This window comes from Pseudochaenichthys georgianus, unplaced genomic scaffold (assembly GCF_902827115.2).
Source record: "Pseudochaenichthys georgianus unplaced genomic scaffold, fPseGeo1.2 scaffold_518_arrow_ctg1, whole genome shotgun sequence".
NCBI classification, from domain to species: Eukaryota; Metazoa; Chordata; class Actinopteri; order Perciformes; family Channichthyidae; genus Pseudochaenichthys; species Pseudochaenichthys georgianus.
The window spans coordinates 81,871-153,959 of NW_027263079.1; the positions used below are offsets into that span (position 1 = coordinate 81,871).

General features: G+C 41.0%; 1 protein-coding gene across 1 annotated transcript; it reads right to left on the minus strand.

The window, feature by feature from the left end:
• Positions 1 to 17,827: 17,827 nt before the first annotated feature.
• Positions 17,828 to 43,020, minus strand: hs3st2 (heparan sulfate (glucosamine) 3-O-sulfotransferase 2). Its single transcript, XM_034078943.2, has 2 exons — positions 42,462 to 43,020; positions 17,828 to 18,940 (listed from the first exon to the last, which is right to left on the minus strand). The coding sequence occupies exons 1-2, from the start codon at positions 42,965 to 42,967 to the stop codon at positions 18,322 to 18,324; spliced, it is 1,125 nt and encodes a 374-aa protein (XP_033934834.1). The 5' UTR covers positions 42,968 to 43,020; the 3' UTR covers positions 17,828 to 18,321.
• Positions 43,021 to 72,089: the final 29,069 nt, after the last annotated feature.

The window sequence follows — 72,089 nt, forward strand, 5'->3', positions numbered from 1 at the left end:
CGGCTCGCCTCAAAAGTAGACGAGAGTAGCCGATCGCAGCCGGGGGAAGGTGTCAAAAAGCTCGTCTTAAGTCGGACAGCTCGGACTCGGAGTCGGCTTGACTGGCTGGGTTTGCAATGGTGGAAATTGCGTTGACGTTTTTTCGTTGCAGATGAAGTGGATGCAATAGAAATTCTCCTCCCTCTTAATGTTTGCAAAACTGATTAGGTGGACAGGCTACAAATGATCAGTCCCTTCAGATCCGCCACACATGAAGCTTAATGAGCATGAATTGAACAGACCTGCTGCTGTGTTAATTCTTAGCTGCCACTTTAAGCTTTATGATGTGTACAACATGGATGTAATGTTGATTTAATCTTGCCATTTTAAATGATGTATTCAATAAATAAGGTTAAACCAAATCATTACATTACAATAGATTTTATTTGAATGATTTGGTTTAACTTAAAGAGAAACTTTATTGTTATTGCACATATTACAGGTACTGAGACAACGAAATGCAGTTTAGCTTCTAACCAGGAGCAACAAGCAGTGAAGTGGAAAGTAATGTACACAATCTACAGAATAACATATAGAATGAATTGAATGATGAATAAACAGTGGGGTATGAATACACTAGATATCAGCCTGAGAGCAGTATGAACAGTGTGTATGAATACACTAGATATCAGCCTGAGAGCAGTATGAACAGTGTGTATGAATATGCTAAGATATATAAAGTATGAAAACGGTATGCAGTATAGTATAACATATATAGATATTAATTTCATGATGATAACATTGTGGAACAATGATGAAAAATGGGAATGGAATGTGGCGACGTAAAACTGACACAAAACAACAACAAACTTTTGCCAGCCAATGGGAGAGTTTCATCAGCAGCACGTGGTAAAAACCACCGATGAGCGCTCAGCTCGAGATACCAGCGAGCCATTTCCCATCAAGCATTTCGCTTCCGCAGCTCGTGGAGAGCAACTGCGCCAACTCGCCTCGCCTCGCTCTCAAGGCTGCGGGCGTCTTTGTCCCGCGAGATTTCAAAGTCTCATGTGGTCGAGCCTCCAGAGCAAGTCGGACAAAATGACTAACCATCATGCAACGCACTAGCAAGACGTTGATCGCAACTGCGCAGGTCTGCGCAGGTCTGCGCAGGTCTTGCTTGTCTCAAACAAGCCTCCTGTGTGTGAATGTTGCAGGTCCTGCGATGGGGTGGAGCTGAAGAGGCCAATCAGCGTGATCGGGGACACCTGGCCGGAGGTGCTACTTAAGCCCAGCTGCCTGGAGTCACAGCCCCGTCATGTCTCTCTCCAAGCCTGCTGCGGAGGGACTCACCGTGATCCTTTCCCCTCGTCCACCCTCTGCTGTTTTTGGTGTTGCCGAATAAAGTGCTGAGATGGCCAACGGCCAACGGTCCGGTCATAACAATAAAAAAAACCGCATGAATAAATGTTAACTGATAAGATATGAATGAACAACACAAATAAAATACGTTACATTTATTTGTTATTGGCTATTGGTTATGTCCAGATACTTATTTGATTGTTAAAATGCAAACCAGTCTTTTTCATATTGGTGTTTAAAGTTGTACCCCTGGCCTAGATAGTCTCTAGTGTGTGCTCAAAATGCACCAGATTGAAGCATTTTACAGTAAAATGTAAAACAAAATCTTTCCGGGGGGGGGGGGGGGGCATACCCCCGGACCCCCCTAAAGGATGTGATGTACACCCCCCTATTAAAACATGTTCATATAATAATTAATACATTTGAAACCAAATGTATAACCAACATGTCAATACGTTTCAGTTTTTGTAGTGTAATGGTCTTTTGTAGAGATTTTTCATTTATTCTTTATATATTCTATTGTGTATTCCTTGAGGGGGGGGCAACCAAATCAATAATCATCTCGCCTAGGGCACCAAAATGTCTAGAACCCCGGACCTGCCCGTAGTGAAACTTGTCATGGATTTCAGATTGATTATTTTGGTTTGCCTTCATATAGCTTGAGAGCGCCCCTTCCAACTTCAAGCCATTAAGCTGTGGCCATTTTACAGGCGGACAGAACAGAACAGCCTTGTAACGTCTTCTAACCTTTTTTTCTCAGATGTCTCAGAAATGTTTGATATACATTTATCCATACAACTCAATGTGTCTGTGACCTGAAATGTACACTGGGGAAAAGTCAAGCCACAGATACTTGGAGAATTCATCAAAAAATTAGCAAAAACTGTATTTATATTAGTCCCTCTTTAGAGGCCCCGCAGTACAAATTCAAATATATTTCTAAAGATCTCTCCCTTATTAACATTCCGTATTGAATAAATAATAATAATAATTTTAATTGATATAGCGCCTTCCAAAAAGAATGGATGATGATCCCAAATGAGTCTCAACTTCTTCAATCACTTTAAATCTAAATGAAAAACTCCCTGTGTCTTGGATTGATTAATTTCCTCTGCTGCTATTTTCTTTATTAAGTTTGTCTTTTGTTCTACTTTGCTCAAACTGTATTATAATAATTACTTATTTGAGTACTGTTGTTTTGTTAACTGTTGTAGTTTTGCTTTAAGTTTGTCATTTGTTTGTTTCTAAGTATTTATTTGGGGTGCATTGCTTCTTAAATAAATAGTTCAATATTTATTTGAAATGTGTTTAGATTGTTGAGAGATGAGAAGATCAATACCAATCTTATATCTGTTGGTTGGATATCGAGCCCTCAGCTGGTTAGCTTAGCTTAGCATAAAAACTGAAAAGCAGAGAAAAAAAGCTAGCTTTGGTCTATCCAATGGAACAAAAGATCACCTTCAAGCGAATGTGAGCTGACAATTTAACTTGTTGCATGTCATTTATTTAAAAGCACAATGAAATTATAGGTTTAATGATTGCGGTAAACATTTTAAGTTGGCCCTCCTCTAGACCCAGTTTAACTATCATTTTGAAACAAGCTTAGTCTTTTAGCATTTTCAGTGTCAGGTCTTTTCACAGCTTCCTCTTGGATTTGTGCTTATAATATGGCACCTGTGTGCTATGTTATTATAGAGGTAAGTGAAGAGTTACAGGGATAATCTTTTGTAAAAAACTATATTTCTCAAAATGGTGAGCTATTTCTTGAACACCTTATTACTTGGCCATGGAAGGCTACACGTTTTTGTCAATTCGTCAAACCTTGAAGACTGCAAATAACCCAAAAATCTCTTTAAAAAACAACAACAATATATGTATTTGTGTTCGATGTATTCTTTAATTCAGTAGAATAACAGGCATGCACATCCTTCTTCACTTAAAGACATATATAATCAAACGGTAAGAGTGTTTGAGGAAGAGTAATCCGAGCAGAGAGCTGGAGTGAACAGCCAGTGTCTTAAAATATTTAATAGGTGGGTGGGGGGGTTGAGGGCCGCTGTAAGGGGAGCTGCTAAGACACAAGAGAAGGAGTTAGACTGATGCTGACTGAATGAGCCCATTTTGTTCTGGAAGCATGAAAGTAATGACAATGGAAATGCTTTGATAAATCACATTACACTAAACCAGAGCCAAATTGATTGCAAAGAGCTCCACCACAATCTATGATAATCTGAGCATCTATCCTCGGCAGGAAGAAGCAATCTCACTGGCTTTGCATTTTCCTCTGATCATTGTCTCCTGTTTCTCCCAAGTAAGGCCATTAGTTCCACAATTACACAGAGCTATTTTCAAGAGTGATTCGGAATTTTTTTTGCAGAATGCCTACACATTAAGGGTCAATGAGGCATTATATCAACAGAGCACGTTCTCCATCCATGTTTACGGCGCTGATGGCATGTTACTCACCCCTGAAAACAATGTTGACAGCTTTATGGCTCCATTTGATTAGAGATGCCTTCATAAATCTCAACCTCACGTTAATAATTACAACTGAAAAAGCAACACAAATGGCGGTATCGATCAACAAGCCAAACGGAAGCATTCGTCCCGTAATGCATAGCTGTAGCAAATAGACCATAAATACTGTACATATGCATTTATCTTATCATGTCCGCATTGGCTCATGTACCTGAAGTGGAAAAAAACAAAACATAAAACAACCATAAACAGCAAATACAATCATGTAAAAGGTGTCAGCTCAGAGACTCTTGGTAATGGCAACATATTACCTTCACTTTTCATTTGCTTCCATATTTTACTCTCACTCTTGTTGAGGAACTATTTATTTTCACCACCTTTAAAACTTGTGAGCTGCTTTAAGCTCCGCCTGCCGGGCTCTGAGATTTGGCAGAGGGACAGAAGAAGTGAAAGTTTGGGTAAGTGGCGGTCATTTGGCAGAGCTCCTTATTGTGTCCTGCTCTCCTGAACATGCCGTCGGGCACATTCGCTCAGTTGAAGAAGGACTTAATTATCTGAGTTACAGACTCAGACTGACTGCATTTATCAGGCTTCCTGGAGAGGATGTCTGTTATCACTGTGAACCCCTTATTTTTCCTCTGGGGGAGCCCTGGGCCGTCCGGTACACTGACTTGTCTCCTCTGTGATTCCACATTTAAATGCACGGCAGCGGGCAGAGTGCAGTCGCCAAAACTGAAGAAGCCTCTATACGTTTATTTAACAATTGTGATGCAATTTTAAGTTACAACAAAGTAGCATTTATATTTATTGCTGTCTGTCTAGCATTCTTGGACGTGTCATACTTCAGCATAGGAAGATGGGTAACATATTGGCATAGGCCTATATATTACAGATCACAAACAAAAATGTATTTACTGGCCAGCTAACGCTAACACAGAGCTACTTGAAACTCTGAAAAATAGTAAAGCATTTAAGAAAAAAAGCCTTTCAGTTGTTGCATAGAGTGAGCTATGACGATTGATACTATACTCTTGTTGCTGTGCAGTACATTTGAAGCTACAGCAAGCCGCTAGCTAACTTAGCTTAGCATCAAGACTTGAGATTGTGGAAAAAGTTAGCATGACCTTATCTGAAGTCAACAACATCTGCATTTTCTCATCTTTCGAGGGTGGGTGTGAAGTCATTCAGATATAAATGATTCTACTTAAATGTAAATCGGCTGTAATTGTTCAGTAAGTGATTTCTCACATTTGTCTAAAAGATGAGGCTGGCAGAGTGATGTTTTAGAGGTGAATTAATACATCTTTCAGCAATTTTCTCCCAATTGTTTTTTAAAGATTCCAAAATGAGGAGGAGTCTTTCTATGATGATGCGTTTGATAACGCCAAAGGTAAAAAGATATCCCGACAATTCAATTATTCTGTTGTGACCCAAAGTGGAACACAGTGGAACATTCCAGCCACAGATCCTTCAAGACTTCATTCAGGAGTAATAAACACTGTGATAATGGTATGCCCTTTTAAAAGGCTGTGCAATAGATGTTGAATGTTCAAAAGTTCAAATTTACCTCCAAAGTGTACTCTCTTATTATTATTATGTACTTTATATCACTTCCTGATAATCCTGAATGACTGTCAACTTGTTCAGCCACTTTAAAATCTAAATTAAGAACTCTCCCTGTGTCTTTGATAGATTACTTTCCTCTACCGTAATGTTCTTTATTACATTTGGGTTTACTTCTACTTTGCTCAAACTGAATTATAATTATTAGTTCTTCATGTAATATCTTTTTTGTCTACTTTTCATTAGTATTTATTGAGTTATTTTGTTCTTGAAATATAAAAAAAGTATTGATTTGGGTTGCATTGCTTCTTAAAGAAATAAATCAGCAGCACCTATAGAGTTCCCTACTACACCACTTTGTATCACGTTTAATCCGAATGAAAAACAAAGTGGCAAAACAACACTTTACCCTTTTTACATGGGTTTATGTACTTTACTATTTCTTATCTAGAACCATTGACTTTTGGCTCAAGATATACAGTATGTGAATGGTATAACAACTCAATTAAGATGCCAGCTGACAAAATTACAAAACATTTAGACCTCTACATATCCAACATTTTGCATTTCCATTCACTAGCCTCATTTCCTGTCCATGCTTACAGAATCAACTTGCAGAAAAGCTCAATTATACTACTCTCAATAACACTATTGTGATTTGTTTGCAAACAGGAATACTAAACACACATTAGTACAGTTTTAATTTGGCCTCTGCTTTCTTTCCTGCCATTACGTGGAGCCCTTTTTGTATTTTTCATGTGAAACAATATGTTCATTATCCCGGAGGGTGGCAACCGACTGCTGCGCTCTCTCAGTAGCTCGTACGCATCTTCCACTGCTACTGCTTAATTAGTTGAGAGTGTGCCTGGAGACCCGCTCTGCACTTGACCTTTCTGAAGGTAAGGCAAGCAGCGCATGTTCATCAGACCACAGGAAACGAGCAGAGGAGAAAGGTTTTCATATTTCCATATACCGATAGTCTTACATGTGTGGCTTTGGTTTGCAGAGGATGCATGGCTCCTTTAAGTCAATCTTTTAGTGGTACATTGAACCCGTCAGTTGTATTACATGAAGCATGACACAGTGTTCCACATCCTGAGAAAATGCATGCACCTGCAGAGGAAGTAAATCCAATTTTTTGGGTACATCTTTTAATTTAGAGGAACAGCTTGAAGTATGATACTCGGCGATAGAACATGTTCCATGGAATACCTTGGGGAATAATGACATATTCTAAAAGTGCATTGATGCAGTTAGAGGTTAGCTTAATGAGATTTTCTTTGGAGGGGTTTCTGGCTGCCAAGTTTCAAATCATCTAAAGGGAAGTCGACTCTTCTCATTGTCCATTGGAGAAAAGGAACATCCTCATTATCGTCCATAGCTTTAGCTCATTGCAGGGGCCAAGAAGTCTTCTTAGAGAAAGTGAACATTCCAGCTTGAATCACATCTGGAAATTCAGCTGACATCAATAGACAAGAAGCAGCAAACTTGGTACATTATGTACAAGAAGCCAATAAATATTGTAAGATATTCTCAGCCTTTTTCAGTGCTGTAGTGGAAATATTTGTATGTCGCAATTTTGAACCGGCCCATAGTTTCTCTGCTTTCTGGGACATTCACAGCAGTTTTTATATTAGATGTCGTCTCCACAATATAGAGATTACCGACACGAACTTGTAAAGTGCGAAGTTTCAGGGTTGGAGCCTCAGTAGAATCTCAATTGGTTTTCAAGGCAGGAGTTATAAAAGAAAGCTTTAGAGTTCTTGAGAGGAAAACACATATATTAATGCTGCCTCATTATTTCTTGTCATTTAATAGGAGAGAAAATAAGTGTTCCACAAGGTAATGGATTTTATTGTGTGTTGTTTCTGATGAGTGGCAGAGATGTATTTTATCTCTGAGTCTTCCAAAGTTCATGACATTTACAACAGCATCTTTGGTATTTACTTTGAAGGTTAGAATGCTAGACAGCTTTTAGTTACCTTCAATCAATCAATCAATCAATCAATCAATCAATCAATCAATCAATCAATCAATCAATCAATCAATCAATCAATGTTTATTTATATAGCCCAATATCACAAATGTTACATTTGTCTCAGTGGTCTTCACAGTGTGTACAGAATATCAGTATGACAATACGACACCCTCTGTCCTTAGACCCTCACATCGTAAAAGGAAAAACTTCCGGATAAAACCCACAGTTTAAAGGGAAAAATGGGAGAAACCTCAGGGAGAGCAACAGAGGAGGGATCCCTCTCCCAGGACGGACAGACGTGTAATAGATGCCGTGTGTAAATTGAAAAGATAATACATTTGCAACATAGGTAGTCCAAATGTTTGGAAATGCATGTGTGTATAATAGGAAGATGAATCCACGAGGATATCCATCCAGGACCTATGATCCAGGACCACAGCCACGACTCAAGATCCAGGGCTCGCGATGCAGGTCACAGGACCGCAGGATCATCCATGACTCCGGATCCCAGCGTATATAGACACCAAAAAGAAAGACATTTGGGGAAGCTGGGTTAATCGGAACATGAGAGTACACAGGTATAGACAGAGAGAAGGAAGAAGTAAGATGTCCCCCGACAAACTAAGCCTATATCAGCAAAACTAGGGGCTGAATCTAATCAGCCCTAACTATAAGCTTTATCAAAAAGGAAGGTCTTAAGCGCACTCTTAAAAACGGATAGGGTGTCTGCCGCCCGAACACAAACTGGAAGCTGATTCCACAAATGTGGAGCTTGATAAGAAAAGGCTCTGGCTCCCATTGTACTTTTAGAGACTCGAGGAACAACCAACAACCCTGCATTCTTGGAACGCAATGCCCTAGTAGGACAGCAGGGTATAATGAGTTCTTTAAGTTAAGATGGCGCCTGCCCATTAAGGGCTTTGTAGGCGAGAAGAAGAATTTTAAATTATATCCTGTGTTCTATAGGGAGCCAGTGTAAGGCAGCCAGAACAGGAGTAATGTGGTCCCTTTTCCTAACTCTGGTTAGTACACAAGCTGCAGCATTTTGAATCAGCTGAAGCGACTTGACTGACTTCTTGGTACTCTCTGATAATAAGGAGTTACAATAATCCAGCCTTGAAGTAACAAATGCATGGACTAGTTTCTCTGCATCGTTTTGAGGCAAGATTTGCCTGATTTTTGCAATGTTACGTAGATGGAAGTAGGCGGTCCTTGAAATTGATTTTATGTGGGCGTTAAAAGATAAATCCTGATCAAATATAACACCAAGATTCCTTATAGTCTCACTGGAGGCCAAATGAATGCCATCCATAGTTAGTATATCTTTAGATAATTTGTTTCGTAGATTCTTCGGGCCAAGTACAATAACTTCAGTTTTGGTCGTGTTTAACATCAAAAAGTTTAAGGTCATCCACATTTTTAAGTCCTTAAGGCAGTCTTGAATTTTATTTAGATGATTAATTTCATCAGGCTTGATTGATAAATATAGTTGAGTATCATCCGCATAACAATGAAAGTTTACAGAATGATTCCTTATAATATTGCCTAACGGAAGCATATATAATGTGAACGAAATAGGTCCGAGCACTGAGCCCTGTGGCACTCCATGGCTAACTTTGGTTTGCGTGGAAGATTAATCGTTAACACGTACAAACTGAGGGCGTTCAGATAGATAGGACCTAAAGCAGCCTAAAGCAGTTCCCTGTATGCAAACTAAGTGCTCTCGTCTTTGCAATAGGATATCATGGTCGATAGTATCAAATGCAGCACTGAGATCGAGCAAAACAAGAATAGAGACAAGTCCCTTGTCTGAGGCTATTAGAATATCATTTGTGACTTTAACCAGAGCTGTCTCTGTGCTATGATGTGTTCTAAAGCCAGACTGAAAATCTTCAGATAAATCATTGTTTTTTAAGTAATCACACAACTGTTTTGCGACCGCTTTCTCAAGAATCTTTGAGAGGAATGGAAGATTAGAAATAGGTCTATAGTTGGCTAAAACCTCTGGATCGAGGTTGTGCTTTTTAAGAAGCGGTTTTATCACTGCTACTTTGAATGATTGTGGAACATTGCCTGATAATAAAGACATATTCATAATATTTAATAAAGAAGTGCTAATTAATGGAAAAACTTCCTTCAACAGCTTAGTTGGAATTGGGTCTAACATGCACGTTGATGGTTTAGAAGAGAGAATCATTGAATGTAATTGTTCAAGGTTAATGGCTGAAAAGCATTCTAGTTTACTATCTAGTGTAATATTAGAACTTACGCTTCCGGGAGCCGTTGATAACACTATACTGGTCAAAGGCAAGAGGTCATTAATTTTGTTTCTAAGAGTAACAATTTTATCGTTAAAAAAGCACATAAAATCATTACTACTGAGTGCTATGGGAATATAAGGCTCAATCGAGCTGTGGCTCTCTGTCAGCCTGGCTACAGTGCTGAAAATAAATCTTGCATTATTCTTATTCTCATCTATTAATGAAGAGTAGTAGGCTGCTCTCGCTTTACGCAGTGCTTTCTTATATTCATTGAGAGTAATATGCCAAATTAAACGAGATTCTTCAAGTTTAGTGGAATGCCATATCCTTTCAAGTTGTCTTGACTTTTGCTTTATTTTGCGGGTTTCGGCATTATGCCATGGAGCTAATCTATGTTGTTTTGTTTTCTTCTTTTTCAAAGGAGCAACAGAGTCTAATTTTATTCGCAACGCATCTATAGCACTATCAACAACATTATCAATTTGGGGTGGTGTACATTTTGTATAAGTTTCCCCCCTTACATGCAGACATGCTATCGAGTTAAGTATTGGTGGAATCTCTTCCTTAAATTTGGCTATAGCACTAACAGATAGGTTTCTGCTGCAAGAGCTTTTGACTAATGCCTTGTAGTCTCATAATTGTACTTCAAAAGTTACTAAGAAATGGTCGGATAAAGCAGGATTATGCGGTTCGACTAATAGTTGCTCAATTTCAATACCATAAGTCAGAACAAGGTCGAGAGTGTGATTATAACAGTGGGTTGGTTTATTTACACTGACAGAAACCAACAGAATCTAATATAGAGTTAAATGCAACAGTAAGGCTATTTTTATCATCGTCAACATGAATATTAAAGTCACCTACGATAATTACTTTATCTGTTTTAAGAACCAAAGTTGATAAAACTCAGAATCCTGATAAGAATTCTGAATAAGGACCTGGTGCACGGTACACTGTAACAAATAAGATTGGCTGCAAAGTTTTCCAGGTCGGATGCGTAAGACTAAAAACGAGGCTTTCAAAGGAGGTATAATTTAATTTTGGTTTAGTATTGATAAGTACACTTGAGTCAAAGATTGCTGCAACTCCACCTCCTCGGCCTGTGCCTCGAGCAATATGAGTGTTGATATGGCTGGGTGGAGTGGCCTCATTTATGCTGACATATTCTTTATGTCTCAACGAAGTTTCAGTGAGACAGCATATATCAATATTATAATCTGATATTAAATCATTTACCAATATTTCTTTAGATGCTAGAGATCTTATATTTAAGAGACCACATTTAATCTTCCTTTTTTGTTGCACTGTGGTAGTTGTTACATTTACTTTTATTAGGTTATTATGTATGACACCTCAATTAGGTTTTACCTTAAATTGTCCTTGGGCAGACACACACACCGCTAATATTGGGTAGTTTATTGGGTTCGGGATTCCTATGGATGACTGCCTAGGAGAGAGCGCAGAGAAGCGTGTAAGACTGCGACTCCGCCTCCTGGTCTCAACTCCAGTTTGTCATGGATTAAGTCCACAAAGCCCTGAAATGTTTGCCGAAATGAGATCTGCACCTTCCAAAGTAGGATGAATGCCGTCTCTCTTAATCAGACCAGGTTTTCCCCAGAAGGCTGTCCAATTATTTACGAAGCCCACATTGTTTGCTGGGCACCACCAAGACAACCAGCGCTGAAATGATGACATGCGGCTATATATGTCATCATTGATCAGATTGGGGAAACTTTTGTCCTTTCATAATGAGGAGTTAATACATTATAGTCAATGCGTATTCATTGCCAATACTGTGTGTGTCCTTGCCTGTGTAGGATGCATTGACAACAAACTATCACTCCCTAAACGTCCAGAAGCGACGCTTGGTCAGGGTCCCGTGGCGTGCAGTTGGGATGCGCCGAGGCTCCTTCAGCTTCATAAACGGACACAAAGAGCTTTCAACTGATTGCAATGTATTCCCATCGGCGGCGGTATTTGACGCTCAGGGAAGCACCGCATCCATTTATGTCGGCAGCTCTTAAAGGCAATGTGAGCGTCCATTCCCATTGGATAATGGAGAATTCTATAACACATAGGTTTGAGCAAGCTCTCTGATTGGTCAATAGGCGTCTTCGATTCCACGATCAAACAACGATCAAATAGAACGTGCCTAATCACAAAGTATCCAGTGGCCTACACACACCTGCATACAGCGGCTGGCGGAGGCAGGGTTGGAGGCCAGAGAAATCATGTCCGTTAGCGGACATAAAAAACAGTCATCGCTTCGCAGCTACTGGGCTCCATCTCGAGACAACAGAAAGATGTGGAGCAACGCGCTTTTTGCCGGTCCGGGACACGCCATGAAACTGCCACTGGAGGAAAGCTCTTCCTATAATGTAGTCCTACCCGTGAACACCATGGCACCACCTGCAAAAAAGTTTGGCATGGAGTTCATGTAGAGCTGTTTAAAGAATTGCACTTTTAATGGCAGCATGAACATCCACCTTCATTCTGAACCCAAAATGTTACAGCACCATGGACAGCCTGATTTGATTTGTTCCGCTAATCCCACACAGTGATTACTCAGATATTTAAATAGCCTAATTCAAGAATTGTTTTCAATAAATTGTTTTCAATAAATTGGTTAATAATATATTATTTACTATAATTAGGCTATATCAATAACTGTAAGCGAGGAAGCAGGAGTGTTCGATTGATCGGCTATCGTTACCATGGGAACTACTTTCTAGGAACTACTTTCTGACGCGGAAAGCGTAGGTTTTGGAGCAAATTAGCCCACATTATGAAATTATTTTACGATATTGTTGATTACAATGATAGTTTGTGTTATAGAATCGCAATCATACACTTGAGGCCGTTCTTGAACGTCATTATTGGTACGACAGTACTGCGGCAGGATCGAGGCGCTTGCGCCGAGGTCCGTACGCCTGCACACCCGGAAGTAAGTATTCTCCTTACTGTCGATTGATTTGACAGTGATATCTCCACTACTCATCAACTCAAAAACACCAGATTACCTTTGTTAATTAAACGACATTGATAGGTTTAAATTGTGTGCAATGCTTTTGTGTTTTTCCCCTTCAATTCTGAGAAACAACTTGTTTTCTCTGAAATGTGGAGCGCCAAAGAGACTACACTACCCACAATTTTCTTTGAATATAAGAATGTAAATACTGAGTTAAGAAAATAGTCAGGGGATTTGGGTGATGGGAGACACATCTATGGAATCACAATTTCAATAGCTTACCATTAAATGACGGATATACCTTTCTGTCTGTGATGTTTTACAAATCAGATATTAACATGTAGAAGTAAAACATGATAAATAGTATAGCAATATCCTGTAAAATTATGTAAAAACATGAATAAAACTAAATATCTTCAGATGTTATACACACAAAAGTGTCCTACACTAATAATACAAAGTTATTATTAGTATGCTGTGTGTACCTTGTGTGCACCGCCTAGTGGTTAAAGCACGTTATTGAATTATTTTTGTTGAATAATGTTATTTTATGAAAAAAATAGTACATACTTTCATAGGGGGAAAGTAGAAGGTCAATGATAGAAATATAGAATATAAAAAATCAAGAAGATACTGTAAGTGATCTCTACAATAAAACAGTTTAGTGCACAAAGATATTAATATGAGGATGTGCAAAACAGACAAACTAATTAACCTTTATTAACACATTAAAGAATACTTTAGGTTAAGGTCTTCTTTCAAATAAGAAAAAAGCTTTGGGGATATCGATCTACAGATAAATATTAAGCCTGACAAAGTACTTAACGTCTAATATATTGCTTTCCTGCAATGTTAACTATGTTGAAGAACTTATTTTAACTAATATTATACACATTAATTATACTCTTATGTATGTAGATAGAATAAGACATGTGCAGAATTTGACAGTTTAATGGTGGAGGTATACACACATTTTGATAGATGTCTTGTAATGCACTGTTGAGGAACCTGTGACCCAAGTTTTTCATTCATTGCATACCTAAACTGTAGTTGTGTATATGATATGTCAATAAACCTTTAAAAATCTTGAAAGGGATGTGCAAAATAGCAATTATATACAGTTTTTAATTAACTATTAGTAGATAATAACGATTAATGAATATACTTTATAGAGATCTGCAGATAAATGTTTAGTCTTCTCAAGCACCAACAATCAAATATCTCTCCTGATTGTTGGCACTTGATAATCACCTTTCCCTGAATTTGACTCAGGTGTAACTAAAGTCTGCTTGAAGGGTTGTTTATATTTCACATCATTAATCAGAATCTGCAAAGTAACTAAAATAAATGTAGTGGAGTAAAAATACCAGGTTAACCTCTGAATTGTCGTGGAGTAGAATTACAAAGTAACAAGGAGCTGTCATGTGGGTATATATTAATGCTGCCCATTATGGATACATGCAATTTTCACCCATTTAGTAATTACATGTTTTAAATTTGTACACACCAATTTGTTTCCTATCGCCTAAACCTCCAGGGCTGTACACAATTTAATACTGTCAACTTCTAATTTTTGGAAAAACGAAAACGTCTTTTAAAACTACAATTCCCAGTAGAGACGTGCCATAGAGAACATGTTGTGAAACACAATAGCCAGCATGTGTAGTTCTGTGGTTCTGTAGTTCAAGTCCAGTTTTGAATAGTCTACCGTGGTTTCGTTCCATTTCAAAGAGCTTGACGCTCGACGTAACCTTGGCGCACTGCCACTCCAACATCCAATCCCAGAGCTTGAAGATTAATCACGGGGTTTGTCGCAAAGCGGACAGGCGTCGTCACAACAATAGCTGGGGATTGTGGGTAGTGTAGTCTCTTTGGCGCTCCACATTTCAGAGAAAACAAGTTGTTTCTCAGAATTGAAGGGGAAAAACACAAAAGTATTGTTCACAATTGAAACCTATCAATGTCGTTTAATTAACAAAGGTAATCTGGTGTTTTTGAGTTGATGAGTAGTGGAGATATCACTGTCAAATCAATCAAAAGTAAGGAGAATACTTACTTCCGGGCGTACAATTCTCCGTTATCCAATGGGAATGGACGCTCACATTGCCTTTAAGATCTGCCGACATACAGTAAATGGATGCGGTGCTTCCATGAGCGTCAAATACCGCCGCCGATGGGAATACATTGCAATCAGTTGAAAGCTCTTTGCGTCCCTTTATGAAGCTGAAGCAGCCTCGGCACGTCACAACTGGTCGCCACGGGACCCTGACCAAGCGTCGCTCCTGGACGTTTAGGGAGTGAGAGTGTGTTGGCATTGAATGCTGCAAGTTAGCATAACAAATAAATGAGCACAAGCATTTTGGGGACAATATTTGCAGACCTTTAACAATTTCCTCTCTGTAACTTGTCTTACATCCATGAATATTCCCCAAAAGGTTCACCTTATATTCCAAATGCAGGACTGATAACACATCAAAGTATCATAAGGTAGCAGCCATGTGGGAGTTTCTTTTTTCAGTACAATGCCATCAAGCCCAGAGCATTCTTTGGGATGAGTTATAATTATCTGAGCTGAGATAAAGTTGAGTTTATTGCTAAAATGCGGAGTCTGCTGATGCAGCTGCAGAACGCATTGGCAGGTTCATCAAAAATGTATGGAGAAAATCACAAAGGACAGTTTAAATACTGCTGATGGCTAATGTAATGTAATGTAGAGGAAGAGAACAGTTGGAATTCAAGGGAATATCTAATATTCTTAATTAGGAAGGTCACATTGTCACATTAGTCTAAGTGAGACCAGATATGGCTGCTCAATTCACAGCCCTGCAGTGGGGAATTACACAATGAAAGTAAGACACCTAGAGAAAAAGTCACACCATTTTTTCATGCCTTAAATAATTGTGTCTCACAGCTGCAAGCATGCGACAACGACCCAAAACACTTCCATTTGGAGAAACGCGCTGCTGCTCCAGAATCAATCCAAAAATAAAAACACGTGCCAAAACAGATGCAAATTAGGAAATATCTTCACCAACTTCACAACACATGTGCAGCATTTAAACAATATATTTAGCAACTTAAAGAAACATGCGCAGCGCTTACTAAACAAAACGCTGCAAAAACAAAATGCTGCAATTTAAAAAATGAATAAGCAGAAAGAAGCCCAAAACAAGGGGAAACGGGGACACTAAAAAGTGATGCACACAGCTGGGATCAGAGCGCTTCTTGACATCCGGGAATTATAATGTTGGCTGACTGTAAGTGTTACGTCAGTACATTTGAAATGACTATTAACTACGTTAGCTAGCTCGCTTACAGCAGATCTACAATAATATTGGAAAGAATCATGTGATTACATTTTAAATAAGCAAATAAAACGTATATTTTAGGTACTTTTCCAGTGACAGTCTGCCTACTTTATAATCCGTCAACAACCGCTCCGGTCCCAGCTCTGTGCATCACTCTTTATGCTGCGTTCACACCGGACACGATGCGAATATCCGCTTGGCTCTAATCGCTCTTATCGCATCACTCTAAACGCTTGAGTTTCACCTCGGCTGTCAGCTGTGTTTACTTGCATCATTCAAACAAGACGCGCTGGCTTGGGGGCTACAACTACAACTAAATGAACATATTTTACCGTGATTTAATTGTAATACACATTTCTAAATGATGCCGAAGTAACAACATACCGATACCGGTTAGTAAAAACCATGAATTAATGCTTTGACAAGTCTGCAGACAGACGGCAGGCGAAAATTTAAAATGCGTGTTTTCTGAATGGAGATCGGATCGATCAGGCTAAGCTAACGTTGTATATGCTCCGGCCACACTCACAACAACGGCCTACAGACATAAATAAAGCAGTGACTGTATTCGCCATGACACAGACAGTCTGTGGTTTGTGGTTTCACTTTTGGTTACTGTGAGAACACGTCACGCGAATTTGACGAGTTGAAAATTTGAACTCAAGCTGTTTAGTTTGGAAATGTTTTGGGTGGTTTTGACGCGTTTACACCTGTCGGCCTCGGTAGAATACTGTTTCATCATTACGATAGCAGCTTAACTTGGCTGTTTCATCTAGTGCTGTGCTGAGATTCTTAATTAAAGGTGCTGTTTTGGAAACCACATGAAGCATACAGTTATTAAAAATATTCCCAATTCTATGCATCATTTTTGTAAATAATGCCCAGATTTAGACTATTTAAAAAAAGCGAAGATCTGCAATTTTCTTGCTGCAAACACACTTGATATAAGGAGAATGCAACTTCTCTGACCAATTAGGCTTGTTAATTGATTGTTAAACTTAAAAACAACATGCCAGCCCTTGCAGTTTCAGCAGGGTTGGAAGGTCAGCTCAAAGTTAAATCTAAAGCTGTTTTCACACGGGAAGTATAACCTGGAGACTTCATTTAAAATAATTGCAGAGGTCGTCAGTGTTCTTAAGCCTGTGCTAATCAGACATCTGTAGTCTGTAGAAAAACAACTCCACTGTGCATTCACTGCCAAACATCACGTCAAACAGATCCAGCATACATTTACAAATAATTATTTAGTATTTATTCAATGTATTTCTATTAATTTTGCACTGACTGGAGCACTTTTCCTCCCCTTTTCGGAGGAGAATTGTTAAAGTCTTGTGTAAATTATGAATGACAACTGTGATTGGTTTCGGGGTGCAAATTCAGGAGGTTAATCTAGCTGCTTAGCATGGAGATACATTTAGAAAGAGCACGATCAAATCCATCAAAAGAGGAAATCCTGGAAGTTAATGAGATCAATGGCACGCATTTCAGCAGCTGGTAAGGAACATTTTATCTTTCAACAGGCTCAGTAAAAACTTCTCCACTGATATGTTCTAAACAAAGTGGTCAGGAGACGGAGTGGATGTCACAACATAAACACATAACGTGTGTTTGTAATACAGTCCTTTGTTAACTCGGCTTCACAGATTTGATATAGATCACTTTTGTATTTGATCAAGGTAGGAAATAACTGCCTGAGGAGCATTAGCTTTGATTTGTGTGTAACAAAACCATCTAAATGTGTGTGCTGTACTTGTTATCTTAGATCGGATCACCACATATACTATTGTTACATGGACTACACAATCAGAAGAAAACGCTACTACTAACATATCTCAAATAGTACTTGATTTTAGACTTCTGCATTTTATTTCGATGATCACAACAAAAATACTGACACAGAAAGAACTGAAGTTTAATAAACCTTTATCGTCGTTATAGCATACGTTTTAATATTCAAGACGTTTTTTTTACAATACATTTATTCAGTAAATGTGTCATTGTTGCCTATGAACTTTTGTCAACAATACAGAGATAAACTTCACTGCAGAATAATTGACAGGCAGATTTGAATAATCATTTGACATGTGGCTGCAAATTCCTGTTAGGAAGTCAATTTAACATTAAAGCCGACGGTTCATTTTGATCAGAATGAATATTTAAGCAATGTCCTTGTGAAAGAAGAAAGAAACATATTTTTTGTATATAGATATTTATATTCTTTATGAAATAGCACTTGTTGTCATAATGACCCAACCTAAAACTCTTATGCTTGATATATTCTTCTATGTTGATTTTGTCAATGAATACATATCTACACATTTGTATGAAGATACCCTCATTTATATTTATTTTCAGAGGCCATTTTAAAAAAAGCCTTGTTTCCGTATGGCACCCTCAATCCCACAGCCTTGTTTCTGTATGGAACCCTCAATCCCACTTGAAGTCTTGCCCCACGGTTTCAAAGAATTTGATATTGAATGGCCTATAAAACTCCTGCAGCTGCTCTATGACCTCCCGTTCGATCTGTACATGAGTCCTGCCCTTGGATTTTCCCAGGCAGCGCGGTTGGCTGCTGCTCTCCGGCTTCTTCAGACAGGGAAAGCCTTTGGTTCGGTTAAAGTAAAAGTGCTTGTCCGTGATTATTCGCTTCAGGCCTAAGAAGTCCTGAACGCGGCCCATTTCCCCCGCTGGATCCGTGATCAGCCGCTCTCCGCTCACAAAGTGCATCTGCGACAGGCGAAAGTACTGCAGCCAGTTCTCCAGGTGCAGGATGTACATCCCAATCCGAATGGCGTTCCAGGAAGAGTCGACGAGACCCTCACTTTTGTTCTTAAAGGCCAGCTCTTCAAACGTAGGGATGTCGGGCTTCTTGGAAAGAGTCTGTGTGTAGTCGGAGATGGCTCTTGTAACTGGGTTACGCACCACAACAATCAGCTTTGTCTTGTGGGACATGCTGCAGATGCGTCTCGGAGCCTCTTTGGTGACAAAGTAGCTGGGTGTCTTCTCTAATGTGATCTGGCTGTCTAGCGTTCGTGGCATTAATCCCCTTGGGAGAGAAGAAAAGAATAAAACACACATGGATGAGTCAGCAGGAAATGTTATTTCCTATCCAGGAGCATTTCAACATTACTTTTCTGCTGGAGGGATGACAGTTGATAAAGACAAGTAGAAGTCATTCATCCCTACGTATATTGCAAATACTAAGTTAAAAACAACCATAGTATTATCATGTGGGGAAAAATACTGAAAACAAGCTATGTATGTCTCTCATATTTAGAAGGCAAACTATAGATATGGTTCAAAGATATTAAGATAACTTACACAATTAATTGTATAATTACTTGTATACTGTATTGCTGCATTGAAACAATGAACATTTATTTGTAAAAGTCCTGGATTCAAATGTCACTAAAGCAACATTATAAGCAAAACAAATTTCAGTCAAATATACAAACTATTAAAAGTAACAGTTCTTGTGATGCTGTAGATAGACTCCTTTGTTTGCCATGTTATTTGTATTGTGTAAATAGTTACTAGAGTGGCCTTTTATTGTGGCCAGCCTAAGGCACACCTGTGCAATAATCATGCTGTCTAATCAGCATCTTGATATGCCACACCTGTGAGGTGGGATGGATTATCTCGGCAAAGGAGAAGTGCTCACTATCACAGATTTTTTCAGATTTGTGAACAATATTTGAGAGAAATGGTTATTTTGTGTATATAGAAAATGTTTTAGATCTTTGAGTTCATGAAAAATGGGAGCAAAAACAAAAGTGTTGCATTTATATTTTTGTTCAGTGTAGTATTACAATCTGCAGTTTGATGAATAAAGTGGAGAACATTGTTACTTTGTATTTTCATTTGCAAAGTAACTGTTAAAGTTACCTACGGTGGCCTACTGTAGGAGAATGGAGAAATGCACTGAACATTGGTTGTCAGGTTGGTGACGATGTTTCTTAATTTGCATGTGTTTTGGCACATTCATGTTTTTACATTTGCATAGTTTTTGAAATTGCAGCATGTTTCTCCAGATGGGAGTGTTTTGGGTCGAAACACATGTGCACCTGTCGGCCACCGTAAATGATCGCCAATGAATTGCAGTGGAGTCGGTAGAAGTATAAAACAAAGGGACAGGAATATGCTTGGGTAAAGTACCTCAGAGCTGTGCTCAAGTACTTTAACACATGTCCCAAGTTACCCTCTGCAACTGGAAAGACAATATACTCTTTGTAACAAGTAATAGAAAATCTGTAGAAAGTGTAGAACAGTCATAGACTTTTTATCGCAAACTGTAGAGCTAACTTCCAGCGTACACATCATTTCAAATAACTGTATCCCAAATAAAAACAATGTAAATTATTTGTTGGGCATTCATTGGCTACAAGACAGCTTGCACAACAAAAGCATGCATCATAATTATCATCATCCTGCTGCCAAGATAATAGCTGTGCAAACTACCCGCCAATGTTTCTTCTTGTCATGTGAGTTTTCCTTCCCCAGTCTAATATGTCATTCTGCTTTGTCACTGCGGTTCAATAACATTTGAGTAATGAGCATCTGATGTTGGCTGTTCAGAGAGTAAATGCCTCGGCCTTAATTCCTCCATGCTTTGCTCCCTGTATTTGTGCAAGCAGAAAAAGAACTGTGCTATAGCATCAGCACAATAAGCCTGCAGTGAGGTGACAATAATTACAAAATAGTATGATTAAACTCTTTATTAAACTGAGATATAGTACCAGAATTCCTCTATTTTACAGCAATTGGTTTCTGGATTTCAGCTACCACATCGTCCTGATGATTAACCACACTTTCTTTAACATTTCTGGTGGAAGGCTTTGATTAAAACATAACCTTTCTCAAAGCTTTCTCTCGCAAGGTAAGGGTAGCAATAGGTTACCTCGAAAGTCTTGGAAATATTGATCCATTCAGTTTTATTTATGAATCTTGAGTTGTTGGCTCGGGTGCCTCTGGGCCACCAGGCAACTATTAATCTTGTATGAGAACAGCACCTTTTTGAGCAAACAGCTTTAGTTTCACACTCAAAAATACATTTTCCAGGAGCTGCAGAACATTGTGTTATGGAAGCTGACTTTATTATAAGGATTGTCAATCTCATGCATTTTCATCATCTTCGGAGATGAAGATTGTATAGAAGAGAGGACATGAACAAAAAAAAACTGGGCTGACAATGTGAACACAGACGGTGACAGTATGTAGATGGTTTTGCTTAAAATAGTCTGAATACAGATGCCTGCTGATTAATGTTACACCCTAACATGAGTAAACTGGAGGATTTCACACTGAAATGTTTCCCTGACAAAAGTTGTTTTTGATCCGATGCAGATTTAAAACTTAGTAAGCCTGTCTGTCAAAGAAAGTTGCATGATGTGCTATACAGTGATTTATTTATTTGAACAGCTGTGAGTCTAAGCGCCGTGTAAATGACATGTTACGCTGAAATTACGCATTGACGGGAGCAGTGGCGAGCCGTCAGGGCCCTCTAGGCCCTCTGTGAGGGCCTAAGATATTCTAAGAAATAATATTTGAAAACATTAAAAAAAAAAAAATAATTTAAAATATTTTTTTTATATATGTTTTTGTAGTTATATTTTTCATTAGTTTTACCAAAATAACTTGATTTAATTGTGGGTAAAATAATATTTCCAAAGAAATAAATCCTTCGAATCTGCCTGTTCAGTTTCTGTTGGAATGTGAAGGGTTAAATTCCGTCTCTGCGAGTTCTGTGAAGACGGGAGAGCTTGTTGGTCCCTCTCTACATTCACAGAGGGCCAGCTATAGTAACTCAACGAGAGAGTAATGTCAAATGACAGTACAATTGACCAATCATATCTTCCCTCTAAATGGGCGGGCTTTCTTTTTGCGGACTTTATGACAAGTTCCGCCCGCTGTGAGCTCTATGCATGGGTCGATGCAGAGCCATATAATAATAATTATATGGCTCTGGGTCTATGCAAGTGGTGCAGTGACGCGTCCTAAAACACGGAAGTAAGCTTCGCTCGGATTCCCTCGACAGAAAGCATTGGAATTTCTCCATAGGATTTTGGAAAATAGCTGGAAATAAGGTCTGTGGAAAACGAACCTGTTAGATAAATGCACGTTTTGTTCAGACGGATAATATCCACATGTCTACCCTACTTTTATTATTATTATTATTATTATTATTATTATTATTATTATTATTATTTTTGAATCATAAATCTAAACGATAGATTTATGATCGATATATTTATAATTAGCATAAGTTCGTTCATGATGGCTCACTTCAGTGATAGTGATGACATCGTTGCGAAATTATTAACCGAGTCATTTTCAAGATTGAGTTACAATGATAAACTGGAGTGGCAACGGATCAGCTGAATGACCCGCAAGTGCTTCATCCAAAAGGACAGGAGGATGGACTTTGTGTTTCAGTGATTTATCATCAAAGGTAGGCCTAAGTCATTTTCAATGTGGGCCGCCGTGCCGACTTAATTCATTTGTAATTGTTACTTGGCTGTGGGTGCCCTGTCATGATAGGTGTTTATATAAATGGTGTTGTTCTGTGTGGTAGAGGGTCGCTGTCATTGATGCGTTTTGCACCCCGGGCCGCTGTTTTGATATTCCGCTGTGATGTAATATCTCTTCTTTTTTTCGAGGGAAGGGGGGTCAGAGTTACCTACTATAGGTATAAAAGTCACGGCTCGCCACTGGACAGGAGCGATACAGACACGATGAAAATAAGAGTGTTGGAAACAGTTTGGAAGACAGCGGGACCACTGGGATCATCATCAAAATGTAAAGAAGGATTCATTTGACTTTAAATTGTTAGGACAGACTGGAAAGTAATTACACAAGTCATTACAGTATTTCACACCTAGGTTCCTGTTTTCTTTGGATATTAAAAACATTTTGATCTTGGTATCTTATCTATAAGAACACGTTTTACCATTGCATATTAGAAGAGGAGCAGCTGTCAAATGGTGCATACATTTCGATCCTTTTTTACAATCAGAATATGTTCAATAACATTTGGAAACTCTAAAAGAGCCATATTATTTTATGGTTTTATCGTGTTTATGAGCTTGGGAAGCTAACTCAAAGTCAGACGGTTCAAACTGTGGGAGTCTGGAATGCTTTGACATGGGCCAATTGAGCAACTTTTAGCAATGGATATAATTCCATTTTAAAAAGAAATGTAGTTCTACTTTATACATCATGGTTCATATATCACTGCATTGTGTAGTCACATATGCAAGACAAGTGGCAGAGCATGGCATTGAGACAAAGGTGTTAAGCAAAAATCTATACCCTTCTATATAGTATACTGTATGTATGTCTTGTTAGCAAAGTATTTCTACATCACTAAGTAACACTCATGCTTAATTCTATTGGCTGACGCTTCAACACATTTTACGTGATAGGCCAAGACCCCGTTTACACGAGGATGATACGGGTTGTATCCGCATAGTTTCTCTTGTCAATAGCCCTTTCGTTTACACAAGGCCGTAACAAAACAATAGAAACGGACCCCGCAAACGATAACGGGTCCCAAGGTGGATAGATCTGCAAACGGAACGCTCTGGGGGGTCAAACGGATCCGTCTGTACGTCTCTATACGATCATTTTTTGATAACGATTAATTAGCCCCGCCTCCCTCTCCCCACTCTCCTGCTCAGAGATCAGCTGCTGGGCTGTCAGAAGAGGGGGAGGAAAAGAGAGGCTCCGTTTATTATTCTTATATTATTATATAGAGTCGGTATCAATTTGTTTTAAAGCTCAATAAATAACAAAATAACAAAGAAGACCTTTGACCGGCACTTTTCTAATTTTGTCCGGAAGATTTAAACGTTAACGGACATGTTGACCGGTGGAAAAAAATGTTAACGGAAACTCTGCCGCACGGTCCCCTCGTCCCTTGGAAGAGGCGGAGAGGTGGGTGTTTTTCATCTGCTGGTGGACTACCGGAGATAATTACAGCAGGAGCACACGCCGTCCAAAGCGGAGAATAAACAGAAGGGCAACCATGGCAACCATGCTCCGAGGTCTTCTTCGCTGCTTTTGGTGTATTTTGTGGCGGCAGCGCCACTTACAGGCCCGGCATATATGTACTACAGCGTTTCCAGCGTTTCCAGCGGTCTCGTGTGAACGGAAACGTTAAATGAATCGAATGCATGTGAACGGAAGACTTTTTAGAAAACGCATACGTTGCGTAAACGCAAACATTCCCGTGTAAATGGGGTCTAAGAGGCAGGACATCTCTAAACGTTTCACCAATCACAACAGAGCCGGCCAGCTAACAATTCAGAGACTGGTCTCTGGTTTCAGACAGAGGGTGAAAAGAGGCACTACAGCACAGGCAGTATGAGAAAAATAAAAACCTTTTTGAACATTAAAGTGTGTCACAGTAGAGACACAAAATACAAATATGTACCTGGACATTTGCATACAAGGGCCCCTTTAAGTGTCTTCTTATAAGAGAAGTTGCACTAAAACATTTATTTTTCCAACTATGTGCATTTTTACTTCATCATTTGATAACAGTTTTAAATAAACACAGAAATATAATGAGTGTGTTCTTCTGCTGTGCTAGATCTAATTCAGATCTCGCCATGTAGCTCATTTAACTGATACCTACAGCTTTTTATCCGAGCTCAGTTGTCCATTTAAACATATTGTATATAACTAGCTGTGACTGCAGCCAAGAAGAACAAAGTACAATCCAATGATCAAAGCATGAAAGGATGTCAATAAGGAGCACCTGTCTGCAAACATTTATTTGAACTAGAAATATGTAGTTGGGGATCATTTAAATGATCTGGTTGTCTCAAAATGATCATGTTTCAGCTTTGCTACAACTTAATTAAATGGTGGTTAACCTTTATTGGCCATTTGTGATATGCAAGTGACTAAAAGAGATGTATTCTTTTTTAAATCATTTTCAAACACACCTGGCAGCGGCACTCTATCTGTTCCTTACTGAGATAGCAGGAATCCACCCAGAAGGGAAACATGGGATCCCTGAGGCAGGAGTCTGAACCAACCATCAGGAGTTTTTTTCTTTCAAACATGCCCCCAAGAAACTATCTGCACTGCACACAGCATCTGAAAGTAAAAGATAAAATTGAGGATCTGTATGGCAGTGGGTCCTTTCCCTAAAAGCTGCTCTGTCCTTGTTTGGTAATGATTATTTGCTGTTAGAAAATCGACATGATTGTAATACCAATGGGACTGCTCCGAGGGCAATTACCGATGTGTCTGACTCTCATCCTGCATGTATCAGTAGCAAAAACTTTAAAATACACTTAAATATAAACACTTTTGCTTTGGGACACACACACGCACGCACACACACACACACACACACACACACACACACACACACACACACACACACACACACACACACACACACACACACACACACACACACACACACACACACACACACACACACACACACACACACACACACACACACACACACACACACACACACACACACACACACAGAGCTTGATTAACTGACATTTGAGTGAAGTGCTCTGATTGATTACCAGCTTCTCACTCAGAGTCTACGCTAAATTCTTTGTGGTAATTTACAGTTTTTTTCCCAATTCTTGGTGACACTTTAAGTCAGGATGCATTACGGGCTTGGCTGTGACATTTTAATCACTCAGAGAAAATGAACTCAGGTGTGGAAGATCTGCTCGATACTGTAAATGAGAGCTGTTCCTGGTTGAAAGCTCATTTGTTCTGGATGTGTCATTTAAAGCATTACGTTTCATGCTTTAAATGCACAATTTGTGTTGGTAATTTCTGTATACAGTAAATGTAATCCTTTTTTATTTTGTCTTGATTCAGTCTTACTTTTGCAAGCATTATTTCAACTGCTATACCATTTTATACATGTTAACAGTTTGTTACTGTGGACCTATATAAAGCAAGAAACACCTTTTTGTATCCAGGCAAAGAGAATTTAACAGCAAGGAGCTAGTCCATCTGTTTTAACATCACAGGAAGTCTATGCAGATAGGTGTAAAGCAGCCATTAATTGGTATATGCATTGTCTTCCTTTTATTGTCAAGCTTTCTGATCTGGATTTGATTTCACAACAGGGAGACTGTACAGTCTATTACAATGTGTGTATAAAGGAATACTGCTCTTAATGAAAACAGAATAAAGCAAACACAAACATTAAACAGATTTATTATATCCACCTATTAACAATTACATTTGGGTTGGGAAGACATTTATTATTTTACATTTACAGAGAAATGTAAATAAAAGTAAGCTAATCTAGTCACAACATACAAGTAAATGTAACCTTTTGGATGACCTCAATATCAAATGCAATGCAACAAAAAAATATGTAAGAAATGATGTAAGAAAACAGAACAATGTAACCTTAGAAAAGAAGAAACCAAGATATTTAATAATTGTGTCAGAATTTCTTTTTAAGTAAACCTGTCTTTCATTAAGCATATTTAGGCAGTAAAAAAGCAAGCATCAAATCCGAGCAAACTGAAAGTACTCTTTTTTTGTTTAATGCATACATAGATGCATACATGCACATCGATTGACACTTTAAGTATTATCCTACATAACAGTTCAGCTTACAAATAAGGAATAACATCTGCTTATTTGACAAGAAACACACTCTTTATTAACATTGTAATACTGCAAGTAATCCACTGCTTTGAAAAAATGTATATGTAACGGAATACAGTTACCTTTTTTGTATCCTGTGCAATGGAACATTACATATTAGCTTAATAACCAAGTAGGGACAGAAAAATAAATAACCAAGTAAATAGAAATGGAGCATCCTTCAGCAGCTCTTACCTACAGGTAGAGCAACAGTGGAAAGCATTGCAGTCATTGCCGCTCATTAATGAGCTGTGCTGTGCTGAAAGCTAGTCTGCATATCGTAGTGACCCTCAAAGAGCCTGTGGGCTATCTCGCTGAACAATTTATCTGTGTTCTCACAGTGGAGGCAAGAGGTCTGGAGTTCACACTTACTCCCCTCTGGACGCTGCTACATCATTATGGAGGAATAAGACACAAACATAGATGTCTGTATTTCAATAACTAATGACTCGCCATTAAACCCAGATACAACAATCTCATGCAGTACACAGTTCCTCTGGGAGAACACTTACTACAGTTTTCCTACCTAAAGCGATTCATCCACAATTGGTTTATTCGTGATTACTACCAGAAATGATGCTTTCACTTTTGCCGGTTGATATCTGTAATTTGCTCTATTATGCTCAGGCTGTACAGTAAAGGCGTAGTCATTTGTTTGTGTTGTACATAGTGAATCATGTCCATTCAAGATGACAACTTTAAACCCAGGGTCTGCCCTACCACTTCACATAAATGTAGAGAACATCTCATCAAAGCACAGGGTATACAGTCCTTAGGCACATTTGAGTTTGAAACAACCCGCCTAGCACGTAGCATATTTTTTTGGATGAGTTTAAACAAGTTCATCATTGTGCAATATCTAATGCATTCCGTTTTGTAGCTACAGTAAAAGCACTATACGTATCAGAGTCGCTTGGTAAAGCACAAATAATGTCCTAACTATGCAGCTGAAATTAAAGATTGCACGTCTGGTGAAGACTGCTATGAAAACGAGGGGGGTTAAAAAACATCGATCTCTTCAAAACATCTATGAGCAGTAGCGGCCGCTTGCATCACAGTCAATTCCAATGTTAATAAAAGCACACAGAAGCTGTATACGTTTTTGGGGAGTTTGATTTATTTTAAATTAGCAACAACAAATACAAAATTAAAACCTATAATTGCACACTAAAACCATTATTTCAAAAAAAGAACTATTTCACATAAACCTTTGTTTTTTACTGGGGCTGGGGCTGAGGTGAGTGATGAAAGGGATATGACAGTTTAGAGTAAATTGTGATGTGGACTCTCATCCCAGAATTTTAAGGAAATCAGTAGGGATATTGAACAGGAAGCATTTCAGTCAAGGGGCATCATATGACCAATATAGACAGAAGAGCAACATTTATTTGAACATTTAAGTCAATGATACCATTCCTAGGTGAACTTAACATCTGTATGGAGTCAGATCAGTCTCAATATTAATAAATGCTCACAGAAGGATTCACAAATGTATTTTGCGATTTATATATAAATGACTCTCCACAACAATATCTCTCAATGCACTCACAAATATTTATTGTTGTATATAAATGTACAAAAAAATGGGCATTTAAACTGATTTTTATTAATTCAAAGACGGCTCTGAATTAATAATCAAATATGTTTCCTTTCTTTACTACTGGATGAAATTACAAAATGTACCCATCATTTTCCTCATGCTAGTATAGCCACATAAAAGTATCAAACCACCTGTTAAAAGGTGCCAGAATACAGGAAATCTATAACCCCCCGTTAAAAATGTCCCCCCCCCCCACATTCAGGATGCTTCCTACGCTCATGGACACGCATGGTGTTATTTTTTGTATATATTATAATCAAGTGCGAGCTGTGTGCTCGAGTCTTCCTGCCTGTCGGCTCTGCTCATGGATGCATAATAAGGCTCTGCTGCTCCGCGATGATGGTCTAGCCTCAGCAGCTACATTACCTACGGGTGCGTTCGTTAATATTAACTGTGTGGTCCGGAGACTGGACCGCTGGTGAACAGCTGTTCAGGTGTTCAGAGCAGAGCTCCCTGTCGGAGCGGCAGAGCGTGATCTGCACTGAAACGTTTTTCTGTCACAATATTATCGTTGAGCTGGCTAACTAGGCAACCTGGTCTTACCAGAATGCGTGACTCCACCACGACTCCTTAACACTGCATTGCGTGGTGGAGTCACGAACTTTGCTACATTTATGTGTCTGCACCACGCAAACAACGCCAATGTAAAGTGAATGAGGCTGCTTTGTCGTGGTGCACACACGCATTTCTACAATGTCCAGCAGTGAGCTTGTATTCTATAAAACGTTTTTAAAATCTACTTTATAGCTTGTAGTAACTCACGGGAGGCTTCTTTTATGTTATTTGTATTCATAATAATTTGTATTTTTCGTCAGAATGTATTATGGTGCATTAGTTACGAATTTTTGTTCTCAAAAAACAGTGCATTGTGTGTAATACAACTGTGATTTTTATTACATTAGTTGGATTGTTCCCTTTAGTTAACGTCTTTTAAAAGAACATTATATTCCGATTTGATCATGTCCCCTTTATTGTATAAAGGCCCTGACACACCAACCCGATTTTGGGAGTCAGAGGCCGTCAGAGGCAGTCGGGCATTCGCGGAGCCCTACTCAGGTTGGTGTGTCCCGCACCGTCGTCCGTGACACGCCTTATTTGGACTGCCTGACCCGATGCATGGCCGATTCAACATGTTGAATCGGCCATGCATCGGGTCAGGCAGTCGGACCAAGCAATCACTCTGATTGGCTGTTCAGCTAGCGAATCAGTGCATGAGAAGCGAAACGGAAGTGAGGGACGTAAACAAACGATTTAAGAAGGCACACACAGACTGCTATTCATTTTCATCTCATCATGGCGATCTGGAATGACGGAAACGAAGAACTGCTCATCACCTTGATCCAGGAGAGGCCAGCTCTGTACGACATCACAGAGAAAAGGTACTCGAACCGAGTAGTGAAAACCGGACTCTGGCGAGAGATTGAAACGCAACTTGGTTTCTCGGGTAAGATTATCTTTTTCATCAATTGAGCTCTTTAGCAGATACTGTTGGCTTTTTATTGTTTACCAGCGTACAGTGACGTTAACGTGAAATGTAATTTGTTATTTCAACCTTGTGTTTTGTTGTTATCTTGTTGCTAGCTGTGCAGTTTGGCACTGCATATAGATATGAATTGGACATGCTAACTAGCCACAATGCTTACATCGTTTATTTGTGTGCTTCAGAGAAAGAGCTGAGGAAGAATTGGGATTCTCTGCGAACCCAGTACACCCGGTACAGGAGACTTGCCCCTTCGGGTAGTTGTGGAGCACAAAGGACGGGCAGACAGCAGTGGATCATAACCAGGTTGCAGTTTTTAGAGCCCTACACAAGAAGGAAGGAGAGTACTTCGAACCTCACCATCACGGTAACTATTTTATTTGTTGAGTACAAATAAGTGTTTCTTGCTTCTTTCATTTACAAAAACATTGTTTTCATTCATTTGGTGGTTACAGTGTTAAATATAACAATAACAGAATAATATATATATTATTGTATTATAATTATTGATGTGCTCATCACCTTAATGTTGCAGCTGGTAAAGGAGGAGCTAATTGAAATTACATGATATACTGCTGGGTAGCTTATGCAATTCACCATGGGATCAATAACGCTTTTATCTTAACCTATAATAATACATGATCAAATATGTCTTGATTATATTTTGTAGTGTTCTGAATCTTCTAGAAGTATGTCTTTAGCATCTGAATAGAGCATCACAATGTGTCTACAATGTACCTCTCACACTTGACCACACCCCAAACTAATGGCACACACATTTCAGGGTATTGTTTTGTTATGAATGCTTAGTAAACAGTTTTAATTAGCCATGGTATTAAATCCAACTAACTGTGAATTTATTTAAAAACATTTAAGGAACGTCCGGTGGCTGCAGAATCAACCCCCGGTGGCACCAGCAGTGAAACCTGGACCAGCACCACCGAGGAGTCCTTCCACTTTGATGCTGAGCCCTGCACTCCCCTGGCAGAATCCACCATCTGCACCACACCGGCACCGCTCGGAGAGAGGCCAAGCACACTCAGCACTGGAAGGCCTCCGGCGAAGCGAAGGATGATGCAGGATTCGCAGGAGGAGTCCGCCGTTGAGGCGTCAAAAACATTGCTGGAGGAGATCAAAATAAGACTGGCACAGTAGGCCCCGAGTGGACTTGATGATGAAATCGCGGCCCAATCCAAAGTGTTTGAGCACAGACTGCGGCTGTTGCCACCACATCAGATGCGACGCTTCCTGAATCAGGTTCAAAATAGCTTCTTCGATTGCTTAGAGGAAAATGAAACCTCAAGTCATTTCACTTGCCCTGTTTTTTTGTACATAAAGTTCACTCATTTTTAAAGATGTGGCTAATTTTTTTTTTACAGACAGTTGTGGCAATACAAATGTTGTATTGCATAGTATTTTCTATTGTATTGTATTTGTATTGAATGTTTACTTTTTGTATTATTATTGTTTATTTGGCTAATAAACCACTTTTTACCGATACTGCAAAATGCAAAACTTTATTTCGTACCTCCATACATTCAATTTAGCAAGAAGTGGCCATTATTCAGATGGGTGTTTCTGCAGGATAGGCAATGCAAAACTTTATTTCGTACCTTCATACTACAGCCATTACATAACACAACATAGAACATATTTCTGCTTCAGAGAGCTGAAGTGGAGGCGCTGATTTAAATTACATTATATGAAATTCACCATGGAATCAATAACATGTTATCTTAACCTATAATAATACATGATAAAATATGTCTTGATTATATTTTCTAGTGTTCTGAATCTTCAAAGTTAACTGAAGTTATCAAATAAATGTAGCGTTGTATAAAGTACACTGAATGGGAGTGGAGCAGTAATATAAAGTTGCAGGATTAGTCTCAAGTACCTCAATATAATTATAGTATGTCTGCACTTTATGTGCTCATTTCATCATTCATGTATTTTATATTCTACTAAAACTGAATCAAACCATAAACAAGGTGGCCTGTTGGGATTACTATATATATATATATATATATAATATATCTGCATTATTTTATCCAACTTTATGCTTTGCTCTTGCTGCTTGTTTTACACAGATTTTATATCTTATTTCTTATTGATGTAAAGCACTTTGAACTGCAATCCCCTGTATGAAAGATACAAATAAAGTTATTATTATTCAGATGGATGTTTTTGCCCCTCTGTTCATTCTCCCGTTATCCTCCTCAATCTGCCTAGAAGTATTTTAATGTTGTAGCTGTTACTAGAACCAATACTAATGCTAGGGCTGCAACTGACAGTTATGTAGGCACATTGTTATTGTTTCTTATCGCTAACCCCTCTTATGGCTGATAGCTCCAGTGCCGCACGAAACATGTTTTCGATGGACGAGAGTGAAAATGGAACGCACACGCTATTTGTTGTTTGTTTATATCACGGTCTGTTCTTCTTCTCTGTCTTCCGGTTGTTGCCTCTTTTGAATGACGAATACACACTAACGCCGCCTGCTGGTAAGGAGAGTTATTGCCACTCACGCACTGAAGTCTTTGCGGTGTGTTCCCGTGCGACACATGGCCAAGACGCAGGAGAACACGGCGACGCAGGAGAACACGGCGACGCAACAGCCGGCGTCGGCGAGTCCTCTGGTGACTGCTTGGTGTGTCAGGGCCTTTACGGAGAGCAATGTGAGCGTCCATTCCCATTGGATAACGCAGGATTTTACAACTGGAAGTAAGTATTCTCTTTCCTGTCGATTGATTTTGAACAACCAATCACATGAATCTCCCGCCCCCGACATACAAAGCAATAGCAATGTTCAAACGAAGTAAACTGGATATAAACTCTCCAAACAGGCGAAAACCTACCAGTTTCACCCACTGTCTCTGCCACCTCCCTCCATGCCTGGTTCCTCCGGTTTGTATCCCGGTAAATAGTTCTGGTCGTAAAGAACCAGGTGATTTGCTACCGTAATTTCTGGTTTGGAATATGAGGAAATGAACTGCGGTCTGGCTCTCCCAGCTTGCACGCGGTTTGATTGGCGGGATTTGCATAAACGGGATTTGATTGGCTGATGCCAGCTTCGAAAGCATCGGGAGCATCAAAAGTTGAACATTGCTCAACTTTTGATGCTCACGATGCTTGCAAAGCCAAGCTCCCCACAATGCAGTTCGGCGAAGATTCAAAATCTTCTACGTCACCCCATTCAAGTGAATGGGCGAAGCTTTGAAAGATTTTGTTCATGCCTGTGTGTGGACGGGCCGTTAGATGTGACTCTTTGGCGTTTCTGTTATTATTAACACTGCTGCTTTAGTTGTTCTTACTGCTAAAATCCTCTGTTATTCCTCATTTTAAAGGCGATATTCCGTGGGGTCGGGGGGCTCGGATCCTTGTCACCTTTTTCATACCTGATGAGTTTGCATCCCTGTTCTTAGTGTGAAGACGGTGGACTGTTCGGCTCCGGACAAGTGTGTATTGTTGAACCACTTAAACCTCCAAAGAGCACCGGAGCTTCATCAGGGATGCAGACCATCAGAACGGGTAAAGGTCAGCTTTGAATCATCTCCTTGTGAACGATCAATGAACTCAGAATGTATTACTGTCATTTCACTGTGGTGTGAACTTAAAACAGAATGTTGCATATCGTCAGTTCAGGGCAAGTTCTCAGTAAATGTTTGCAGAACAAATACAAAATTGTCATGCACCAAGGCTGCACATGCAAAACACAAGTGCCTTACTTAATTTTAGACAGTTGAATGATTTTGAGGAATTACGTAAGCAAAACATTGATCTGATTGTGATTTAACTTAGGAACCATTAATCACAATGTGAAGTGTTTCTGCAGAGCTTTAGAGAATGGCTTTCCCTCCTCCCCGTCAACAAATGTTTGTCATTACCAAGATGAATAATGAACCTTGCACTTGAATAATATGCAAGCTCACAGGCTGACCATGGAGGGACCCAAATGAAACCGTCCATTACATATGCTGTGTTTGTTTGGCCCTCTGGATTTATTTAACTACAAATTAAAAGAAAAAGTCTCCTGGGCTCCATGTGCCAGTGTGTTATCACAATAAGCAGGATGTGGAGCAATGGTGGTCAAGATGTTTAAACACAAAAAGCTTGAGTAAAGAAACGAAAATGCAACATTTTCTAGAAGAATTGGTTACACTTTTTATCAGAGGTATTGTAAGTATTATCCAACCAATCTTTAGACTGAATTAAGCCTGTCAAGTGCTATCAAATGTAACAGTAGGGAACAACAACTACATCCTGAAAACAAAGAATTCCATGCAAATTTAGACAAAAAAAGTAAGTATTGTCTTGTAAGTAAAACGTATTAAATCAATGTTTGAAATGTCCCGAGAGCCTGTCATAGCAGCTTCAGGATAATTGCTTTTTTAAAACGTATGTATGTGTTCAATTGAAGTTTTTGAGCATTTGTGTCTTGTGGTGTCACTGTTACCGCAATAAAAACCTTTTTTGAAGGTTTCAAAAAGCTGTCTGCAAACATTCTGACTCTGGGAAATAGCATTTCATTTTCACACACACACACACACACACACACACACACACACACACACACACACACACACACACACACACACACACACACACACACACACACACACACACACACCAAGCCATTACCAGCATGTATTACTCAGGTAGACTGTGCAGACAAAATGTTCCTATGCTGCGTGATTCTCATAATGTCTGTGCCACTGCACTTTCTAAAAATGGCATCTTCCTTTTTCCGTGATAAGGCATAGATCCGGTCTCCACTGGAGAGGCTGCTCCATTATTAAAGTATCACTCACTTAGATTACAGCTGTGATGACATCTGATCATTAATCACCAGCAACAGAGGCCTGCTGCCCTGAAAGTCTATTAAGAGTTAACAAAGAGCGGACCAGACACATTTGACAATACTGAAGGCCAATTCAGCTATGAGAAACAGAGGTGAATAACAATTCAGCACTCTGGGAATCAAGCACCTATATTTTTCTGATTAAAAGACAAACTGGTTTAAAATATCAGACGGAACGAGCCAGAAGTCTTGCAGTGGAGAATTATTGCCCTTAGCCACATAAAATAATCAAAACATATTCATAGTGGGACAATGCAGTCCCGCAATACAGGAAAATAAATCGCATCATTTCTTTGACCTTAAACCAAAACCTATTTAATCGCTGTCATTTCCACACCATGCTGTTGTTTTCCTCTAAATAACATTTATTCATGGTTTGGTCTGCAGAGGGAAATGACTGACACTTGCTCTCTCCTTGAACAATAACACGCTGAATCGAGCGGAGCCACGAGCTGTCACATTAACATGTTGCAAAGGTATTCACGGACACTGAAATGAAGATGAGAAAATCTTTGAATTCCTACACTTCCCATTATGAGAGTTAGTATTACTGCTCTTTTTGCTTAGTTTGTAGATATTGGATGAATTTACAGCTGCTAATATCCTAATTTAAAACAATTGAACAATGCCGCTAATAATATTTTTAATGATTGTATAATGGACATTAAACGCCCTTCATGATATAAACAATGTGACATTGTGAATGTTTTAGGGGCTCATTTTCCGGTTCATATTTGTATTTTGTGCCTCTACTGGGACATGTCTCCATGCTTTACTGATCAAAAAGGTATTTCTTTTTCTCATACTGCCTTTGCTGCAGCACCTCTTTTCACCCTCTGTCTGAAACCAGAGCCCAGTCTGTTAGCTGGCCAGCTCTGTTGTGATTGGTCAACCGCTTAAAGATGTCCCGCCGCTTAACCTGTCAAGTACAATGTGTTGGAGCGCTAACCAATAGAAGCACAAGTGTTACGTAGCGATGTCACTATGCCACCTCCCTGACAGGAAGGAGAAATCCCAATAAAAAACACCACAGGGCCCCTTTAGTCAGCTCCATTTATCACCTGTTTGTGCAGGTTAACAGCAGCATCTTAACTGACATAAATGGCAATTCAACTGACAACATTTCTTACATTGCGTCAACACTGGAGTCTTTATAAGTTCTTTATAGGTTTGCACTGTAGCCTTTAGCAATGGCAAGGATATTTATAAATGGAGAGTGGACAATCCGCACACCTTCAGTAGTTGTTCTCCTGGGAGAGAGGGTGGGAAAGTACAAAAGGAGACAGAGTAGGGGAGACAGAAGGAATAGCTCAGACAGGATTTTATCCCTGGTCATTGGGGACGCTCTGGGTTCGCCAGGAGGGGAACGTTAACAAGCTGACATTCTCTGAGGATGAGCTTAACTGCTGGATATTTCCAGAATCCCGATGTCTCCACAATGCTAAAGTTAGTTTGATAGTATTGTTTGTTGCGGGGACTACTGAAATAGAAAAAATGTTTGCTGCAAAGGAGTTAAAGGGAGCAAGGTGGAGGATGAATGTAAAAAGCCAACTTTAACTTCCACTGTGGATTGCATCCTGAGTCCTGTGTGTCATGGTTCAGGCTACTTATATAAAGCGTTGGTAGTGTTATTTAATTAAGCCCCGAGCCTGTTTTTCAGGTCTCAGGCTCGAAAATGACATTCCCAGAACAAATGACCATATCAAATGACCATATCTGACTTGATTCTGATAGGGTTAAATTAATAATCTTTTTTCTCAAAGCAAGGTTACATCTGTGAATTGGATGTAGAAGTGTCAGAATCAATATAGATGTTTTTATCTTAAAGTAAATTCAGATTGAACACAGTAAAAAATGTTTTAAATTATTGTGTCCGTCCAAAAAAAAAATTACTTATAGTGAAAACCACCCTTGAATGATGGTAAGGTAGACTAAAAGCTTTAGGAATCCAAACTAAAACATATAATAAGTACCCTGTATCAAGATTGATGCAAAACAAGTGAAATTGGATCTTTTTAGAGAGATTTAGCAAAAACAACCCACTTCTGGGGTCATTTGGGTGGATTTTCCATATCTCTGGCCCCCCTTGGTCGATTTTGATGATTGACATCTCTTTCTAACCGTCAGAGCCAATGGAATCGAGGGGAACTCCCACATACTCCTTATTTGGTAATGTGTGTGTGTGTGAGACTGACGCATAGCCAAAACCGGAAGCTGCGATAACTCTGGTGGCTGCGATAACTCTGGTGGCTACCATTAGCAGCTAACTTTTACTCTCTCACTTTTTACATACAAATGGAATTATGGATTATAAATACTTTTTTCAAATCCACAGAAACATTATCAACCTATGGATTAACCGATTCAGCCGCGTTTTTTCTCGTTTTAATGCCATTGAACACGCCTTTTGATCAGATTGACAGCTACTGTGAGACGATCTCCCGTAAAAGCTCGGTAAAGGTACGTGTTGTGATGTCTGTGTTTGCTTCCCCTGTCAAGAGTTCGGATCACTCAGTGATGATACTATACCTAAATAATCTGTGGAACCTCAGCTTTAATCGGATATCTTGTATGTGCAGCTACGATAAGTAATAAGGGTACTTTTATCTTGAGTTCTGTGCCAAAGTGCGTTAGCATTTTTCGCTAAGGGCAGGGTCATTTAGATGCTTCTTATGGGACTTCTGTTTTGTTTTGGTAAAAATGGTTTGTATCGTCAGTTAGCTGAAATTCTTCCCGTTAATCTGGTATAACACATTAATAGGTTCTTAAATATTAAGATGCCCTGAGACACAGTGTCATGAGAAAAAAAAAGCCCCCTGCCAAGGGGGACCTTGGGGCTTAACAGGTTAAATATATCACGTTACAAATACCTAGTGACCACATCAAGTTTGAAAAAGCAAAATAAAATCTAAGCTAACAGGATTAAGCTCACACACACAACATATGTTGACCGACTGAATTAAAAAAAGAACAAATCAAACAAAGGAAGTGGAAACTATAAAGCAGATTCAGACAGATTCACCATAACCCTACAGAACAGTATAATTCATTAAGGAGAAATCTGATCCTTTTACAAAAATCACAATATGCTCTTTTTAGTTGTTTAGTACCATTGTAATGTTGCTATTAATCCCCAATGTTTTGAAACACTCATCTGATTAGTCTTTTTTTAAGGTAACTGCAATTGAATACAGTTTCCTTTTCTTGTATCCTGATTATTTAATACAGTTACGTGTAATCTGTAACTCTCCAAACCTTGTCATACAGTACACAAAATGTTATCAAGTCAGTCCAGGATTTTGTGTACGCCGCTGAGGCTTGTGTCTTAACCCTGGGTTAAAATAATGGGATGTCATTAGTTCATTTACTCATAAACCTAAGTAATAGACAAATGATAATGATTGATGGCACGAAGGAGGGGTTGAGGGATGACCAAAGCTATTGCTATTCATCTTGAGGGGAGCATGAATGTGTCCAACAATATTACGGCAATACATGAGGAAAAGTCAGGTCATCGCTTATGATGTCGTGATACATCCTCTGGGCACCATGAATGTGAATTTCAGGCCATCCATCCAATAGTTGTGAGATATTTTAGTTTCTAACAGAGTGGTGGACCGACCAAATGATAACCTATTTTATTACACAGTATATCAAAATGCTAGACTCAAATTTGCAGGATTGGCTCTTTTGGTTATTCAATTGCTTTACCCTGGGATTGTTTCATAATGTACGCATGCATGTTCACATTCTACTCTGAATTATTTTATTAAAATTAATAAAAGCACCAGGTCTCTACGCTTCAGATTTCATTGGGGAAACATCCCAGAAAGAGTTGTTTTTTAATTAATGTTAACAACTACATGTCTCTGAGCTGCACTGGAATTAAGACGACTCATTAATAATGCAAAGTTACGCCTCACAATCCCTCGCTGTATTATGTGCAATACAGTGCGTTAAATGTGTGTTAAATGAGAACCATCAAACTTTCTGTCCTCATCAACCTTTCAGATGATACTGTTCCGAGCCTCTGCCTCCCCGAGCCAATTAATGTGGACCTGGAGAATATTTGTTGCTGCAGCCTCTCATACAATTTCAACCCTTCTCGGAGAATCTACTGGAAGTGCTTCTGACTCCTGTGAAATCAATAGAGCCGAGATGCCCTTTAAGTCTTGATGGTGTATAGCGACGTGTTTTTGCTTGATCTTTCTGATTCTGTGGAGGATGGAAAAAGTGGCGAGGATATTTGTGCCCGTGAAATGTCTGTGTTATCAGTGATTGTGTGAATAGCTTCACGTGTGTGTGCTGTTCAGGGGGCACAGTAATGAACACTGCACCATTTTTCCTGGGAGGCTAAATTATCTGTCACACGCTTAATGTAACAGGACAGACTGTGCCGAACAAGTGGCCACCACACTCAAACTGACGAGAGTTAATTTGGTGTCACATGTATGTTTCTGTCTGTTCAGCATATATATAAGTTAAAATAAGAATAATTTAAAAGGAAAAAAGTGTCTTGAAATATGCCAAGAATGGAGTGTTTATATATAGTTAACAACGTTTGTAAGTGTTTATATGAGGATGAGCATGTCCATTTCTTGTAGCAACTTTGATAATAAAGAATATGAGATGAAGCAGTTTGGAAAAAGCTACTTAGTGGGCTTTGCATCAAACATATGGAGCCCAAGGTCAATAATTAACTTCCATGTCCAAATGAATTAATCAAATTAACCAACAATTAACCAATGGCAATTTCAGTTATCAAAGAATTACCGCATTCATTCAACAAGAGGCAAGGCTATAATGCTCATTAGGAACACATTACAATTGTCGAATGAGTTGAAAGATTCCATTGTCAAGGACAAGAATGAACCTAGCAGTTAACATCTGTAGAATCAGGATGAAAGGTGCTCATTTCTAAATTATTGGTATGCATCCATTTCCACATGTGACTGTAAGCTCATGGGATAAAGTGTCTAGAGAAATCATGTTATGAACTGAAATGTAAAAAAAGGCCTGTCAGTGGCACTAATAGGGAAGTCATGGGATCCATATGTAATCTGGATCATGTATGTTTGTTTTGTTTCATTTCCTTTCAATCATTGTCCAGGCATTTCACTTCAGCCCTGCCATTCACAGAGCCATGCAGCAAATCCATGTAGATTCACATGAACTGGGTACATTGTTTTGATATGACATCTCTTTATACAATAGATATCCTTCTTTCTGTGAGTGCATACGTTTATATTTCTACTGTATGTTTTCATCCAAATCTACACTTAATGTCTCATTTATAGGATATGTGTTTTTTACCTTTACACAAAGGTGCAATTTCCCTAGGTGTTGAGTTCAGATGTGTCTTTGTACTGTGTGTAAAGGGCCTGCCAAAAGTCCATGGATAAAGAATTGCTTTCCACCAAAATAATTGTGCGTTCAGTGTTTGAAAGATAACTGATTTATCTATATAAAACTATCTGTAAATTACAGGCCACTGATAGACAGATGGAAATGACAACTGATACATTAGTAACACAAAGTGAATGTGAAAGGTATACATACATTCATTACATGACGTGCTATAAATGTGAAAGTAAATCAAAATGTAAAGATACTTTGTGACGGAAAATCACTGAGGGCCGGTCAAATTACATGTCACTCATCAAGGTAAAAAACAGCTGACTCTGCCTGAATTCAACTAGCCTTTGAGTTCATTATATTCTTAAAGCAACTGTCAGCGTGTGCAATACTCCTTAGTAATTGTTGCATCATATTAGCATGAGATATTGAATGACCTCACTGGAGAAAACATAGGAAAACTTAGATCTCTGGTGAGGTGAACTGTTGCTATTGCATAATTTAGGCTGCATTAAGATGGTCGATTAATGTAGAGGAAGGTTGCTGGTGCAGTGAAAAGACTAATGGTGAGGGCAGGAGGATATCTGCTGGGTTGGTGTCTGATCTGATCTGTTGGAGGGATAGAAAAATGCAACACCGTTTTTTCTGGTCTGCTGTGTTCGGATGCTTGGTTAAAATATGTAAAACACAAGACTTTACACTTTGTCTCCTTTGGATATCATGTTAATCAACACTTCCTTCACCAACAAACAAGCATCCTCTTCATATGTCGAGGTGTTTGCTGAGGTTTTCAATTAGTTTTCCAGCTCATTCTGTTAAGTGTTACAGAGAGCAACACTGTTCATTTGCTAATTCTTCCAAATTAATTGAATTTGTGTATTACACACAAGAATAACTGTCCATACAGTGGACCCTGAGGAAGTTTAGTGTTCGAAAAGCTCTTTCCTGTGAATACAAATAATACTGCCTAAAATATATTACCAAGTAAAATGCATGGAAAACTAAGTGAAATGAGAAGGAGATCTTAATAAACATTACAATTATTGATGATGTTTTGTTGTGTCTTAAATAGATGCATCTGTGGGATGTTATAGCTTTTGTTTATTAGTTAGAAGATGAAAATGACTGATTCCTTTTCAGGACTAGAGCAGTACACTTCTTTCATAATGTCATCACTGCAGTTATATTTAATTTTCTATTCTCATTCTTTTGTATTTTTGTATGTGTATGTTACAAATTGGAAATAATGAACACAACATTACTTTTGATTTGCCTTCACTAAAGACATTCATAAACGACTTTTAATCAGAATGGGTCAACTAACACATTCTGTGATTTAATTAAAAAAAACAAAAACAGAGTTTCTCCATAAAGAGTTTTGCAAAAGCATCCTTTTTAAAGCTTGTGTTAACCAGAAATGTTTTTTTTTTTACTGAAAATGAATCATTCAGCATGAAGAAAGCCCTTTAATTGACTAAGCTACTAAATAAATCTTAGTGGACTTAAGAACAAAACAACCCGACTGCTAAAAACAACTAAATCAAACTGGTGTATTCATTTTAGTTTCTGATAGAGTGTCTGTTCGTTCACAACATTGTTGGGTCAAAACGTTAATTGGTTAAGAGACACACCTTTGGTTCTCCTTAATTGCAGAATCTGGGGGTATAGCATTGCCTCTTGTAATATAACAAATATAACGTATGCTTACAAAACAGCTCCAACCGTTTTGTTATCTAAGTACATTTTCAGACATAATGCAACAAAGAACCATCAAGCATTTTCGAGGACATTTGCAGACTCAATTGCAGACTCCACTTCATTTTCCCACTGCGTATTTGATCATCACAGTTTTTGTGAAAAGAAGAATTTAACTCTGCTTAAATTTCAGTTTAAGAAAAGACAAATACATCTTGTCAGTAGATTATAATCAACAGAGGCCATCTAAGAATGCTATAGAAGTGAGAGAGCTGGGAAAAGAGAGAGAGAGGTTGATGCTCTGCTCGGTGCACCTTGTTGAGTATTTGCCTTTACCCAGAACATTGTGTGCCCTATGCAGCCTGTTTGAAGTGGGCTGCTGACCTGGGGGCTGATGGTGTCAGGTGTGCTGATGGCTGTGTCAGTTTGTGTGAACTGATCCTACATCAGCCTCATGGAGCTGTCTGCTCAGCACCATGGAGCTCAACTCTAACATCTGCAGCTCTGAGAAAAACATCATACAGACTTAAACATAACTTGTGATCTTAGTGGTGGCATGCTGCATTGGTTTAGTTTGCGTGTTGGTATGTGTGATAGACCCAAAAATAGCCAAGTTTATATGAATACAATTACAGCAAAACGTGCCCTTTTAAATTGAATTATAGGCTCAAATCATTTTTAAAACAACTATATGACTAACAAGTGCGTTGGACTTGCAGAAAGGTGTAAACAAAACGGATTAAATACACATTTGGACATAGTATTGTCTGGACCTTACATATCCCAAGAGTCCCCCTGTCCAGCAGAGCAGAGTGACTGCACTGAACCGGGTGACTGTCGAAATCAGAGCATTTATGGAAATAATATATCAAGACAAGTGCATCTGTCTCAGAAACATGACAAATAAGTGTGTTCCACGTGTTCCTCACCTGTACCAGTCCAGCCCTCTGTCATAGTTTCTGTCGAAAAAGTGCGGCTCAGTTCCTAGTGCGCGCACATCTGGATGTATCCGGATGAACTCCAGCACCGCCCTGGTACCTCCTTTCTTTACACCGACTATTAACGCATTAGGCAGCTTCTTATTCCCATATTGTTGGGCAACACTCATGTTTCTTAACTTCATGTCATCCGAGTGACCAGACGAGGCAGTGGCTTTAATGTCGCGCAGATCGCTGTATCCTCGCGGGGCAGCGGACCCATCCAGAGCAGACCTGACTTCCAGCGAAGCGCAATTGTCTAATTTCCCAAGAAGTTTCTTCCCTCCTGCGTTCTTGCTCGGCGGGCATCTTCTCCCCTCGTAACCCCGGTTTGTCATAACTGTGCTGCGACAAAAAAAAATACTGTAGCATAAATATGTGCAGGATAAAGACACAGTGAATATGAAGGCGAATCTGGCGCTGAATCTGTTCGTAGATGAGAGGAACCTATGTGCCATGTCTCCATGGGTTCAAAGTGCTGCATGATTTTCCATCGGAATATTCCTCCTCTCTTGATGTGCGGTCTGGCAATACTGGTTGCAATACTATAGGTTATAAAGTCAGGCAGACTGGCATAAGAGGATAGGGGTGGCTTCGCTGATGCATCAACTGCGCGTAAATCGCATTATTCCTTTTCATAGGCTGCTGAAGTGTGCGAGAAACTTAGAGCAGAATACAATTAAAGCAGTTTCCAAGGGAAGAATGTCTCAGTTCTCCTTTAAACAAGTTGTTGTTAAGTAATTTGAAGTGGATCAAACACTGAGAACAAACGAACCCGAGAAGAATTTGACACGCATCTCACTGATGCGTGTCGACTGAGATAAAAAGTCCCGTGTCCCTAAAACTCACCAGCAGGATTTTTCTGCTCGCTTCCAAATAGGATTTTGATGCTCAGCCTTCATTTTTTTTTCAAGAAGTTGTGAAGATATGTGCAGGGGCTATACATATTTAACGAATCCTCTGACGTCATGCACATTATCATAATTATATATGCGGTGTATGCTTTAAAGGAACATCCTGAATATTTTAGGTAACATCATTTTTGGTGATTTAAATATTACATTTGCCTTTTTGGGTGCCAGTGATTTATGAAGGGACTAAGTGCAAGTTAAAATGCATGACTTTTTAATATCAGAGCAGCATGTGTGTTCACTTAGCCTTGTGACATGGAGTTTATAATGTTCAATGTGTAAGCCATATGTCTCCATTCAAAGTAATCCACCAAAACAAGAAGCTATCAACAGTTTTGTTATTTATGTGTGGCCGTATAACACGACGGCTTTTCACCTGACAGAATGATTCATCAAGGCTGAGTATTTTTACACTACACCATTAACCTCTAAAAGTCAAGATCACGCTTGATCCTTTGTGTTTATGCAGGCTGGATGCTGACAGGAATGCAACGTTTTCAGCCTTTTCAATGTCATGGTCAAAGTTTGTTTCATTATGGAGCGTTGAGTAGTGTTTGCATTATGCAACACAGGGCTGCACACTGAGATGCAGTTATAGTAGTGTTTCTATGAAAAAACATGACAGGAAAGAACCTAATAACAGTAGTAGCCTACTTGTAGTGCATGCCTGAAGAAAAACAATATTAAATTATCTTAGCAGATATGGCTGGCGTCTTTACAATATAACATCAGAGAAACTTGTCAATCTACTTTGAGATTAGCGCACCATCCATGATAGATGCAAACACAGAGCTCTGTCCTCTTATGTCACCTGAGTCCTGTCCTGAGGTCCGCTCATTAAGTGACCAGCTAGATCTGGGATGCCATGATGGAGTCACACAGTCCTGATGCTCAACTTTATTTTTCTGCGATCGGACATTGCCCAGCAGCAGACTGGGGCACTTTCTCATTTCTCTAACTCCCCTCCTCGACTCCTATCCTCGATACTTAGTCCCGCTCACAGGAGATGCGAGCGGAGGAGCCGAGGAGGGGAACCAAGGAGAGAGGAGGGGAAGCAGCAGGCTGTTAGAGAAATGAGAACTCATTTTAAAGAGACGTCCATTAATGATGACAGGAGGCACATCAGCCCTCTGTCTGATGGACTGATGTGTTCATGACGACTTATATTTACTTTTAATTAATTGACAGTGCGGTATAATGAGACAATAACAGGCTACAGATGCGGACATATACACACACATTTATATATGTATATATTTATATAAATATATACAATTTCAGAGCACGCCACTCTCATAATAACGTAACACTATCAGAGACTGGATATATCCCCCCCCCCCCCCCCCCCTCTCTGGTCGCTACAATGAGGAAAATAAATTACGGGCCAAAAGTTTTATTTACAAGTATTAAAAGTAAGCAGAGGACACCAAACCAACTGAGACCTGTCTGTCCGCTGCATCTACGCACACACTGTACCACACACACCTACACCACACACACACACATACAGTTCCTAAAACTATAGGTTACTTACGTAACCCCAGGCCTCAGAGTAACATGAAGTGAGATGTCTCACTATGGGATGCGCCTCATCGCGGAGCAAACAGAAGCATCAATCTCATTATGCCAATCCTGATTGGCTGGTGATCTTGACGTCAACGTCAGGGGAAATCACCCCCTATAAGTAGCCTGCGCCACGACGCATGCGCCATTCAAAATAAGCACCTCCTCTCGCTTCACCATAGCAAGGAGGGCCGTCTGGTGAGACATCTCACTTCATGTTACTCTGAGGACTGGGGTTACGTAAGTAACCAATAGTTCTCATTCATAACACTCCGTTCGATGTCTCACTATGGGATATTGTAGCTCCCGTATTGCCAGACGAGCATATCTCGAAGATCACCGATCAACCAGAATTGAACAGGTGGAGTCCCGACTCAACAAGGTGCCCAGCACTGCTCGGGCCTCGCTTGGAGCGGAGACGTCTAGCCTGTAAAAGCGGACAAAAGTGAGCGGCGAAGACCAGCTTGCCGCTGCACAGATATCCTGGATGGAAACACCCTTGAACAAAGCCCAGGATGTAGCCAGGCCCCGAGTCGATTGAGCCCGCAGACCCGAAGGTGCTTGCAAATTCTGACTCGTATAGGCCAAAGCAATCGCCTCCATGATCCAGTGGGAGAGCCGTTGCTTAGTAACAGGCTTACCCTTGTGAGGATTAGCCCAGGACACGAAGAGTTGGTCATTAAGACGAAGCTCTTTTGATCTGTCCATATATGTGTGTAAAGATCGGACTGGACACAACAGATCCTGCTGCTGCTCCCCGGAGGAAACCAGCTGCGGAGGAAATGCCTCAATGTCAATCGGGGTACACGAACCAACCACCTTTCATGTCAGCTCCTTCCAGGGGTTCAAATGGGGTCATTTTGAGCCCATTTAAAACCACTGCCAGGTCCCATAAGGGCACCAGCGACCTGGAGAAAGGGAGGAGCCTGCGAGTTCCCTTCATAAAACGGCAAACCAAAGGATGTTGGCTAGCCGTCTTACCCTCAAATCCCACATGGCATGCAGCAATAGCAGCCAGGTACACCTTGATCGTGGAGAAAGCTTTGTGTTTTTCGATCAAGTCCTGTAGAAATGATAAAATCACCCCGACAGGACATTGAAAAGAGATGTGTCCTTCTTGAAGGCACCACTCCTCAAACACCCTCCACTTACAGTCGTAAAGAGACCTGGTGGGGGAAGCTCTCTCACTCTGAATAGTGTTTATCACCTTCTGAGGGAGTCCCACTGTATTCAGATTGTACCACTCACGGGTCAGGCCCATAGTGCCCCGCGCTCTGGGCGTGGGTAAAGGATCGCCCCCCCCCGCCTGAGACAATCTGTCCCTGCGTGGTGGGGGCTGCCATGGCTGCCCGCACAACAGCTGATATATGTGACCCGCTCTATCGAAATCAGTCGGAAGTCGCAACGGCTCATTTCAGAATAAACGTGGATTTACGTAAAAAACTATTTTTTCAGGGTTCGGGTGTTTTGTTTGATTTTAAACAAACCAAGTCTTGGCTTTCAGAATATGAAACTTTTATTTCCAAAATCACACGATAAGTACATTTTTGAAGCTTGTGAAGGGACGAAGACAGGCACCTCTCACTCGCACTCTGCTCTTCCAGCAGCGCCGCCCCCCTCCCTCCGGCTGACATTATGAACGTAAGAGTAAAGTAATCATAGATAACACGGCAGGATCCTTTACAGTTTGTTTTCATCTGATTTAAATTAAACAGAGTCTTGGCTTTCAGAATATTAAACTTGTTTTGGCAAATTCAGATGATAAATATAACTTTGAAGCTTGTAACGGCATAATTACAAGCGGAGAACGGAGTAATTTAACGCCACAGCAGGCACAACAACAGCCGGTGTTTCTCGTGAGGGTTTTCCCCGGGAAACAAACACAATACACACAAACGCAAAAATACACAAACACACACACGCACACACGTATACACTCACACTCGCGAGCTTCCCCTCCAAACGAAAATATCTTCCCTCCGTAGTATTTTGATCATTTGCTCCACTAATAATCAATCAGATCGATGGATTCCAGAGAAGAGGAAACTTTAAAGGCCTTTTTCTCAAAATGAGGACTCTGTGACAGTCATTATATAATGTGACATATTTCGCTTAATATTTGGAGTACAAAAACAATCCTGATATCATTAGAAAGCTAGGAATATCCTCTTTCCAACCGTGTATACAACTCAAAATATGTCTTCGGGTCAATGCGACTGATTTCGATGGAGCAGGTCACATATCTCCGCCAGCCCGTACATTGCGGGCTAGGGCGGAAACATCAGAGTAAGTGTGTGGCGTTGCTCCTTCACTCTGGCCAGAGTTGGGGGTAACAGAGCCAGGGGTGGGAACGCGCACAGAGGACCCGGAGGTCGATCGTGTACGAGTGTGTCCCCGCCTAACAGTGCGTTTAAATCGTGCATTAAAGAGAACAGCTGTTATTGAGCATTTTCTCCTTTTGCGAACAGACTTAACGCGGCTCCGCCGTAACGCACCCACAGCGGACTCCCGATCCTTGGATGAGGAGTCCAGTCTGCATAGAGTGGTGCACCTCTGGACAGTAATTCTGTCCCGAGGTGCATAACTCCCGGTACCTGTGTCGCTCTCAGAGAGAGGAGACGTCTGCCGCTCCAAGGGATACGTTTGTGTGCCAGTGTGTGTGACTGGAGACAACGCCACCTCCCCTGGCGGTTCATACACAATATCGTGTTGTCTGTCCTCACGAGGACATGGTGTCCTCTGAGAGAAGGCAGGAAGTGTTTTAGGGTGGGGAACACCGCTAAAAGCTCCGGGTAGTTTACGTGTGCCCGCTGGAGGTCTCTGCTCTAGGGACCTCTCACCGGGCGACCTTCGTAAATACCCTATCAGCCTGTCTGACCTGTGTCCGTGGTGACCACCTTCCGTGAAAGGACAGCACCCGTAGGCGCGTCCCGCACTAGAAAAGTCGGGTGTAGTGCCACTACGCATTACATAATAACCAAAACTCTCCGCACGCCGTGGCGCGCGGGGTTTAGTTTTATTATGAGGCCCATGTTGAGCGGGTGCTTTACGAGGACATTTTCCCCCGTAATCTGACTCCGCTCGGTGGGCATTATAGATAAAACCCTTCTTTCTAGGAGAGAGTGAACATCTCTCTCCAGAATATGGGTTGACTCTCTCTGGGTTTGTGAAAACAGATAAAGTATAACTGTTTTGAGAAGCCCAGGCAGATGTTGTGAGTATCTCCTGCTGTATGCTCCTTAGAGCCAGCTGAGATGTCACGCTTACGGCTCCGGCCGGCACTGCGCATGAGCGTGACGGAGGTGCCCTTACAGCTCCAGCCGGCACTGCGCATGCGTGTGACGGTGGTGCCTTCACAGCTCCAGTCGGCACCGCGCATGCGCGTGACGGTGGAGCCTTCACGACCCCAGCCGGCACTGCGCATGTGCGTGACGGTAGTGCCCTTAAAGCCCCAACCGGCACGGTGCATGCGCGTGGCGGTGGTGCCTTCACAAACCCGTTTATTATCCGCCTTTTGAGAGAGGCCGTAACTGCTCTCAGAAGGGGATTTATAGTTAACGGACTGTTTATTGTTTTTCTTTTCATTTTTTTTGAGCTGCGCCCCGAAGCCTGGATGCGTCAGCGGAAAATGGTTTATTTAAACAACAAAGATGTGACATGTGTTTTATGCGGACTTGAGGATGATGTTGAGGCATCTCTCGAGGCAGCGGGGACACGTTTAGAGCTGGGGAAAGAACTTCCAGCTCTGTCACAGAGGGGAGAAGGAGGGGCTGTCAGGCCGCTCGCTTCTTCTTCCTCGACTGCTGGCCGAAATTCTGGGTTGGCTGCGCCTGGGCTGCAGCCGGAACCGGAGATTTTCTAGGCCAACTCGCCCTCGTCTCCTGCCTGGGCTGGGGACTCGGGGTGGGCTGTGACCTCTGCTGTCCTGGTACTTTAAACCTAGTAGGGTTCGGTGCAGCTTGGGCGAAGGGCCGCTGTTGCGAAGGGCCGCTGTTGCGAAGGCAGCGGCTGGACCCTTTGAGGGAGACAGAGGTGGAGGGCCTCGTCTTCCTTCTTTTTCGACTCGCACTTCCTCTGCATGGAAGTGAGAGCGGAGCCGAAAATCCCCTCGGGAACGATGGGCATGTCAAGCACATCTTCCTTTTTCCCGGTCTGGGAGGTTGGAGAGGTTGAGCCATCTAGCTCTTTCCTGCACCACCATGATCCCCATTACCTTGCCCATTGCCTGGTACGCGGTTAGCATCGAGGAAACGTTCAGAGCCCTGGCGGACAATGCTGCGGCTCTGTAGGCCCGTTCAGTTATGGTCGACTGGAATCGGTCCGTTTTTGCTGGCAGCGTGGGGTTCCTGCTTGGTGACGGGCCCATCCTCGGTAGGAGGTGGGCTGCCACCAGCGGTTCCATAGGCGGTATGCGGAGCAGGCCGAGCCTCTCCATACCGTCACAGTCAAGGGAGGAGGCACCCTGGATTGGGGCCTTGTTGCTAAAGGGCCGGTCTCTCCACGAGACCGACACCTCATCCAACATCTCCAGGAAGACCGGAAGGAGCTGCCTCTTCGTCCTCGTTGTTTGGGGAAAATGTTTCCCCTCGTAACGGGACCTGGAGGTCTCCTTGGCCATTTCGGGCCACGGGATGTCTAGCCTGACACACGGCCTGCAGGTCCATGCTTAGACAGGGCGAAGCTGGTGTGCTATCGCCCGGGAGAGCAGCCATCGCTCCCGGCTTTGCAGCCTGAGCCGATGACATGAAGATGACGTCTTCCTGCTCATCCGAGTCAGACAGAAGGAACTCAGAGGTATCCTCTTCGTCCTCCATGTAGTCTAACTCTAGGACATCTTCCGCGGGTGAAACCATGGTGAGGTCCAGCCGGGAGCCCCAGCTTGGTAAAGCGTGGGGCCCCGTTCCCGCGTCTCTTGCCGCCACCGGGTCTCGGCCTGATATGGCGTGGGATTCCGGTTCTGCGGCTGCCGCTGTCGATGAGCCCCAGACCGACCCAGTGAGGGGCTCCATCTCTGCGGCGGACGCCCCCGTGTCTTGATTGCCAGCCGGCAAACCAGTGGACATGAGGGAGTCCTGTCCCGACAGGCTAGCTTGTTGTGCTAACCTTCGGCGGAGGCTCTTCATGGTGAAGCGGGCACAATGCCCGCACGAGCCGGGGTTGTCAATGGCCTCCTGGGCGTGTTCCAGCCCGAGGCAGGACGAACAGATCTGGTGTGAGTCTGTGCCTGACACTTTCAACCCGCAGCCGCAGAGCCGAGCCTCCGAGTCCCTGACTCCTCTGGTGTGAGGGAGAGAGGCGTCCATCTTATACGCTGCGTGGCGTGAAGAGGACCCGCTCGTAACAGGTACGTCGAGAGAAAAAATAGTTCCCAACCTGTCTTTAATCCGTAGAAAAAGGACGGTGTGGGTCTTTTTTCTCAAAGAATATTACCTGGTGTGGTAATATCCTTTTAATCCTTTTTCTCCTTCGTGGAAGAAAAAAAGTAAAAAATCCGTCCTCGCTACCGTGCAGTGAGGGAAAAAACAAGCTAGCAGCAGGTGTGTTGCTAGCTTGAACAATCAAAACCTTACCTTAATTCCTGAGGAAGAATGGCGAGGTTGATTATAATACTAATTGGTGTGTTAGTACCATACTCTTCTGCGAGGCAGAATAGGGTAGCCGGCTAACGCCCGTCGACCGAAATTAGCTTTTGGTTCAGTCTGTGGACTGTTAAGCTAGCCCGGCTACCATTAGAGATGTGCTCTGAGGCGAGAAGAGGTGTTTGAATGACGCATGCGTCGTGGCGCAGGCTACTTATAGGGGGTGATTTCCCCTGACGTTGACGTCAAGACCACCAGCCAATCAGGATTGGCGTAATGAGATTGATGCTTCTGTTTGCTCCGCGATGAGGCGCATCCCATAGTGAGACATCGAACGGAGTGTTATGAATGAGAACAGGCTACAACCGTTGTGTATTTTATTATGTGAAGCACTAAATGGTTTTAGAAAAATATCGACTCTTTGTTTGTAGATATCTACTAAACTAAAGCAAATAAAAAGAGTAGGCCTGTTATACTGAGTGATATATTATACACACTGCTCTGCTTTCTGCACGGACATCACAGCTGTTCTCTCTGTAAACATTGCGTCGCGTTGAAAGCAGTTAATAAAATAATATCCAGGGGATGCATGCAGAGCCTGTCATTGGCTGAGATAAGTCCGGCCGTGCGTCACGACTCTTTGAAACATCTCTGTTCCCGGAAATGCATCCACGAAGGAGCCGTGGAGGACCCATCAGTGTTTCCTCGGTTATAGCTCCTCCAGAGAGCCTCCTCGATGCTCGATCCTCGGTCCTCGAAGTGCATTTAGAGAAATGAGATGTCCTTCAACATGGCACACTGAAATTCATTTCTGGGTCACTACCGGTCGACGAGGAGGGGGATTTCAAAATCAAAAAAATCAAATCAAGTTTTATTTATATAGCACATTTATAAACGATTTTTGGTCGAGCCAAAGTGCTGTACATATAATAAAAATAGCCTACAGGAGAGACACTTTACAGCAAATACAACAGCACAGATTTTTCAGAATATCAGTATGAGAAAAACGACACCCTCTATCCTTAGACCCTCACATCGTACAAGGAAAAACTTCCAGAGAAAACCCACAGTTTAAGGGGAACAAAAATGGGATAAACCTCAGGGAGAGCAACAGAGGAGGGATCCCTCTCCCAGGACGGACAGAAGTGCAATAGATGCCGTGCGTAAAATAATTGAAGAGATAATACATTTTACAGCATATAGACCGAATGTTAGGAAATGCATGTGTCTGTAATAAGAAGATGAATCCACGAGGATTTGATGAAATGAGAAAGGGCCTGGGTAGTGAAATAACCTCAGGACCTAGATGGGTTAGCTTAGCTTCTCTCTGGACTCTTTTCCCTCTCTTCCTTGGTCGGTGACAGTATTTGGTGTGCCTGTCTGACTGAGTGGATGTGTGGCTGGAAGATGCTGTGTTTTTCTAAGAAAACCAAAAGTGACAAACAAGACAATTGAAACCCAAATGTAGCAAAGTTCATGGTAGCTATCGGCCAATGCATCTCCATGCACTGCTGTTACCATAAATACATGTTATCCTCGACATTTGCGGTAAAAGTTCCTTCAAAATAAGAGTCCCGATCTTATTAGTTTCAAAATAAAAGTGCAAAACGAAAACTTTACCATAGCAAATGTTGGCATACAATAATCACTTCTCTAAAAGGTAACTCATTTTAAATATAGTTTATTTATATATAATAATAATAATATTAATATTAGTAATAAGCTTTATATGTGTATAGCACCTATTACAAGAATGGTAGCAAAACTCGCTTCACAGTAGTTCAATAGACAGATTAGTATAACTTGACAGGATAAAAGCAATGTAGAGGAGCAGCTATACATTTCAACACATATATCCACTCGAACTTGACTTGGACTCGAACACAGGTAATGATGACTCGGACTCGACTCGGACATGACTCGGACACTCCTTGGGTGACTCGGACTTGGACTCGGACTCAGGGGCGGCGGGTACTGTAGGCTAGGGAAGGCTAAGCCTTCCCAAATATTTTTGTCACTGCATGGTAAAAGAAAAATATAATGTATGTGTGTGTCTTTGACATTAGCGCTGCTATGCAGCCACCTGTGCCCTGTACTACGAAGCCAGTTCAACAGACCCTGGATACGTTTGAGTTATGATATCTTAACTAACCCTAACAAACGCGCTCTCGCTAACTCGGTAAATCAAGCCAGGGTTTTTCTCTCCAGCTGAGAGTGCGTTCACGTGAAAGGGGCGGGGTTAGCTACATTTGATCAATCACAAACAGGGACAAGTGTAGCCTAGCGCAGCGTCATACTTCATTAATGAAAAGTAAACTAATATTAGACAAATATGAACTTTAAACATCCATGACTTAAACATATAATATAGGATACAAGCCACATAGTTGCACCTGCAAGGTGAATACAGCTGGTGAAAGAAAAAGTGTCTGAAGAGTGATATCATTAACAATTATGATATCACTGCCCCGTCAAAAACACGAGTGGATCTGACTTTAATTACATTTGACTTGAGTATTTCGTCAAACTTAATGTGTTGCTTAAAATAATACTTCTGCATACAGTATGTGACAATGTAAGTGTTGCACGGCCATATACGGCTCGAGAAGCTGACTCAGATAAGGAAATATATGATATATTATGATATTATATGATCGATGATCTGATTGATAATGTGATATGAATGATAAGTGTGACACGTCGGCGTCTTCACTTCATACGGCAGTTTAAACTGTATTTCCTTTATACTTAATATATTTAAACTCCGCACACTGAGCTCTGATCAGGCGGTGCCCGTGCTTTCACTGAGTTGATCTCTTTTCTATAGACGCCGGAGGCAGGCAGCGTCAGGTAAAACAAGTTATTTAGCCTTCCCAAACCTGAGCCTCACGCGCCGCCTATGCTCGGACTCGAACACAGGTAATGATGACTCGGACTCGACTCGGACACTCCTTGGGTGACTTGGACTCGGACTCGACTACGACTCTCCCTTGGTGACTTGGACTTGGACTCAGACTCTAAGAGTGGTGACTCGATAGTGACTTGGACTCGTGAATTGGTGACCTGACTACAACACTCCCGTGATGCATTTTGTAAATGTCTCCGCTGTCATTGGCTTATTAAAAAGCTCAGTGTCTTTTGGCATCCATGGCCAAGTTGCTTAACTTTCTTTTCAGCAGACTTTTTTTTGCCGAATATATGGAACACAGTAGCATGGCCTTGCTGTTAATTTCAAAACTCTGGCTAGTTATCTGCAGCTAAGAGTAATATGTAAGCAGCTCGGTGTGAATCCTGGGTCAGAGCCTCCACCGTTTGACACTATCCACATGAAGGATTGAGAAACGTTATGTGGCATTATACACTTTCTGCTTTCATTTCATCATCATTTTTCTTCTTCTTTGCAAATTGGTGAAGGGTGAAGTAAAGTGAGTCCTTTCATATATTCAGAGGTTCTTTGTCACATCGAACAAGTAAAATATCTGCGATTCAGTGCTGCTTAGATAACAGTCTCAGCTCCCTGGGGTTCTCCACTGCACTTCTGCACTGTACTCCAGAAAATAAACAAGTGGCAGTTTTTTTCTTTCTCCGCTAAAGCTTGTTTATGTGTTTTTGAAGCCATCCGCCAGGCCCCTAGAGCTGTCAAGCGTTTCACCTGCAGCTCATGTTGAATGATGTCAGAAAGTGTAACTCGCAACGAAAACTGTGATGATGTACAGCCTCTTGGACACAAGCAATTCCTTGTTAGTGTGCTTTTCTTCATTTATTGTCTCACTGCTGTCAGTTCTATTAAAAGTACAACTAAATAAGAACCATATTTGAAAAGGATGAGACACCTACATTTCTGCATTGGCACAAAGTACCTTTTAGAATTGAATCCTTTTACTGGTTTGTAAAGCTCTAGTGGTTTGGTACCCTCATACAGTATATCACTGATTCTCTGACATTGTATGTCCCTGCACGAGCCCTTAGGTTCTCTTCAGCAGGTTTTAAAAAAGTTCCCCCAAAATAAAATGGGGGAAGCAACATTTATTCACTACGCTCCCAACCTGTGGAACACCCTACCAGGAAATATTAGACATTTGTTTTGATTGGCTTTTTACAATTCAATTACATTCAAAACCTTTATTTATCCAGGTAAAATCCCATTGAGATCAATGATCTCTTTTTCAAGGGAGACCTGCAGCAGTAGGTTCCACAAGAAGACATAAAAACATAAACAACAGAAGGACATCATACAGCAAAATGTACAGGGATTACAATTTACATATTTAACCACATGTACAGGTACCAACAGCATCTGATTTTGTAGCATCCAACCGAGCTTTAAAAACATGTAGTGGTACTAGCTTGGTAATTTTCCATTCTTTTTGCAGACTGTTCCATGTTAGTGGAGCTGCACATCTAAAAGCGTTCTTCCCTAAGACAGTCCTAGCACTTGGCACATTTAATAAAACCACAGCATGCGATCTCAGGCAATAAGTACTTTCAATTCACAGAGAGATCAGGGAGCAGATATAAGATGGTAGTTTATCCAACATGGCTTTGTAAATGAAAAAGTACCAGTGACTGAGCCTCCGTACAGTAAGTGATGGCAAAACCGCCTTGGTATACAGAGTACAGTGATGCGTAAGTGCTTTACAATTTGTCAAAAATCTCAGTGCACTGTGATATGCAGCATCTAACTTGCTCAGGTAATTGGCAGGTGCATTCATATAACAAATCACCATAGTCCAGCACAGGTAAAAAGGTCACAGTGACTAGCCTTTTCCTGGCCTCAAGCGAGAAACAGGACTTATTTCTGTAAAAGAAACCTAGCCTAACCCTCAGACAAGCAACATCCCCCTTTGAAATTGTCTTTTATCATTATTTTTTCATTATTAATGTTGGATTGTATTTATTAATTTGGTCTTATGTCTTCCATTGTTTTACTGATATGGTTATCTGTTGTGGACTTTTGGATTAATATCATTTTTTGTATCTTTTATTATCATATTTTTTTTATTTCCATGAATTGTTATATTAAGCTGCATGTCTGCAAAAAGGTTTTTGCGTATGAACAAAATTGTATTTCTTGTTTTCTGTTTTAATTGATGATGTGTACTGTGAGCTGCACATGAAAAGTGCTATACAAATGAAGATTTATCATTATTATTATTATTATTATTATTATTATTATTATTATTATTATTATTATTTATCGACCTACCAATACATGCTGCAGTAAGAAGAGAAAATAAGCCTTGGAATGAGACAGTTTTAATTGCTAACTCCCAGTTTTATTTGCCAACTCCCTCCATTTAGCCCGCCCTTTAAATATACCTTATTAAACGTGATCAACATTTATAGAACACATCAGTCAATCCAGGTCAAAATAGCAAAAAAATATAAAAAACGTTTTGTAATTCAAAAGGACAGTGAGGGACTTGAAACTGCATAATCTACTTTAAGATAGCTCCAACTCCTTCCCACTTTTTGATTTTGATGTGTCACTCTAAGACTGTACATTCAATATTTGCCCTAGGCTGCAAGGAAACTCGTACTTGGATCTGGTATGAATGAATATGGACTGAATATTAAAATTCAAGGATACAAAAGAAGAGGATTTGTAAACCTTTTATTCTGTCTGGGTAATTGAGTAATTACCATTGTGTCATTTTTATTTGCTTTCAATGCCAAATATATGTGCAGTTAATGGTTAAACTACAATGAATTGGAAATCGATCCAGGTAAGTGACTCGTTACTCCCTGATAATCCTGCACACTGATGAAGCTATACTGGAGCTTTCACTCCACACTTACACACACACAAATGCTCAGCTTAGCCCGAAAAACTCCCTCACCTACTTAAAGTCTGCTCACATAGACAGCGAGGCCTTCCCACAACATTTCCTATAACATTTATACATGTGGACAGCTCTGCAGTTTTCTGCCCTCACATCCTTCACACTGAGAGATGAACTCCCTCCCTCTGAACATCATCTCAGGACAGTGGACTGTAAAATGATATATGGAAAGCTTTTATCTTTTTTTCTCCAGCAATGCTATTCAGGACTGAGCTCATGCGCTTCACCATAGACCTCTTAGCCACATTCACACAAAACCTTGAGGGGCCTTATTATGCTTCTTGGGGTTTTCCCTAGTCTAATATATAGGTTTTAGTGCATGTAAATGGTCTGCAAAGGTTACAATCCCAAAGTTCACGCCAGAGGGAGTTTCTCTCCCACATACTGCCTAAAACACCTCGATTCTAGTCCTTTGCTTCCGTAACATATTGACATCACTATGTAACACTCGCAAACCACAGTTGGCTAGTGTTCCAAAACATTGTACGTAATGGGGCGGGACATATCTAAGTGGTTGACCAATCACAACAAAGCCAGCTAGCTGACCAATCAGAGCAGACTGGGCTCTGAAAATGAGCATAATAGGTCCCCTTTAATCATAATAAATGACTTGCTAATGCGAGTAAGAGCTACAGATGCTACAAATCAAAGTTTATATCTTTAACTATGATTCCAGTTCCATTGTTAGAACTGTGACAAATATGAAACCTGAAAATGAGCATTATAGGGCCCCTTCAATAATAAATGACATAACGAGTGCCCTGTATGCCATTAAATCTTCAGGAAATAAACACAAATCTTGGGTAGGAAGACTTGGATGAAGATGAACAGCTTTTTCAATGCTGTGTAAATGGATGCAATTCCAATGACCGATGGAGCATGATGTCATAAAACTCCTGTATAATGTGTGCAGGTATCCAAGAAATTGCTCCTAAATTAAAAGCGTCTGCTATAGTCATGCAGCAAGTTTTCAGAAAATATGACATTTGTAGGGCAGCATCCTGACTTTCATGCTGTGCCTTCTGTACTTTTGTTCACACAGATCTGACATCACAGCAAACACAAACATACCCCCACCACTTACTTGTTTCTCTGCAAATACCTATCGTTTTATGTCACACTAGAAAGTGCGCTCAGATAAATGCAGAGGCAGGGCTCAAGACAATGTTTTTTCACAACATCCCGAAAATCTATTTGTATCTGTCCTGAAGAAAATTTAAAAGCTCCTTGAATCAAAATGTTGTTTCTCTACTCATCATCTGTTATCATCTATAGTTATCATTGATAACAAGTGAAAAGTGGACTACAGTATAACCCTTTTTGCCGTCTCTGAGGAAAATAAATGGGGCTCAGAATACTGAAATATGTATTTTTTAAATATTCTTTTCCTTCTAATTTGTTATTCTTTTCTAAATAACACACTGTTATTTCCTCAACAATAACACACAAGTATCCTTGTTTTTATTTATTTGTTTAATTATATAATGTCGGGCTTTTTTGCCGTCCGTCAGGAACTGAATTTCAAAATAAATAATTGTGTCTATTAATTAGAGCGCCGGGTCATGTTATGACCGTCTTTTCTATGTTGCTGTGGGGTTTTTCCATCGGTTTGGGGTTTAAAATATAAAAACAATAATAAGTAAAAGCCAATAAGTAATAAGCCATAACTATCAACAGAATTGCCTTGCCAAGCAACAGCTTGGGGTGAAAACAATATTTCCGGTTGGACGCCTCGTGAACTGTCAGCGCCATGTTACCCATGTCCACTGCACCTCGCGGGAGCGCGCACAGCGTAAAGCAAATACTCACAGACATTTCAATGATTTGTTCGGCAAAGATAGGTATGGAAACGGTATAATTTCCTTTTGGGTGGGCATGCATAACACGGCATAACACCGGAGCCCTGCTGCCGGGAAACGTTGGCGCTGTACTGAGTTTGTTCAAATCTGTCAAAATGACGGACGGCTTTCAGATTTTTCCGTCATTGTTAAAAGAAATCCGTTATAGACCGAAAATATTCGATTAACGCAAACTCTGATCCACACATATATATTTTTGATATTTGTAACACCAAACCGACAGAAAAGATGGTCTTAACATGACCCAGTGGTCTAGTTAATAAAACATAATAATATCAAACATAATATTACTATTACAGTAACTTTATTGTGAAATTAAAACAGAACGGTAAAGAAAAATACAATTTCCGGTGTCCTTGTGAGGCCCAATCTCTCTCGATGTGAAGCTTATGCATTGTACCATGAACCTACACCTGTAACAGTCAAAGACAGGCAACTGTCGAGGAGTTGGAAAGGTAGTTTCTGAAGGTGTTACAAATAAGGACCGTACACACAGCATACAATGCCATAATAACTTGTTATTATTAGTGTAGGACACTTATGTATGTATAACATCTGAAGATGTATAGTTTTATTCATGTTGTCACATCATTTTACAGGATATTGCTATATTATTTCACATGTTTTACTTCTACACATTAATATATGATTTGTAGACAGAAAGGTATATCCGTAATTTAACGGTAAGCTATTGAAATTCTGAATCCATAGTTGTGTCTCCCATCACCCAAAACCCCTGACTATTCTCTCAACTCAGTATTTACATTCTTATATTAAAAGAAAATCAGTAATATCTTTAAAAACTACAAGTCCCTTTCAATCAGCCGTGCACCGTTATGGTGTAAATATAGCCTATCTACCAATTGGATTAAATATAAAAACCGAATTACTATTGATACTGCAAGGAGACGTATTGTGTGAAGAGAAATTGAAGATGTTGTTTAATTGCTGATATATTTATGATCCACGTCACGTATTCATTTTCGGTGGCAGTTCTTCCAGTTTATCCAGAAGTCTTCTAATTAAGGCTCTATAAATAAAGAACTACGGCAGATGTGTAATATTTAATGCTGCCGAACCGTGTATTACAATGCCATTCTGTGATGACTTTCAAAGAGAAAAGCAAGCACACTCGGATTAAAGTATTATTTTCTTTTTTGTTTTCGGATTTAATATCGCATAAACACCATATCCCAACGTGCATGGCAGCTAAAACATCCGATAAATCACCGAGGTTCAACCGTAGCTGAGGATCTTGGGTAATCAGTTCAGTGGGTGTGTATCGCAATGAAGCTCGAAATGTCCCATATAGGCCTACGTCTGTTTCCGGTGACGGATGTATTTTGTTATACACACATTCCTTCATATTTTTATTTGCAGTAAAGTATTTTGTGAGGCCTTCTAAAATGTTTTAAAATAAAACTAGGGTTCTAGTTGAAGAGTTTATAAATGAACATGAACCCAAGCTGTTGCCCAGCAATGCAATTTTGTTGATAGTTATGCCTGATAAGGCTTAATACTTATTGGCTTATTACTTATTACTAATAATAATATACTAATGCCAACTCCTTACAGCAATTGATGGACTGCTTGGCTGAAATTAAATCCTGGCTGAGCCAAAACTTCCTCACCCTCAACGAGAGCAAGACCGAGGTAATTTTTTTTGGACCCCAACCTCCGGCCTCCCAGGTTGACATTCTTGGCTCCCTGAGTAAAAACATCCTCCCCGCTGTAACGAACTTTGGAGTAACCTTCAATAGCACTTTTAAATTCGATAAACAGGTCAGCAGCGTAGTCAAAACCTGCTTTTTTAAATTACGACTATTGGCTAAGACCAAGTCGTTTTTATCTTTTAAAGACTTAGAGAGGGTAATTAACGCTTTTGTGACATCACGACTGGACTACTGCAACGCTTTGTATGTGGGCATGGATCAGGCATCCATAAAACGCCTGCAGCTAGTACAGAACGTCTGCACGTCTCCTGACTGGCCACAAAAGGCGTGACCACATTACCCCCATTCTGGCCTCACTTCACTGGCTTCCAGTTCGGTTCCGAATAGATTTTAAACTCCTTTTATTTGTTTTTAAGGCCCTAAACGGGCTGGCTCCGGCTTATATAGCTGACTTAATCCAGCGATACACCCCAGCCAGAGCTCTAAGGTCTGCCGACCAAATGCTGCTGGTAGTGCCGAAAACCAGGCTAAAAACTAGAGGGCACCGAGCCTTCGCAGCAGCTGGTCCCAGGCTCTGGAACACTCTGCCCTTACCTGTGAGGTCGGCCCAGACACTAGGGGCTTTTAAATCCTCTCTAAAAACACACTTCTTCTCTCTGCCCATTTTGTATTTTAACTGTGTCTACCTTTATATTTGTTGTTTTTAACTTAAATGCTACAAATTGCAATATGTTCCGTATATTTTTTATTCATGTACAGCACTTTGGCGCGACCGAAAGTTGTTTTAAAATGTGCTTTATAAATAAACTTGATTTGATTTGATTTGATTACTGTTTTTATATTTTAAACCCCAAACCGATGGAAAAACCCCACAGCAACATAGAAAAGATGGTCATAACATGACCCGGCGCTCTACAAAATAATTTCATACATAATATTATTAATGTCTTTATTTGGAAATTCAGTTGCTGACGGACGGCAAAAAAGCCCGACATTATATAATTAAACAAATTAATAAAAACAAGGATAATTGTGTGTTATTGTTGAGTAAATAACAGTGTGTTTTAAAAAAGAATAACAAATTAGAACGAAAAAAATATTACAAAAATACACATTTCAATATTCTGCGCCCCATTTCCTTCCCTCACGGACAGCATCCGACATTATACAATTTAAAGTAAAAACAATAATCGTGGCTTGATATTGAGTAAGAAACATTTTTTACGAACCACACAGCTTCAAGTCTTCCAAGACCCGACCGGACAAAAATACGTGGTGCAGGCACGAAACATACTACCAATAGAAATACAATGCTTTTAAAGTCGTTCTGTGTGACACAGAGGAAAAAAAGGGGAAAATCGTGTTGGTGAACACGAATAGATTACATTTCGTGACTATCACACGAAATGCCATGAGACTGGGTTGGAATGCAGTATGAAACGACTACAAACAATATTGTGATTATTTACCCATTAACCAGCATAATAACGGATTTGGTAAACTGAACAACAGTGAGCTGCCACCCGAAAATACTTTGCTCTAAAATTATATTAATAAATTACTATTATCATTATTATAAGCAAGACATGTCAAATGTCAAAACATGTCAAACATATGTAGAAAATAAACGTATTTGAGATACGTTTATGGGCTTAGATATGTCTCATAATTATTTGTGTGAACATAAAAATAATTTGTGTGTAAATATGTGATTTGTAAATGTATAACACCATCCACAAATGCATTTAAAAGATTTGCAAACTCACAAATACATTTGCAAATGTAAAACGGATCTGCAAATACGCAAAATATGTTACAAATAAAAAAGATCTTTGAATATCTCTTTAACATTTACAACTTTCGATCAGGCATTTGTGAATCCATTTTGTATTTGTCGACCAAAAATGCACTTGTGGATCTCACATTTCTGCTTGTGGATCTCAAATCTCTGCTTGTGGATCTCAAATCTCTGCTTGTGGATCGTCTTTTTACACCCTCTGGCCGTTTCTCAATCGCGAGTACACATGCTGCAGAGCAACTATTTCAAGTATACTACGTCAGAGTGGCGCAGAATGCTTGGCATTTAACACAAGCCCCCAGGAAGTGCGCCGGACTCTGATAAGAATATTCGTTGTGGCCAAACGGCGGTACTACACTTCCGCTAGGTTGCTGGGCCCGGAAACACTTTTTCCCATTGACTTACATTGGGAAAGAGTGATCTGTAAATCGTTGGATAATTTTTTTTAAACTAAATAAACTACCCAGTATGAACGTGTGTATAGCTCTTAGTAAAAGTATTCGGTCCTCAAGTTGTAAAATGTGCTAATAACGTTATTCTGAGAGTTATTTTCCTCGGCATTACGTGTTCTGACTGTAACAGTTTGGAGGATTTAGCAGCCTGGTAGGCCTATATTACACAGTTTTAGCGGCATATATATAAATATATATATATATATTAGGGCTGTCAGTCGATTAAAATATTTAATCGCGATTAATCGCATGATTGTCCATAGTTAATCGCGAATAATCGCAAATGAATCGCACATTTTTGATCTGTTCTAAATGTACCTTAGAGGGTTTTTAATACTCTTATCAACATATGAGTGGACAAATATGCTTTATGCTAATGTTTATTATCATTTGAACAATGACAAATATTCTCATGAATATTAAACACAACAACCTCTGAACATTACAAATATTCGCCTCAATTCAACCTGGAACCTCTCTCATACAACAATACAATACAAATGGTGTGTGTGTGTGTGTGTGTGTGTGTGTGTGTGTGTGTGTGTGTGTGTGTGTGTGTGTGTGTGTGTGTGTGTGTGTGTGTGTGTGTGTGTGTGTGTGTGTGTGTGTGTGTGTGTGATGGATCGTTGGAGCTATGTGCAACTCAAGGCATATGCTCGAACGGGAGCTGCCTGGACGCTGCAATCATGTTGCACTATGTGTGCTGACTTTTCGTACAATGTCCCACTGTCTGGCTTCCTGCACAAAGTCAAGTGCTCACCGCAGTTGTGTGGATAGAGCGCTCCTCTGTTTTCATTTAAACAGCTCCTTATATCCGTTAGCGCAGCTAGCTAGCACCAGATGCTAACAACAACAATGCACGTAAGGTCTCTCTCTCACTCGCTCGGGCCACACATACACACACACCCTCCCGGTCCTCCCGATGGCCAGTCGGTGCCTGCCGGTGAGCGTGGAAGTGTGGTCTGCCACAAGCGGGCGGCAGGAGCGGGGCTGTCAGCATCAGCGGGGCTGTCAGCATCAGCTTGTAGATGGTATTTTAAACTCGATGCGCTCTGAAACTACGGGGCGGCCGAGGAAAAAAAATACACATGCGTTAATCGCGTTAAAATAATTAGTGGTGTTCATTTTTTTTTGCGTTAACGCGTATATACACACATGGTTGGTATTTAACAAAAAGGGGTGTTCTAGTCTGTGTTGTAGTGTGTGATATTGGTATTTATGGAAACATTTTACACCTTTCCCTCAAGTATTATACGTTTGTGTTGTGACTCGACAGAGTAATCTTTCCTGTCATTTCAGATCCCACAGTTCCTGCCTTTGTGTGTTTCCCGCCCGTGAGCTTGCTTGGCCCTGCCCTGATTGTTTTCACCTGTGCCCATCCCCCTCACCTATATATAGCCCTGGTGTTTCTTTGTTCCTTTGTCAGTTCGTTATGTTTCATGTCGTGAGCACCCAGGCCTTTTTACTCCTGATACCTACCTTGAGATTTAGACCTTTTGTTAAGTGAGTTTTTGTGTTGCTGTACAACTTTGTTTTGGCTTTTTATCAACTTTTTTTTGTTGTGAAAGTACGATTTAGTTTGTGATTAAAGAACATTCTATTTTTGGACATCTGTCTCCGAATCCTGCTTTTGGGTCCTGCGTCCTATATCTCAGTTCATAACAGTACGAACTGACCAAAATATGGACCCAGCGGATTCAGAGACAGTGAAGATAGCTCTGCGAGCTCAAGGAACAAGACTACACCAGCATGAGGAGCAGCTGGGCGCCATCAACCTGGGGGTGAGGGAACTGACCGGCCGTCAGGAAAACTTTCATGCCTCCGTCAATACTCAGGTGAATCACCTTGCCGAACAACAGAATGTCCTCGCTCACCTGGAAGCTGGTTAATCCCCTCAGCACCCTGCTGTTGCTCACACACCTATTGTTCCAGCTGACCATGTGCCACTCCATGCTCCACCACCTCGTCTGGCATCTCCAGAGCGATTCTCCGGAGATTCCGGTGACTGCCGCCCTTTCATTGTTCATTGTGATCTCCATTATAAATATAACCCTGCTGCATTCCCCACTGATCACTCCAAAGTGGCCTTCATGGTGAGCCACTTAACGGGGAGAGCAGCGGCCTGGGCTACGTCCGAATGGGCGAGAGATTCATCTACCTGTAATTCTCTGGATGTATTTACAGACACTCTCACCAAGGTGTTTAATCGCACAGCTCCTGGAAGGGAGGCAGCCAGAGCACTGATGCAGATTAAGCAGAGTCAGCGCAGAGTATCGGACTATGCCATTGAGTTCAGGACCCTTGCAGCAGATAGTGGCTGGAATTCTGCAGCACTGCTCGACGCCTTTTTGCCTGGTCTTTCGGATTCCATTAAAGACCAGTTAATACCTTTGGACCTCCCAGAAGACTTGGATTCTGTCATTGCACTGGCAGTTCGAATAGACAATAGACTGGCCGAAAGACAAAAAGAAAGGTTCAAGAGTGTAGCACGTCTGCCTCGACACCAAGGGGACACACCAAGCCATCGTCCCGCCTGGAGACCTCCTACCGATACTCCTCCTGAGAGAAGAGTGCTCCCTAGTGTCTCAGAGGAGCCCATGCAGTTGGGTCGGGCTAAGTTGACTCCGGAGGAACGTCTTCGGCGCATTCAGGAGGGCAGGTGTTTTTACTGTGGGGAGCAGGGGCACCTCCTGGCTTCATGTACAGCAAAATCGGGCTCATCAGGGACGAGGAGGACCCTGGTGAGCCGACTGTCATCTGGATTCCCTCCTCGTACCTTGACACAGGTACAAGTAAAAATAGACAGACATGTTTTTAACTCAGGGGGTTCTCATAGACTCTGGTGCGGATGAAAGTTTAATGGATTGGGGGTTGGCCAAGAAGTGGAACTGTTGGGTAATTCCTTTGACGCAACCGTTAAAGGCCTCTGCTCTGGATGGTCGGTTATTGTTTACCGTTACCCACTGTACTATGCCCATTGAAGTAACCGTAAATGCAACACATACTGAACACATGACATTCCATTTATTTGACTCTGCTCAGCATCCACTTATTCTTGGTTACCCATGGTTAGTCAAGCACAACCCACACATAGACTGGAGATCTGGGAGAGTTAAGGGATGGGGAGAGGACTGCAAGCATTTCTGTTTGAGAGACAATAAGACTGGTGACAACACTCCCCATGCTAGAAGGATTGCATGTACAGAAATGACTGAGGCTATCCAAGTACAGGAGCAAGATTTCCCTGACAAGTCCAAGGTGCCCAGTTGCTATTGGGACCTAAAGGAGGTTTTTAGTAAAGCCCGAGCCACTGCCCTGCCACCACATAGGCCTAATGACTGTGCAATAAACTTGGTACCTGGCTCCCCAATTCCCAAGGGTCGCCTCTACTCTCTTTCCGGACCCGAAAGGCAGACCATGAACAATTATATTGAGACCTCCTTGCAGGCCGGACTCATTCGCCCTTCCTCGTCACCGGCGGGAGCGGGCTTCTTTTTCGTAGACAAAAAGGATGGATCACTCCGGCCCTGTATAGACTACAGCCCTCTGAACGCAATCACCATCAAAAACAGGTACCCTCTCCCACTCATCTCCTCCGCCTTTGAACTTTTGCAAGACGCCAACATTTTCACCAAACTGGATTTAAGGAATGCTTATCATTTGGTGAGAATCATGGAGGGGGACGAATGGAAGACTGGATTTAACACACCTAGTGGACACTATGAGTACCTAGTGATGCCTTTTGGCTTGACAAATGCACCGGCAGTATTTCAGGCCCTCATAAATGAGGTGTTGGGGGACTTCCTGAATAAGTTTGTGTTTGTATATCTTGATGACATTTTGATTTTTTCTCCTGACAACATAACCCACCAGCAGCATGTCCGTCAAGTCCTCGACTACCTGCTACAGAACCAACTTTATGTTAAAGCAGAGAAGTACGAGTTCCATGTCCAAACCACATCGTTCCTGGGTTTCATCATTGCCCCCGGTCAACTAAAGATGGACCCTGCCAAGGTCAGTGCCGTGGCCGAGTGGCCAGTTCCTGTCAACAGAAAAAAACTACAGCAGTTTCTGGGGTTTGCAAATTGTTATGGACGTTTCATCAGAAATGTCAGTTCTATTGCTTCCCCGCTACATGTACTTACCTCTCCTCATGTCCCGTTTGAATGGAACTCCAAAGCTGCTAACGCTTTTCAAGCTCTAAAGGAGATGTTCACCTCTGCTCCCATCCTCACCATCCCAGATCCACTTCGACAGTTCATGGTAGAGGTGGATGCCTCTAACCTCGGTGTGGGGGCAGTTCTCTCTCAGCGGGCTGCAGAGAATAATAAGCTCCATCCCTGCGCTTTTCTCTCCCATAAGTTGTCCTCAGCGGAAAGGAACTACGACGTGGGCAATCGTGAACTACTGGCAGTGAAACAAGCCTTGGAGGAGTGGAGACATTGGCTAGAGGGGGCCGCTCAGCCGTTCCTGGTATGGACAGACCATAAGAACCTCGAATACATTAATAATAATGCCAGGCTAGATGGACACTTTTTTTCAGTCGTTTTGATTTTATCTTGTCATTTAGACCTGGCTCCCAGAACACCAAGCCAGATGCCTTGTCCCATCTGTTTGACCCTGAGCCTGCTGCCAAGGAACCAGAACCATTCCTACCACTGAACCGTGTGGTAGGAGCGGTAACTTGGCAGATAGAAAAAGAGGTGCAGCAAGCAAATGTTGAGAGTCCAGCACCTAGTGAGTGTCCGCCTAATAGGCTGTTTGTTACAGTGCCCTTACGCTCCAAGATCATTCACTGGGCTCACACGTCCTTGCACACTTGTCATCCTGGGATTAGAGGAACCATGTTCGCACTTAAGCAGCGTTTCTGGTGGCCGTCCATGGCTAAAGATGTTGGTGAATATGTGAATGCCTGTCCTGTTTGTGCTCGCAGCAAAACCTCTTCCATGCCTCGGGCTGGGTTGCTGCAGCCGTTGCCCATTCCCCAACGGCCCTGGTCTGACATATCCATGGACTTTGTTACTGGACTCCCGGTGTCTCAAGGCAATACCACTGTACTAACAGTGGTAGATCGTTTTTCGAAAATGACTCATTTTATTCCATTGACCAAGCTACCCTCGGCCAAGGAAACGGCGGAAATTATGATGATGGTCAATGTGTTCCGGATACATGGATTTCCCAGGGATATTGTGTCAGACCGGGGCCCACAGTTTGTTTCCAAGTTCTGGAAGGAGTTCTGCAGTCTCATTGGAGCCACCGCTAGCCTCTCCTCTGGGTATCACCCCCAGTCCAACGGACAAACGGAGAGATTAAATCAAGTGTTGGAGACATGTCTGAGGTGCTTGGTGGCTCAGAATCCCTCATCGTGGAGCAAGCATCTAAGCTGGGTGGAATACGCCCACAATTCTCTTCCTACCTCTGCCACTGGTATGACTCCCTTTCAGTGCGTCTTTGGCTACCAACCACCCGTGTTTGCTGAGACTGAAAAGGAGGTCTTGGTCCCGTCTACACATGCCCTGGTCAGACGTTGCCATCGCATCTGAGCGGCTGCCCGTCGAACCCTTCTAAGGAGTTCTTCTTCAATGAAAACGGGGGCTGACCGACACCGCCGGCCAGCTCCAGTGTACTAGCCTGGGCAGAAGGTGTGGTTGTCCACGAAAGATCTACCCCTCCATGTCGCTTCAAGAAAATTAGCCCTCAGGTTTGTTGGTCCCTTTCCAATAACGAAGATCGTGAACCCTGTGTCTGTGCGCCTGCGACTCCCCAGATCCCTGCGGGTCCACCCTACATTCCACGTTGGGAAGATCAAGCCTGTCAAGGAAAGCAGTTTGGTGCCCGCAACTAAACCTCCGCCACCCCCCAGAATGGTTGATGGTGGCCTTGTTTATACAGTCAATAAACTGCTGGCAGTCCGGAGAAGGGGACGTGGCAGGCAGTTCCTCGTTGACTGGAAAGGCTATGGAGCAGAGAATAGGATGTGGATCCCGTCTCGCTACGTTGTGGATCAGGAGTTGATCAGGGATTTCGACAGGCAACATCCTAATCTGCCTGGGCCGTCAGGAGACGTCCCTAGAGGGGGGGGGGGTAATGTTGTGACTCGACAGATATGTTAGGTTTAGTTATGTTTTTATTTTGAAAGTAATCTTTCCTGTCATTTCAGATCCCACAGTTCCTGCCTTTGTGTGTTTCCCGCCCGTGAGATTGCTTGGCCCTGCCCTGATTGTTTTCACCTGTGCCCATCCCCCTCACCTATATATAGCCCTGGTGTTTCTTTGTTCCTTTGTCAGTTCGTTATGTTTCATGTCGTGAGCACCCAGGCCTTTTGACTCCTGATACCTACCTTGAGAATTAGACCTTTTGTCAAGTGCGTTTTTGTGTTGCTGTACAACTTTGTTTTGGCTTTTTATCTACTTTCTATTTTTTGTGAAAGTACGATTTAGTTTGTGATTAAAGAACATTCTATTTTTGGACATCTGTCTCCGAATCCTGCTTTTGGGTCCTGCGTCCTGTATCTCGGTTCATAACAGTTTGTGTTACTTGTGGGGTACTTAACATGAATAGTCACAGTTACTATCCTTTTACTCTATCACATTTCAAAGAGAAATAGGCTATTGTTATTTTAACTCCACCACAGTAGTAATCCATCATCAGCTTTACTTTTTAGATAAGATTTAACTCACAATTGATCATAACAGGCTTCAAAATACATACATTTTTATATATTACCAAGTGGTTTCATGTACAACCCACACAAGTGCTAAACTAAGCTATGTTGCTTGGATATCACTAGATCCTGTTATCAGCGTAATATAAAAGTACGTAACGATTGATGTGTAACTTAGTATTAATTACTAGCTAGCTGCTAGCTGCTAACTGCAGCGGCCGCCTCGTTAATATCAAATCCATCATAACAATCCAGTACCATGCTGTCATGCAGGGTGCGAACTGGAGGGGAGCAGGGGGAGCTATAGCTCCCCTAGTGGTGACATGAGCTCCCCTGGGAACATGGTTTGTGAAATTTGGGGGGAGCTCTCTAAAATACTGATATGATGACCAAATACATTTGGGCATGTTTTTTTTTTCCAAAGGTGTAAAATAAGTGAAATAAAATTATATTTAGAGTTTATGATTCATGAAAAAAGTGTCGCCTGCTTGCACGCTGCCCGCAGCTCCACCCACTACCCACTCACTCACAAGCTCGTTTAGTTAGCACTGCATGTTTACCAGGCATTGTTGCTGCTGCCGACATGTCGAAAAGAAGAAAACAACTTACCTTGGGCAATTTCTTTAAAAAGACGGCCAAACAACCTGATCAAGAAGACCAACCGAATGTAACTGGTGGGAGCACATCGTACGTTGTGACTGCTGCTACAACAGAACCGAGAGAGGAGGGAGCTAACGTTAGTGCTAGTGCTAACTTGACAGCTAACGTTAACTTGGGGGCTGAAGAGACACAAGAAGACGAGCCGTTGTGTAGTGTGTGTGGCGTCGCGTCTCTCCAGGCAGTGAGAGGGTTGTGTTGTGCTATAGCTGTATTATTAATATTAATATTGTTCATGGTTGGTGCCGCTGGCTGCTCTTATCGCGTGTGTTCGGCTCTATGTAGGCTACAGCCATAATAGGCTATAGCCCATGTGAAACAATGTAGCCTGTTTTTGAGTCATTTTAAGTTTATTTAATTAAACAGTCAAACGTTACATTGGTGGTCCGTGGATTATTTATTATCAAGTTGATTGAAGTTTGCGTAGCCCATACATGCTCGGGAAATCTGTTGACATGAACATGATCCATCGGGACGTTTCATGTAAATGTAGACCTGTGGCACCACCCCGTGTGCAACAGATTTTCTCTTTATAATAGGCCTATGTCTGTGCTGTTGCTATTAATGCACGGATCAGTATTTCCCCCCCCCCCCCCCGCAAAAAATAAAATAAATCCCGGCTCCCCCGGAGACCGTGGTATAGTTCGCACACTGCTGTCATGAACGTGCGGTGAATTACGTGTACACAAATTGACGTGCTTAATGTGAACGAGCCTTTTGGGGGGCGTGGTTAAAGTTGCGCATGCTCTATGAGCGCACATACGGGTACTTCTCAGGCATGACGGGTAATCTGTGATGTTTCGCTCTCTCAAAAGCACATTTTATCTTCATTTTATCTTCATTCGTATGCATTGATGTTGAAGTATTGTACTTCAACATCAATGCATACGAATGTGCTCGATATATGCTGTATTGAACCAATAATAATATTTACGTTATAACAACCAAGAGAGTTGCACAAACGGTCATAACTGAGCACAGAAAATATTGGGCTCTTTGGTCCAGTATGCAAGACTAGCCGTGAAAAAACACAGATATACCCACACACACACACACACACCACACACACACACACACACACACACACACACACACACACACACACACACACACACACACACACACACACACACACACACACACACACACACACACCACCCACACACATGACCAATGCATTATCCCCTTGTGGAGATTATTAGTAATATATCAACAAAGCAATCAGAACTAGAAAATACCTTGTTTCTGTTCATTTATGTTGACCACTCGCCGCTATATGCCAATTAGCTCAAAGTATTTATTTGCTATATATATATATGCCCTGGCTGAAGCTCATGTTTTCAGAAGAGAATTTTGTCCCCAGGGATTGAAATAATCTTTCCCTTTTAAGTGGATACAAACCAGTGAAAATAAGCAACCTTGCCAAGCCTCTGCAGTGTGGCGCCCTGCGGTAACGAAACACCTTCCCTTTCTTCTTTCCGCCGTCCTGTAATGCCAAGGATATCAGGATATCTCTCTTTTTCATTTACTTTCTTGCTATTCAGAGATTATAGGATCAATGTATCAGTATGATATCAGGACTTGACAGCGTTAACTTATTCCACCCACTCTATGCAAAAAACCTGACATTATACGGCTAAATGATGTGGCACACTGTAGGCTGCAGTTTTGTAGATAAACTTGAAAGGCATGACAGCGTGAGGACAATAACTTTTGTTTCTTTTTTGAAAAGTTTGACAGCAGGAATGAGTTTCAGAATTGGTGAGTAAAAAATGTGTCATCTTATTTGTGGTAAAAACCCACTCAGTGTTTCCGACAGATTTCTATCTGTCTGGTGGAAAATCAGTTCGAGAGACAACGTGACTGCGTATCTTCAAAATCCTCCTTCAACCGGAATAAAAACATATCCACTGGAGAGTTAGTCATTAACTCGAAATATACTTAAATTGCTGTAAAAGCCATTTGGTTAGTTGAAAGACAATCTAAGATGAAACGTCTGCAGAGCCGTACTCTTTGATTGGACCGGTTAGGAAAAGATTGTTGAGACATAAGAGCGGGGAACAAGAAGCACATTGAAAACCTTCGGAGTTACAGCAATGTTTTTCTGGTTTTAAACTGCACTAATGTTTCCTTTGAGACTAACATAAGTATCCTGGATGTTTATTCCCTTCCACTGAATCCATAACAGTGTTATGCAACTGAACCAACCCAGTTCATCAAAATGTCCAAGCAGTGATAAACATGTGGGCTGCTGTGAATCAGAGGGAGATGATCTGATTTATGCTGCTTCTGGTGGAAGAATGAGACACTTCTCTTGCTGTTTTAGTCAGCATTTCTTCTGAAAACAGGTCCTTGTTCACATTTCAAGTATTTTAACTGAACCTGACATTTAGAGGGCAGTACAATACACCAATCGACCGCCATTATACTACACCATCAACATTTGTTTCAGCGTGACATTATACAGTACAGGTTAATTTTCTGTATGAAGGTATTTAAGAAATGAAACTTACTAAAATGTCTAGAACCTATTTATCAACTGTGCTGGAGCCAAGTCCTTTCCTAGATAGGAAGAATAAAG

Bases quoted from the DNA above. Each gene is read 5' to 3' on its own strand.
- hs3st2 (XM_034078943.2), bottom strand. From the start codon at position 42,967: ATGGCACATAGGTTCCTCTCATCTACGAACAGATTCAGCGCCAGATTC. The intron at 18,941-42,461 runs GTGAGGAACACG...TTCTCTCCCAAG, and splicing joins AGAGGGCTGGACTGGTACAG to GGGATTAATGCCACGAACGC.